The following is a 72,089-nucleotide window of genomic DNA, read 5'->3' as shown; positions in this document are numbered from 1 at the left end:
TCCAATTAAATTCCCAGCCACCTCATACTGAATCAATAATATTGCAATCCTTCAGATGTTTCTTGCATCTTATCCTTCCCAGTTGTAAAGTTCCCTTGCATATTAGGAAAAGTTTTCAATATTTATTTATTTTTTAAAAATACTGATCACAACAAAATAGTGTTTAAAAAAACAAGAATTATTGTTTCTTTATTAACATATTATATACATATTTTAAAAAGAGTCAATTTGTCCAAAGACAACAACAGATCTAAAAAAAATTCAGTGATTTCTATGTCAAATATTCACAGATGACACCAACTATGTGAATATTTGTTTTCTGCACTTTAGCTCATCATATTTATTCTGTTTAAAAAGGAAATATGCAACAATTAGCTTGTAATAAATTGCAAGATTAATGTAAGGGTAATATTCTCCCACAGCCTATACAACCATGCCTAGTCCCTCCCCTCCCCCCACAAAAAAGCAGAGAAGAAAAGAGGGGAGGGGGAAAACTGTTCCCTTTTAAAAAAATGTATCTTTAAATGCTTTGGGAGAGCTAGAAGTAATAACAGCAACCATAAACAGAATTAGGTCTTACCTGTCCAACTGAAGAATGCTGATACAGGAAGGACAGGCATAATTAGGATTATATCATAAATAAATTCTATGCATGCAATAGATTGAAACTGAACTGAGTGGTGGCTTTTGCTGCAATTTGAGCCTCTTAAAGTAAACTGAAAATATTCACTTCCTTGAAAATGCAGTGAAGGTTAAATCTAAAATTTCAAACAAGCAAACAATTGATTCAAGAGCTTCCAGGAGACTTTTGAGTCACTCCTCTGTGTTTGATTCCAAGGTGGTGATGACTGATAAAGTTTAGCTGCTCTAGCAACCACAGTTCAGGTTCTGGGAGAATTCTTCTTCTCCATGGCAACATTAGTGAACTTTAAAGCCACAATCTAACTCAGATTCAGCGTGCTTAAGCCTATTGATTTCAATGGGTTTAAAGAAAGCATAATAAAGCATTAAATTGTGGTCTAAATGTAGTGTGCATTTCATAGTAGCTTGAAATAGGCTGGGGATCATCAATTTCTTTTGCTATAATTATGATGTGAAAATGGATATGACCATAAGGTTGCTATGGGGCAGACTCCTTAAAATTTGCATGGAAGAAGAACTTGATTGGTTGCTGTCTGGCTTTGATGAAATTTTGGAACTAGTTCCTAGCTTCAAAGAATGTTTTTCTTTGAATGATCATTTCAGAACCTTTTGCCCAGTGATTTTGCTTTAGAGTAACTTTATGCAACTAGGAAACCAATTTAGATTGATTATATTGCAACTGGTGATTTGAATCTGATTAACAAAATCTATGAATCCTATATAATTCTATTTAGAAATAGTTCTAATACAGTTAGTGAGATTTACCACCCACGATGTATTCTTGCTAATTCTTGTGTATACATAACTAAGCAGGAATATATCCAAGTAAATGCAAAGAGACTAACATCTGAATAAACTTCCACAGGAACATAACACTTGATTTAATCTTTCTTAACTATAAAATGACTAGGACTACTGTATTTTAAATACACATGTATTTGAGAAAAAATGAGTTAAAAGTATGGTACATGGATTTTAAAAAATCAAATTTCTATATGTGCATATCCTATTTAGTTTAGTTTAGATATTTGTAGATAAATAATGAAATTGTATTGCCAAATGATCATCCCTCCCTCTCCCCCCTTTCTCTCTCCTTCCAAAACTGACATTTCCATCTACATATATTTTAATCCAGAGTGTTGCAGAGAAAGACTTTGTGAATGCAGCTAATGATGTTGGCAGTCCTTGAAGAAGGCTTTGAAATATTCCATAAAATTTTTGTGTATCCTATTTGTTCACTGCCCTATTTTAACCACATCTCAAAATAAAAATAAAAATCTCTCACCTCTCCTGCAAAGTAAAATGGATTGGTCAGATTATTATGAGTCAGTTTTTCTTCTGGTTCTGCTAAGGTTAATGTTATTAGGCTACAGCCAGCATTGATTTAGGGGCTGCCACAAAAAAGAGGGGATCAACTTATTTTCCTAAGAACCAGAAGGCAAGACAAGAAACAATAGATAGAAATTAAACAAGGAGAGAAGCAACCTGGAATTACGGAAGAACCTCCTAACAGTGGGGACAATTAACCAATGGAAAAACTTTCCTTCAGAAATTGTAGTGGCTTCATCATTAGAGGTTTTAAGAAAAGACTGGACAGCCACCTGAAATGGTAGAGGGTTTTCTGTTTGAGAAGGGGGTTGGACTAGAAGACATCCAAAGTCCCTTCGAGCTCTATTCTGATTGATGTCATTGATGCTTTGCAACTGTTTCTCAGTTGACATTTCTTTGTGGTAGTACTAGCAAGCATGTTCTGAAATAAGGATGCATTTAACATTGATAAAAATGTTAAATATACAGCTACTTCCATCAACTGACATCCAAGATGTACATTTCATTAGCAGATGTCCCATTAACAGCATAGACAGCAGAAACAAAATCTAATATTTAAGTAATTCAATATGCCCAAGAGACTAAATTCCGGTACCATTATTCTGTCAAAAGATATTCAGCTAGCACTAAGTGACTATATTCTCACAGCATTAAAATAGCTCAAAATAAAGTGCATGACAAACAGTATTTTTTAACAAGTCATATAGGAGACAAAAATGAATTATTTAATTATCAAGATGGCTCTGTTGCACATAAACAAAACAGGACAAATAATAATAATAAATAATAAATAATTAATACTAATAGTAGTAGTAGTAGTACTACTACTACTACTACTACTACTAATAATAATAATAATACTTAGGCATTCTGCATACTTAGGCATTCTGCAGTTGGATAACATCAAGCATGGAGAAGTAAAAACTATTGTCAGGCAAGAGTACACCAACAGAGTTAGGAAAATTTTGAAATCTAAATTGAATGGTGGAAATACAATCAAGGCCATAAATACCTGGGCAATACCAGTTATAAGATACACAGCTGGTATAGTTAACTGGACACAAGCTGATTTGGACATTTTGGACCGAAAAACCAGGAAACTAATGACAATGCACTACAGTTTACATCAACGTGGTGATACTGATAGACTCTACCTGCCCCGAAAATCAGGTGGCAGAGGATTATTACAAGTGAAGCAAACAGTTGAAGAAGAAAAACATGCACTGGCTGATTATTTAAAAGAAAGTCAAGAACATCTATTAATTGAAGTAAAGAACAAAAAACTAAGGCCCAACAGACGAAACAAGAATACAGAAAAGATGTGATAAAATCAAGAATGGAGAGTTGGCAGAACAAAGCACTGCATGGCCAATTTCTGGAAAAAATAAAAGATAAAGTGGACAGTGAACAAACTTGGTTATGGTTAACAACAGGTACATTAAAGAAAGAAACAGAATCACTAATCCTGGCTGCGCAAGAACAAGCTATCCGCACAAATGACATTAAGGCCAAAATCGAAAAATCCTCTGATGATGCCAAATGCAGACTTTGCAAAGAAGCTGATGAAACTGTTGATCACATACTCAGCTGCTGTAAAAAAATCACGCAGACTGATTATAAATTGCGGCACAATTCAGTAGCACAAATGATCCATTGGAATTTGTGCAAAAAGTATAATATTAAAACAGCAACAAACTGGTGGGAACATCAGCCTGAAAAAGTCACCGAAAATCAGATGGTCAAGATCTTGTGGGATTTTCGCATACAAACAGACAAAATACTGGCGCATAATACACCAGACATCACACTGGTTGAGAAAAATAAGGTCACAATCATAGACATTGCAATACCAGGTGATAGCAGGGTCGCTGAGAAGGAACATGAAAAAATTGCAAAATACCAGAACTTAAAAATTGAAATTCAACGACTATGGCACAAACCAGCAGTAGTAATTCCAGTGGTAATCGGCACACTGGGTGCTATTCCAAAAGCACTTGAATTACATTTAAAACAGTTAAAAATTGACAAAATCACCATCTGTCAAATGCAAAAAGCCGCACTGCTTGGATCTGTACGCATATTACGAAAATACATTACAACGTCCTAGGCCCCTGGGTGGGGCCCGACTAGTAACCAATGCCAAATCCGGCGAAACAACTGGCCGCTGTGTTACAATTGTATAATAATAATAATACAAGTGTCAGCATAAAATCTAAAAGCTAAAATTAATTTGTAGCATATGAACTAAAAATTGGAGTTTGTTGGATTATTTTAATCATTGGCATAAGGCATAACTAAAACCAAATTACTTGGAATAGGAGTCTTATCAAATATTGCAAAAACTGAGGTGTGGTGAGTGTAGTATTTTTACTCAACTTCTTATTTCCCTGAATTAGCTGTTCTCAACATACTAATTTCAAAACTATTTTCACCAATCTTTATGATAAGCTATAGTTTTACCTTCACATAGTCAGAATGTTGAAGTTAGGAATTGAGAGAAACATACATGTAACTTAATTTCCTTATGCTTTTATTTCCTAAAGCCTGTGAAAACTTGATTTAAGACAAGATTTTTGATTGTATGTCTGATATGCTTGTTCTGCTCAAAACCTTGAAAGCTAGTGTAATATAGTTAAAATATTTGACTAATATACTGGACTATCCTCAGCAATATGCATAAAAAACTGAATGAATGTTAGTTGTCCTATTGTCATTATCTTAATAATTTTTACCATGCATTGTTGACACTACTGAGTCCATGGTTCAGTTCAGTTCACAGCTTTCTATGACAATGTCATACATGAAATATCCTATCTAGTATAGCTACAATTCATCTGATAGCAAATTCTCACAAACAGAGAAGCCCCTTTCCAGTGGGAATTTGATCTGTATGAAACTCAGCAATATACTATACTCAGCAATAATTTGGTCCTTACTGTTTTCCCTTAGCATGTAAATATAACAGCGTGGCAGAAATATTTTAGAACTATTGTGGATTTTTTTAGTATTATTCAGTCGGATGATATATTTGTAGCCATGTTCATAAAATAAAACCATGTGCTTGTATTTGACCAACAGTCATGCTTAAACATGCCTTTAGAAAAATGAAGAAAACAAGATTCCATTTAGGTGAATTTACACATGTTGTGGCTCAGGTCATATTAAAAATGATTTATGCATTGAGTGGACACATCAGTTTCTAAAATATATTTATTGTGATTATTAATTATTGTGAAATCAACATTTTTAAAGTATTCAATGTAGAGCAATGAGCTGAATAACGTATATGATGCAACTTCATCATCATCTGCCAAACTGCCCCAGTTAATTCAACCTGAATTATGGAAACCTCATCCAATTATATGAAATACTCTTGGGTTGGTTGACTAAGTCCAGAAAATTCTTTTATTGCATCATTCTTTTTAAAAGGCTGAATGAATAATATTTAACTTCTGTTCCTTGGGGTTTAAAAAATGTATTTCACAAAAACTCCCAATATAACTTCACAACCTAGAATTTAGGATTAGTGTTCTGTCATATTTCAACTTGTTGTCAAAAGTACTTCTTCCCTTTTTTGGGGTGGAAAATTCTCTCTACCTTCATTTTGAATGCAGATCTCCTGATGAATGCAGTTGAGCTTGTAGAGTAAAAGACTGCAGGAAATATTTTTGTCTGATTGAGATTTTGGGAATACTACAAAATATTTTATTTTGTATTCAGAAATACATACACTGTATATCCATGTATTGTGTATGCAAATACATGGCTACATATAAAACATATTCCTACTTCCAACCCTATACTTTTTTTTTGCCAAATGTTGTAAATATAGTACATATCTAAAGTATGAAGCAGGCTTGATAATATATTGGTGGTTGGACCCACATTTCCCATTATTAGAGCTCTAAGGTTGAGGCAAACTGAGTAGGCTATGTCAGCATGTACCTGTCCACTTTTTGACAGGTTTGAAGATTATGGTATAGTTTTTCTATTTTAAAGTGCATTAAGACTTGCTACTGTTTCACAACAGTTCTTACGTCTTTAGGTAGTCATTGACTTATGATCACAATTGGATTCAGAATTTTCCTTGCTAAGCAAGGCATTTTTAAAGCGAGTCACATTGTATTTTGCAACTTTTTTGCCACAGTTGTTAAGAAAATCATGTGGTCATTAAGAGAATCTAGATTGCTCCACTAACTTTGCTTGTTGGAAGCTGGCTGGGAAGGTCATAAATTATGATTACATGACCACAGGACTCTGTAAGTGTTATAAATACATGCCAATTGGCAAGCACTCAAATTTTAATTCCATGGCTGTGGGGAAACTGCAAGCCCAAATACTTGTTGTAAGTGACTTTTTCTTGAGTTGCATTTTTCACTTCAAATAGTTGCTAGATGAATGCTCTACAGCAGGGATCCCTAATCCCTGGGCTGCAGTATGCTACCAGGCCACAGCCCATTGGGAACTGGGCCGCTGAAGCATCAGTGAACACATGAAGCTTTATTTGTGCATGAATGGGATTTTGGTTGCATGTGTGAAACCAATCTCCCTGCCACTGAAACCCCCCAAACCACCACTGTCATTGCTGGCTATGGAAGCAAAAAGGTTGGGTACCCCTGCTTTACAGAACTGCTTGAAATATTAGGAAATTGTGTTGTTGCTTGTAATGCAAAGGCTTCAGGGAACATACATATACAGTGAGAAAGGAGGTGGCAGTTTATGGAGCTATATATGGGCTTGGAGCCTCAGGTTACTAATATCAGTTATCATTAGTGATATTAGAACTTAATATTGATGAAGAAATTTTATTTGAAATAATATACATACTGATTCTTAGTGTAAAGGAGATAATTCATACATAACTATCAGGTCTGAGAAATCCCAAAGTTTTAAGATTTCCAAGGTTAGAAAAGAAATGGGGTGGGAACTCCAAAAGCAACCCAATGTAAGTTGGAGAAAGGCAAAAGAAAGAAGAGAAAAGGGGAGGAATGGAATGAAGTGAATCTTAGGAAAGGGCACACTTGGCTGACTGGAATCCTGAAGACAAACAACAATAAAGCCGTATCTCAACATTCTGTTTTGGGGTTGATCCATACTTTCTGCTTAGCCCATTAGGAGAATGGGTCATAGATCATTTGGGGAAGGTAGGAATGGGTGACATCATTGTCAGTTCATCCAGCTTAATGGGAAAGCAATTTCACCTGAGTTTCCTGCCTCATAACTGTCTGGTTCTTATTTTTCTGCTGGCACAAACAGATCAATCCAGTCTATTTCTGTACTTCATGTCATCCTCCACACATCTTCCTGTCCTCTTTGTCTGGTGTACCCACTTACTACCCCAGCTCTCTGCCTTCAACAGCCATGTTCATGCTGGGCTGAAAGGCTAGACTTTTTGCATTGCTTTTTTTGATAGGTTCATTTGTGGGTGCAGTGCTGGCTACTTTTTGTTATTCTTTTTACAATTGGATAAAATGGACAACAGTCTACAGGTTAGGAGAACTGTACAACTGCTATTCTATCTGTTCTATTCTCAGCCCTGTCCTCAAAAACATGGGAAGCAATCAGGCAGGGACGTGCAGTCACTGAAGGCAGGGGAGGGGGGCCTCACCAGTCTCATGAGGAAAAGGAAAGAATTTTTAAAATAATTAAAAAGGCCAAGGTAGTTGCTGCCAGACTACAAGTCACAGTGACTTTGAGTCTGCTTAGTGTTAACTGTAGGGGGAGGTGAGAGAACTATGGGTCTCCTTTGCATAAGGATTTTTTTGCCTTTTAAGAGTTAGCAAGGGTTAAAAAGTGAAAAATTCCATATGCAAAGGAGGCACGTGATTCTCCCGCCTCCTGATCTGGGAGCAGCAAATCATGCCTTGTACCGCTTGAGCGGGGAGGGCAGAGACTCCATTTCCCAGGTTGCAGCGGGAAAGCAAGCTAAAGACTTCCTCGCTGCAGGTTGAACTTCTCAGTTGCAAATGAGCGAGAGAGAGAAAACTGTGAAGGGAGAAGAAAGAGAAGGAGGGAAAGAAGGAGCCGGGGGAAGAAGGGAGGAAGGAGGAGAAGGAGAAGCATCTCTGGGCAGGTGAATTATGCATGCACTAAGCGAGCTCTGAGAGAATGGCTGTGGAAGGTAAGGGCTGCAGTTCTCCTACCTTTTCCTTTTGCAAAGCCAAAGGCACCCCCAGGCACCCTCCCCGCCTTCCTCGTCCTTTGCTCTCATCTGAGGGGAGCAATCGCAACCGAGTCTTGGGGTGTGTGTGTCAGCAAGCAGATCAAATGAGGGGTAGGAGTGGGGGTGGGTAGGGGATGCCGGCCACAAACAGAGGCTTGGAGGGGGCATGGAGAGGTGAGCCGGCAAGGAACCTGCTGACCTAGGGACAGCCGCCACAGCTTCCCTCTTTGCTAGGCTCCTGCATAGCTCCACTGCAGTGCTGGCTGGCTCGCCCCTCCGCCCCCTCCCCCGACCTTACTTTAAAAGGAGCTTGTGATTTAGTTCAATGGAGACCCATCCAAATCCTGAACACATAACCCCCCCCCTTCGCCTTCCCTTCCGAGGGCGTTCATGGAATCCCCACCGTGTCCTTTTTATCTGCAGCTGTTAGTCCAATGTTAAGCTATTGAGCTCCTGCCTGCCTGCCTAACTGCCTGCAAGCACTTTCTGGGCATCAGGTGAAGTCAGCAGGCATGGAAGGCTACCACGTGGCTACTAACAATGGTCGGGGCTGCCCTATGGCAGATGCCGCTGGGGCCCTGCCGCCACTTTAAAGCCCGGGCAGCAGGGCTTTAAAGTGGTGGCAGGGCCCCAGCAGAAGGGCTTTAAAGTCCCGGCACGCGTCCGCCATAGAGTGGGTCCCGGTCCTGCTCTATGGCGGATGCGGTGTCAGGGCTTTCGCGGGGCTTTCGCGCTTGCCTCACAGGCCATGAAGCTCACTGCACGTCACTGCAATCAGGGCATGCTTTCCTGGGACCAGAGATATCCACCGTGAGGAGACTGTGTTAACTGCACTCTAGGCAGAATATCTGGCCATCTCAGTAGCCAAAATGGAGGAAGTTTCCAAATCCAAAAAAGGAATTTCTTAAGCCAACTCCATTTCCGGTTGATTCATGGAACACAAACAGCTGAAGTCTGCAGTATTGAAAAGCCCCTATTCACCAATATTACATTATGTTTTAATGACCTAAAATAAATCCACCACAATTTGATTTGAAAGAAGTAGACTCAAGGGAGTAATTCTATATATTTTACTACTGTGATATTCCCAGATAAATTCATTGTCTTTTCCTATATAATTTATAAATTATTATATCTTATTTCAATATGAATAAAACCACAGAAGAAAGAACAATGATCTGTGATCTTTATGTATATACAGAACAAAGACATGCTTCAGTCTATTTCCCCCTAAAATATAACATCATGAAAGTATGGACATTTTGTTAATTTGAATATTAACAGGAAGCTTACCCATTTACAGTGTGTTCCAAAGAGATAGTTGTTAGAAACATGGACAGAAACAATATTTACTATTCTGGAAATTTCTTTGCTGTTTTGGTTATTAGCAAATGCTAAAAGATTCTGTAAATAATATATATGCCAAATATTTCATAAATATACAGGACACTTGGTAACTTGTGACCTGTTGGGTCATCAATTCAGAGATATTTCCATATCTAAATTAAAAAAACAAAATGACCAAGGGCAAAAAAAATCAATGGGACTGAAATCAACTTCCAACCTTCTCCCAACTTGACTGCTCTCCAGCAGCTGTTGTAGGATCAATCTACCCGGCCTTCAGAGGGCTAGGACAGTATTCATCTACTGAATCCCTGTAGCAACCACAAATTACCAACTTTCATTCCCCACTGGAGCCATGAATTTTAGATGCATTCTATATGCATTTGAGATACCTTGGTTGAAAAATTGTTGCCCTATGATGTACTGCTTTGCTCAATTAAAAGTTACAGGCACAAGAGTTTACTAGTATATAGATGTTATGAGGAAAATTTATGATAAGGTGATGGTTCTATTGAGGAAAAACCCTGAATGACTGTGTGAAACACTTCAGAATTTCCAATTCCTGTATCATATGTAATCAGCAAAAGGTGGAAAACTTCTCAACTCCCTGTGAGAGTTTGTAGTTTCTCTTGTTTCAGCTTTAAAAAGTATAATCTACATTGCAGTATCAATAGGCCAAAGTTGCTCCATATCCAGCTGTGGTATTAAAAAAAACTATAGGGAAGATGTACAAGTTTTATTAAGTTATACAAACATTCCTACTCTGAAATACAGTATATTAGTAAATCTCTAGTAATGGAAAAAACAAACTAATGACTTTTTGTGAAATACTAATTATTTCAACACTATGGGAACCAGTGCAACAACGGTGTGTCATATTACCATATTGCCTGTTGGGATTTGCAAAGTCACATTCTGTAGTTTTCATTTAGTGCCCATCACTGAGATATTTGAGTTTTGAACACAACAGGAGGCAAAATAATCAAATGGTTACAATAAGGATTATTCAATCAATACCACTCATATATTCCTTTGCTTCTTCTAGTCTTTTGGTAAAATTAAAGTTTAGGATTTGTCATGTGGAATAGAATATACCAATAAACAATTAAGTCTGTGAGACAACATTTCAAAAGAATACCAATAATACAAAATTCCTTGGCAAAAATTCAAAATCCAAACAACAGGAAAATAAAATCAGTAATTTTTCAATTTGTTGAAGAATTTTTTTTGTGAGAAAGTAAAATACAATGTGTTCTTCTCTATCCTTGGACCATTGTTCTTTAAAACACAGAACTAAATTTAAAATAAAACCATACAAAGTCACATATGTTTCCATCAACCTTACAACACCAAGCACAAATGAGAAGATTTTCACTGTCCTTTTAATGATAGCCCCAAATTCTACATGCAGAAAAAAGTTAATATTTTCCCCTTTCTGCCATACTTCTTGTTGTTGTTAGTCGCAAAGTCATGTCTGACCCATTGCGATTCCATGGAAAACATTCCTCCAGGTCTTCCTGTCCTCTACCATTCCCTGGAGTCCATTTAAGCGCATCCATCCAGCCACCTCATTCTCTGTCATCCTCTTCTTCTTTTGCCCCCAATCTTTCCCAGCATTAGGTTCTTCTCCTGTGAGTCCTTCCTTCTCATTAGGTGGCCAAAATATTTGAGTTTCATCTTAAGGGGCTGGTCATATAGACATGGTGAAAGGTTCTGTGTGAGAAGCTGTGAATGTGTAATGATCTAAGCCATATCAACATCATCACTATCTTGTATGTAAAAACATTTGCAGGTGAAATAACTCATAGTGACAATTTTACAATCAGGTGCATTTCCTAATACCTGTAGATAAGTTTGCATGATCATTGAATCAGGAAAAAGAGAAAGAGAAGTGCTAAGCTCTGCAGGTTCCAAATTGCACACCTAATTACACTGCCAGGTTTGATCTAAGCTGTTTTGACTGTTTCCAGACCTTTGCAGATCTATCTGCATGCATAGGAGATGAGGCTAAATAATAGTGTAAATCAGAAAGACTTATTCTCCCTTATCTTCAGCAAGGGACCATTCAAAATGCAAGGCTGCCTTATATCTTTTCAAGTGATTGCCTTTAAATGAAATAGCTTGCTTGCATTCAGGAGCTGGAAGATGCAAGCATTCCTGCTAGTGGGAAACTAGACCACAAACAAGCTCCAACAGTTTTTCTCTTTTTTCAGATGAGCTGGGGCAGAGCCAACGAAAGGCCTGCTTAACTCTCAAAATGAGCTAATATCATCTGCTCAGACAGGTCTGGATTTTATTTTGAACTGTCATAAAAAACTAGTGTGGAAATACTTTATATCTCCTCTTATTTTTTAGTTATATAACTTCTGCTAAATTAAACTTAAGACTAGTGTAAGACGGTTAGAATTCTATTCTTTCATTAAACATGAAAAAATAACTAACTATCAAGAGCAAAAAAGAGTCAAGATAGTAATCATCAGTGTAATAAAGTCTGTAACAAGTGCTTTGCTAAATACTTCTAGCAATGCTGCATGTGATAATGCAACATGACCCACAGACAAAAGGCATCAATTAATACGCAACAAAGACAGATGTTATCAAGTCTCTCATTCCATCTTATCTTCCACAGAGCAAGCAAATGGACTTTCAGGAAAAATATATAACAGGGAAGAATACAATATCCATATCCCATTATTCTTCATTGGAAGTGTCTAGTTAAAGGCGATAGTCTTCGGCTGCTGTACTTCTCAGTTGATGCTCAGTTGATGCGTATAACACTAAATATATCAAGAGTGTGAGATGATGAAGGAAGCATTCAACAAATGAGGAGGAAGCAGTTACGTGGGCATCTTATAAGGGACCCCAAATGGATGTGTCTGTTATTGTCCAGGTAGTCACGACTAGGCTGGTCTCCAGAAAGTTCTCTATTTCTCTTGGGCATGGTTAAATAAATGGCCCTCCACTGGCCAGTAAGGCTCCATCCTCACTCCCCCAAACAACAGCCCCTAGACTATCTGGCAAAATCTTCAGGACTAGGGCAAGACAAACAGCCGGCCATATAACAAGGTGGTGTCCAATGCAAAAGCAGTTCCAAAGGCAAAGTCTTCAAGACTAGGGCAAGACAAGAACAGTCCCCAAAGCAAGGCAAAGCAGTCCTCAAAGCAAGGCAAAAGCAATCTTCAAAGCAAGGCAATCATTGAAGCAAGGCAAAAGGTCTCAGTCAAAACCAGGGAGTGTAATCCAAAAACAAACACTTGTTCCTGGCAAAAGCCCCTCCTTAAGGGTCTCCTTAAATTCTACTTTCCAGGTGAAACTCGTGATGAGGGGTGGGGTCCCCTCCTCCTGAGTAGTCGGTTCACTCTGCGTTGACTCTGACTCCTCTCAGTTCTCCATGTTTGGGTGGGGATAGAGCAGGGGAGGAATTTGCTTGTCTCGTAACTCAGCTGCTCCTTTGCTCCACTGCTTGCCCTTTCCATCTCCTTCGCCCTTCCTCGGTCAGCCTGCCCCCTCTCTTCCTCCCTGCGTACTCTTCCAAGGCCCGAGGGATCTAGGACTGCGTCGTTGTCCTCAGATCATTCTTCAAGGACCACAGGGACTGCGCCATCCCACTCTGCTCTCACTCCTGCTCCGCCTCAGACCCTGGCTGTGATGGGGCCATGACAGTGTCATAGCAAGCAGCAAAATGGACTGCCTGCTTTTTCTTCTATCTCAATAGTAAGAAGGAAAGGGCCATTGTCAGTTTCATTTTCCAGATGCTGATTTTGATATGACAAAGATTCTTTTAGGATTCCTAAAATATCTCTAATCCTTATTGATTAGGTATATTTGAATTTTGAAATAATAGCAAGATTTTACTGAATATTATAACACATTTTGGAGAGAAAAAAGACAGCAATCCAAACTTTCTTCCATTTCCAACCAGCACTGAGAATAAGCATTGTATAAATGAATTAAAATGCAGCATCTATGTTTTGGGTCTAGTGTTTGGGTACTGAAAACTATGTATTTTCCTCTCTATTTTTACTGGAAAAATTACTGCACATCGTTTGATGTCGAAAGCTAGTGGAGTTTTTTCAAGCTAGTGGAGTTTCCATTTGCTAGATTTTATCACATATTCTGACAGTGAATTTACGCATGATATGCTGGAGGCTGGTATCAGTTCTGTCTACAAGCAAGAATGTAGCTTATAACATGCTCATAAACCTGTAATCACATTTAGGTCAGAATTTTCAATTAGGCTCACTTATCACACATATTTGTATATAAGTCCTCGGGTGTAATTAAGACTCTAAATAGAAATAAAGCATCATTCTCCTTTTATAAAATGTTGCTTGCATCTAAATAATGTCAGAGTGCATTTAACAACATTTTGGAAACAGTAATTTCAAATTCTAACTTTTAAATGTTTTACTTCCTTCTTCAAACTATTTAATGGATGATATGCATAGATCCAAGTGCAGCAGGAAAGAATAAATAAAACAATTCAACTTTTCTTTTTCTAACTGAATATAGTTTGCAAAGTCTAGGAGAGTTCTTATGTCCCTGCCCCAGAATTCTCTCATACCCACATTGTGCATTCTCTTCTTGCAATTTACCTTACATTTTATATGTTATACCATGTTTCTCCAAAAAGAAGACAGGGTCTTATTTTCTTTTGACCCCTGAAATAAGTGCTTGGCCTTATTTTTGGGGAGGTATTATTATTTTTGAGGTGTAGGAGGCGGCGAGCGTGGTTACCTCATGGCTGCTGCTATGTTGCAATATTTTCATGGAAGGCTTATTTTCAGGGGAGGGTTTATTTTAGCTCATGCGCTCAAAAGCCCGATTGGGCTTATTATCCAAGGAGGCCTTAATTTCAGGGAAACAGAGTACAATAGTGGATCTCAACCTTCCTAATGCCACGACCCTTTAATACAGTTCCTCATGTTGTGGTGACCCCCAATCATAAAATTATTTTATGTTTTCCGTATTTTTTCAAAAATATGTGTTTTCTGATGGTCTTAGGTGACCCCTGTGAAAGGGTCGTTCGACCCCCAAAGGGGTCCTGACCCACAGGTTGAGAACCACTTACAAGGATAAATTCTTCAGGTTGCCAATTTTAAAGCAAGAGGTTAATGCTACCTTTTGTGGGGCTGAGAGTTGTGCAATTATGTCATGTTACATTCTTGCTATGCTGTACCCAGAGCCTTGGTGTTTCCTTTGTAATCTGCCATCTTCAAAACTCTAATCAAACGGATTGGATTTTGTAGTTATCATATCAGCCATTCTTTAATCATTTTCCTTCTATATGCTACGCTGAAGGTATTCTTAGCTCAGCTTCAAGATAATTAATTAGTCCATTTCAATTGGCCTATCTAGGCCAAGATACAGATGTGCAAATCTTTGGTTTTTTTTTCCATAAAGATGCAAAATTGTGCTTGTTCAACCTCTTTAATTCTAACTTTCAAGTTTTTAAGGGTAATATAACTATTCTAAAACACCTCATATTTTAAAGGCCAAAGCAAAGTCCAAGTTATTGTTCATCAGGTTATAAGTACCATTCCCCTACCTCTGCTAATACTTGCCATTCTTTGATGTGCCATTTCTTCTGCACTTAAGCCTAGTGCACATAATGTGGTAATATCACTTGATTTACATGCATTTCATAATTACTACTAATTTGTTGTTACATTGTAAGTTTTACTTACTTACCTGTTGTGGCCCACCAGACTCCAACAGCGAGGGGCCCTATGAGTTGACTCTGGAGGATGTGGAGGACCCTGGACAGGGTTCCGACTCTGAGCAGGGCACAGAGAGGCTGGTTGGCCACCAGGAGGCACCTGAGCCCTGGACCAGTGGGGAGGAGACAAGGGAGAGTGAGTTGGAGGTCAGTAGTGAGTTGTTGAATGCACGCTATCGAAGAGCTACTAGGCGTCAGGAACAATTACGCAATTACAGGAGGTAATTGCACTCAGCTGGTGGTCATTAGGCTCCTCTCCAGACTATAAAAAGCTACTTGTGCACACGTCCCTCTTTGCAGAAGTCAACACAGAATCGAATGTTGGAGAACTTTGTAGAGCTTGGCAGGCTGGATTGTTGCCAAGCCTTATCTGTGTTTATTGCTGCCCAAGCTTGTCTGTGTTGGGTTGCTGTCAAGGACATGTTCGTCTGTTAATTAAATGCTGTAATTTATCTCTGGTTCGGAGTGTGCTTTGGTGTGGAACGAGAGGGGTCAGAACAATTACCATATAAGACAATAACCCGCGTGACCTACTCAAAGCATCTCATGAGCAGTTATTCGGTTCAGTTCATAATTTCGGTTGCCAATTATCAAATATATAGCATCCAATATTGAAAACACCCTATTCATACTTAGTGTAATACCCACTGATGTTTCCACACATGTTCAGCAAATCCTCATTTGTCAGTCAACTAAATGTATGTATTTATAATTGGGCAGCTACGTTAAAAAAATAAGTACTTTGTAATCCTTTCTACAGGTCAATAAACCTTAAGCAATAATGGCCAGAAATAGCTACCAAATGAAAAGAAATAAATATATCTATACTTGTTCAAAAAAGACAGAGAAGCTCTGTAAAGGGAAGTGTTGTTGTAGTCTACAATTTGAGATAAGCCATAACCTAGATCTATAAAATCAGTTCTGAGAGAAAAAAGGATTTAAATATTTCATAGCTTGAACCCAAAGCTAAGTATAAAGAACATGCTGTTCTGTTGTATAACAGAAAGTACTGCGAGGTCTATAAACTACCTAATTATTGCTTGCAAGCCATATAAGGAGGGGACAGGTCCTAAGAGGCCTGGCTGAAGAGATGCTGAGGAAAAATATATCTATATTTAAAATAAAAATAACTGGAAAATATAAAATACCCGAAGAATCCACAAATCCATTGGCTAAAACATAAATAATAGAAATGTGGCCACAGAATTTTACAATGCATAACTAATGAGTTTTTCTTCAATGAGAACTAAATAATAATCTATACATTATGCGTTGCTAAGTAAGCATGACAGCTGCCTACATTATTTTTTATTTTCAATTATTCTAATAAAGTTCCTGATGAAAACTACGCAGTGTGTTTCCTTTTTTATCTGTTTCTTATCTGTTCATCTGTTATAGATGCTATGTAGCATTCTTCTTCAGAACAGTGAAGTTTGAGTCACTTAAGTAGATAACAAGGAGTTATACTACATACATACAGATGCATCTGGCATTGAAGCAAAGGGCCTTATTAGTGCCTCCCCCATTTCCATCCTAAAGATTTGACTACACGCACACACACACACACACACCCTTTAAAATATATGCTTCTAATACCATAATATATGTTGCTGCATATTTTTCCTTCTCTTCCTTCAAAGATGGAAGGGGACAGGATGGTGTATTTGGTTCTCTTACAGCTAAATTTTATCGTTCTTGAGATAAGTGATGATGAGTTAATGGGTATTGTACAGATGGAAAATGCTGTTCTCTAGAATGCACGGAATAGTGTAATAGTTTCAAGATACAGGAAGAAAGATTTTGATTAAATGTTAGGAAAAACAGGAGTAAGAGCAATTTGATGTTTGAATAATTATTGAAAAAATGGTTTGCATGTCTTCACTTTTTTAATTGTTTCAATTGGATAGCTTTTTGAGAAGGTATAGAAGGTATAGTGCCCCTGAAACTATGATTTCATAATCCTATTACTAATTCCAAGTTTTCTGATAAATTCCTTCCTTCCTTCCTTCCTTCCTTCCTTCCTTCCTTCCTTCCTTCCTTCCTTCCTTCCTTCCTTCCCTCCCTCCCTCCCTCCCTCCCTCTTTCAACCACAGACAATTCTAAGCAGTCTATTTACTTGATAAAACCCATAATATACATTATGGCATTAATTATACTAGCAAATACTACCGCGCCAGAGGAAATAGTATCACCACTTCTCTATCCTCAAGGCTGCTAGAATATGAAAACTGAATGAGAACAGAAATTATTTAAATTACAGCTTGGCCATTTTTCATCCAACCCTCTAATTGCTATATTCTAGTTGACTTACACGATTTAGATCTGTATCTCCTTTTTAACAGACTCTAAACTTCTATTCCATTTTCCAATTTTGAAAAGTGGGCTGTTTTGTTTCCTTAAGCTGGGAGCTGTTGTAAAAGCATTCAAAACAGTTCCAAAAACAGGTATACTTATTTGGTATACATGCAGAGATCTACTTTGAACTATATTCTTTGTGCAGAAACTGCATTTTTGTGATTCAATTTAGCAGCATAGAGAGATTAAGGCTTCACATAGGAATCACAGATTGTACATTTGAAAGCAGTTTTTGCTCTCTCAACTAAGATTCAGAGAGCTTATTTTCCACTACTAAAATCACCAAAAAAAAATAGAATATATGAATTGGAACAGTAGTTTCTTGCAGACACTAATGCATGCATTTCCTCATGCTTATTTTAATGCAGTGTTTTTAACCTTGGCAACCCTGGGATATATGGACTCCAGTTCCCAGCATTCCCCAGCCAGGCTGGAGAATGTTGGGAATTGAAGTCCATACAACCCAGAGTTACCAAGGTGGAGAAATACTGCTTTAATGGCACAATTCCTGACCTAGGAAGTAGGGGTAAAATAGTATTATGGACATAAAAACACTTTGATTTCTATTTATTTATTACCCTAGGGTATTTTCAATGGTTAAAAACAACTTTTCTTTTGTGTAGAATAAGTAAATCAACTACAGATAGTTTTTGGGAATGTGTCAGTTCCTCATATCATTTTGGATTCTTGTAAACTGTGAGCAATACTTCTTTCTCCTGTTGTATCTTAAGCCCTTGTGAGAAAATCCCACATCACTATCAACTGTTGACATGTAAATACCCTAGTAATGAAAATATTTTCATTCTTGATTCTCTCTCCTGTTTAATCTTATTTTCTCTTTCTTGAAAAATAACCTTGTGTTTGGGTTCACTCAGTGAAACTATAGACCATAGTCATAGTTAGATGAATCAGCAGCTGAGTCTAACTTGTTAAGGCTTTCTTTTTTAGAGAATCAATAAATAACCTAGTTTGGAAAGCAAAGAGTGTTTAATATATAATCATCACAAGAGAATCTCAATATAGTGTAGATCTAAAAGCAAATATTTGGAGACAAAACCTGTTTCAAAATTATATTAGAGCTATTTACAAGTATCCTCAAGAATACTTAAATGTTGATGTATAAATAACATAAAGAAAGTGAAGCTTCAAAGCTTTCTCTTAATAGCTCAGTCATTACAATTCATGTCATTGCTCCAAATGATTCTGGAAGTAATAGTTAAACTTTGATAGCTATGAAATGCAGAGAACTAACATTAAGTTAGGCAACTTCTTTTCAATAGGAAAGAAGACAACAAAAATATTTTTATTTTTTTGCACATACTATTTGCTTAAGTTTCTTGTGTTACCAACTGCTGACAAAAGATGTAACATAAGCTCCTTTTCACCAATTTGCTATTGTTAATTGTCATACTTTCCACCCACAAACTAGCATGTCTGCAGCTTTCACATACATTCACTTGTGCATGTATCTGGATGTGCCCCTTGTGAAAGGAGACAGAAGTACACATTTATTCATTCACTGTCAAATTTATATGTCTGTCCATCTCACGCAAAGTGACTCTTGGCAGAGTACAATAACACCAACAATTAAAACATTCTACAAACCACTTAACAATTATTAATGATATTAACAAAATTAATGCTAGCAATATTAACAACCTTAATAAACAAAGTCTTAATGTCAGTAAGGCATGATATTTCTGGCTTCCACAAGCATTGAACATAGAACAGCATTACTTCTACGTTGCTCATAATAAAGATCACCACCATGTTCATCTCTGATTACATCTAACTACTTTTGTAGCTTTGAGAGCTCATGCCTTTGAATATAGCTTTATTGAATTGCATCTATAATTCTCCCTCAGTCAAAAAGATGCATTAATTCACTGCAACTTTGCAGTCAAACTGTAGAAATAAATTGATTTGTCATTCTGCCAGCATCTCTACTTTACTCAATATGGAATTTTTTTTTAGATGTTATTTAATCTCAACAATCAAACAAATATTCTGTATTATTTCCTTTGATTTGATTTACAAATGTTTATTTATTGTTTAATGTTGAATATATAAGTGGTATGTACAAATAAATGGTTTGCAATTTTTATCAGTTTTTACTATTTTATGGTAATTATTATATTGTTGTGAAATGTAGTACATTACATTGTTTCAATATAATGGTATATGTATGATAATTAAAGATTATTAGTAATTAAAATAATTAAAAGATTATTACTTGCAAAATCAAATAAATAAATAAATAAATATTAGATCAATATTAATTATGATTTAAAATTTTGATATTAATGGCTACAGATTATTTCATTTGTTTCATACACAATTAAATATGACCTCAAACAGATACAGGTTGAAAAACAAACTGTACAGTAAATGTTTTGGTCTTAAGCTAGTTACTTAGTATTAAGATTCATTCATATTGTTATTTAATATTGCTTGTACATGTTGAAAAAAAACAGTTCTGATAATGATTAAAATGCAAAAGAAAAAAGGAAGAGTAGAATGAAAAAAAGAAAAAATTATGAAGTTTCCCTTATCCTATTTTGTTTACTTTGTTGTTTTTTAATGTTCCCTTATTGTGTAATTTTTTTGTAAAACAAAATAAATAAATCAATATTTCCTTTCAAATCCTTTATTACATTTGATGACCATATGTAGGTACAATTCAGTAACAATATTAGGGACAAATGAGCATGGGCTAAATGTATTTTTAAAAAGGTTTGGGATAAGCTATAAATATTGTAACTGATTGATTAAATACAATTTTCAGTACTGAATTGTAGTGGATTGCATTCGCCGAAAAACTGTTGAATGCTGCAGATATCTCATGAAAAGCTTAATATAAGTTCCCAATATATTAAATCTGAACTACGGTATTCTGTACTGAAGTGACATTTCAAGTGAAATAATATAATTGTTCTTCACTTAAAACTGTTTCATTCTGCACTGAAGAGAATGGATTTACTTTTGTAAGTGTGTTTCTAATTTATGTTTGAAAAAAGTCAATTGTGCCATATATGCAGTAACTTAAAACCAAAATGAAAGGATTAATATTAGAACTTTGCAGAATGGTTTGAATTAAATTCAGGTAGTGGTCAAGAGAGCTGCATCTTTGGAGTCAAAAGTAAGAATAAAGGAAAAAAAGTCTTATCTATACAGTATATTTAGGAAAACAACAATTAAAACACTTATCATTACTAGAAACCTGATAATTCATATGTAAAACTTTATTTTGATAGTAACAAAAATATGATAATTATGATTTTAAAATGATGGAATTTCAACTTTTTCTTGAAAACCTCTTATATACTACATTATATTAAGAAGCCACTGTTCCTACTATATCAATAAATCACATTGTCCTATCAATGGAAGATATATTCTGAGTTATTCTGCAAGAAAATACTGATGTTCATATCAGTGCAAATACTTCTTTAAAGTTTTAATCCATATTCTCACAGTTATGCAGGACAAGAAATGTAGATTGATCTGGCAGTTCTCATGTTAGGGAGAGAACTTCAATTTCTCTCATTATGGCTAAAAAAATAATCCTGTAATTTCAGAACATGGCACTATCTTTATTTACAGTATATGCTTGCTAAATAATAGTACAGTAGACTATTTAAATTTGCCCATTAAAATAAGACTGATAAATTAAGGTAGAGGAAATCAACTGTTTTGATTTAGAAGCCATATTTTCTGCCTTGAGTTATTTGTAAAAATAATAAGGTGGATTACCAACAAACAAAATTTAAGGCAGCCAATGATATTACTTGTAATATCAAGTAAATAATATCATCAGATTAGACAGATTTGAGAAGGTGGGGTTTGGGGTTTCTGGTTTGGTCTTTTAAGGAAAAATATATGGGTTTAGTCTCTCCTACAGTTTAAGAGATTTATTTTAAGCCTTAAAAGAATGCCCACCTCCAAACTATATCTATTGCCAATTTTGTATTATGTTGTTCTGAAGCCATAAAATAGACCACAGGTTGCCCCTTCTTGTGCTAAGTCTTCATATACCCTTTGGCATCATTCCAAACAGCAACCAATCAGTTCATCTATCTGTCAAGACTAAGCATCCTTTTAGGTGGCAGCCTGCTGGTAGAAGAACTGGGGAGAAATGAGATATATCTTTGTTTGTCACCTACTTAATCACCGGGCCTATGTAATATTAGTTCATACCTAAACAACAACAACATCAGATATCTTGTTTGCAGCTTGGGAATTCTATAATTTGGATTTCAATAAGACACTTAACTGGAGACTGAGATCATATTCTGAATTTGTGCATTGCATTGGATTGTAGGGTTACCAAATTTGAAATAAGACACCCTCCCTCACCCCAAAAGGCTAAAATTCAGCTCTATGTATTGTAAGGATGCCACAGGTGACCTAGTGAAATATATTATATGAATCCAGCTATTGTACTTTAACTGTAGCTTAGTTACAGTTTGATTTAAATGTCTCAACCTGTCATTTGAAATATAACTACAGTATAAATAGAATCAAAAGTGTCTTTAGGTTCATTATGAAAAGTAGCAAAAAGTAAATAAAGAACTGTTATAGTATTAAATGACTCCACTATAGTTCTCAAATTTCTGCACCAGTTCATATCTTTTAAATACTCCCTTATTTTCTGATAAAGCCCTTATTCAACCAATGGACTACTAAGTGTGTTTGTTCAAAACATTAGTATCCTACCAATAACAATATTATTTTGCCTAAACCCCATGATAAATGAAACTTAAGATCTATGAAATTATCTATGCATTTCGGAGAACAGAGCTACTTCATAGATTATTTTTCACAAATATCATTTATCCCTTTAACAATTTGCAGCTCCACACAATTAAAAAATTAAATTATTGAATTATGAGTTGGCGGCTGCTGCTAACTGGCTTCTTGGGTATAACTTTATACCATGTTATAGTTATTTGAAGCATGGAAATAGTCACAAGGGAATAACAGCAGAAAAAAGCCTGCCAAAACTGTTATTATCTGGCTCTAAATGTCACCTATATGCATCCAGTGGAAACTTCACTGTTATGTGACCAAATTTAGCTTTGGGAGTAACACAATGATAGCTAGACCCAAGACTCAAATGCTGACCACAGCATTGATGGCATCTAAAATAAACTGTGACACGGTGTTTATAAAAAGACTTCAGGAATGGTAGGAAATGATGTCATAAAAGATAGGAAGCCTTGGCAGTTGGGCAAAGCATATCTCAAGACACAAGAAGGACAAAGTTGTAGGATCCCTGTATCTCTAGGTATTTAAGAGCTTTACGTCTCTGAAATGCTTCAGAATTTTAACTTATCAGAACAGTGCAATAAACCACAGAGTTGAACATGGATGAAAGTATAATACCGGATATTCAGTGGGAAATCCAAGTATGGCACAGAGGTAGGCCTCTTGGGTACCTCCTTTGTTACTTACCCAACACTGTATTCCCCACAATTTTATTCCTGTATATGTTTTTACACGAGGGACATGGTGGCTCAGTGGCTAATACACTAAGATTGTCGATCAGAAAGGTCAGCAGTTTTGTGGTTCGAATCCCTAGGGCCGTGTAACAGAGTGAGCTCCCATTACTTGTTCCAACTTCTGCCAACCTAACAGTTTGAAAGCAGATAAAAATGCAAGTAGAAGAATAGAGACCACTTTGGTGAGAAGGTAAACAGTGTTAAATAGCAATAGCAATAGCAGTAGACTTATATACCGCTTCATAGGCCTTTCAGGCCTCTCTAAGCGGTTTACAGAGAGTCAGCATATTGCCCCCAACAATCTGGGTCCTCATTTTACCCACCTCGGAAGGATGGAAGGCTGAGTCAACCCTGAGCCAGTGAGATTTGAACCGCTGACCTGCTGATCTAGCAGTAGCCTGCAGTGCTGCATTTAACCACTGCGCCACCTTGTGCGCAGTGGTTAAATGTGCCTTCGGTGTTGAGTCATGCCGGCCACATGACTATGGAGACATCTTTGTACAGCGCTGGCTCTTCAGCTTTGAAATGGAGATAAGAACCGCCCCCTAGAGTCGGGAACGACTAGCACATATGTGCGAGGGGAACTTTTAACTTTATATGTTTTTACTGCCACCTTCCTTATGGTTTTACATTATAGGTATTTTTCTCTAAGCAGGATAATCAATTTATTTAGGAAAATGGAATGTTGTCTAATGGTAACATCAGCACTGAATTTGGGATATCTTCAGAATATAGTTAAAAACATGGCAGCTATGACCTTTGTGGCACAATCTTGAGGTTTCTTTAAAAAAGAAAGGTCACTATCCTATACTATGCAACAACAATAACACTATTCTTACAAGCCAACAACAGTGATCACTATGCTGAGTGCCCACGTGTTAGAGATCTGATAGCCCTGGCTTATGTCTCCGAGGCACAGCAGACTACAATATTAAGTTCCAAAAGTAGTGACGACATTTGAATAACCCTAATTAAAAGGTTATTCAGAGGGAACATTGTCAGGATGGGATTTCTACTTCTTTAGAGCAGCTTGCAGAACTCAGGGCCTTTGTAGAAAGTAATAACCTGATGGGGCCTTTAAATGACAGGCTGGAGGCAGCACACCAAAATGAAATGAAAACTAAGTATGATTAATTAAATCAAACTGAAGAGTAAGCATGATTATTCCCTCTCAATATTTAATATTTTTCCTTTCTGTCATACTAGCACATTATAGTTTGGCAGCTGCTTTTAGAAGGGCTTTAGGGACTTTATCCAAGACTGAGGAATGAGAGGAAATTGCAGAGTTTATATCCCCAATTTTTTAGGAAGACAGAGAGAGAACTGATAGGATCACAAGAAACAGGGCTGAAAAGTATTATCTTGCAGCCAACTTGTGTGGCAAGAAAATAGAAAACTCCATAATGGTATGGGTAATAGTTTAACTTCTCATAGATTAAAGCTGATCTGGGCATGAATCTTTTACTTACTATTTAATTATTTCAATAAAATAATCAATTATTTAAGAATTTATAGATGACCATTATTTTTAACATATGTTAAATATTAAATTATCACAATTAATCATTTAATTATAGGTGATGCTATTTATTACTTATTTGTAAGTTATTTCCAGTTCTGTTTTCCCCCTTTCTTGTTTAAGTTTTATTCTGGGTTATTGTAACTATTCAGTCTGTTACTTTGATTTTCCAGAGAGATTTGGTTTGGGTTAGGGTTAGGCTTTTAAAAAAGTTTTTTCATGCTGATAATGAGAAATGATTAACATTAACCAAACTATTAAAAGTCAGGTTTAATTACTGATATGATCGGTCCATCATGTGTACATATTAATGCAGATTAACTGAGCTTTTTAGCATTCCCAGACAAAATCTGACAAGCTTCACTGTTAAAAGTTCTTGACAGTATCTTGTAATCAGAGAAGCTAGACCTGTGAAGTCATTTTCTTATAGATCTTATGTAATATAGTTTTTTTTTTGAAAAAATAGTGGTGTGGTAGCCTGGTGGTGAAGACACTCATTTCCCACTCAGAAGATTGAGAGTTCAATCCTAGATATTGGCAGATGTTTCTCTCCTAAAGCGCAAAGAAAAAAAATGCTGAGAACTCCGCATGGTATCAGGAAGGGCATCCCACCAGTAGAGCCAAGGTGGCGCAGTGGTTAGGGTGCAGTACTGCAGGCCATTTCAGCTGACTGTTATCTGCAGTTCAGCGGTTCTAATCTCACTGGCTCAAGGTTGACTCAGCCATCCATCCTTTCGAGGTGGGTGAAATGAGGACCCAGACTGTGGGGGTGATATGCTGACTCTGTAAACCTCTTAGAGAGGGCTGAAAGCCCTATGAAGTGGTATATAAGTCTAATTGCTATTGCTATTAATATTGCTATTGCTATTGCTAAATGCTCAGCTACATCTAGGTGCCCTAAGTCTTACCCTAAATTAAGGGATTACAGGGTCATGAAAAGGTTTTTTAAATTGTTTAGAAAATAATATGCAGGTATATTGTACCATGAATACCTAAGCATTAATGTCTGGGAGAACTTTTAATGATTCAAGGGAGCAATCTATCTAAATGAGAAGCTATATTATGATGTTAAAAAGGCCAAGCTATGATCTCCTGTGAATACCATCCTTTCTGGTGCATTGTTCAGAGAACTGCCTTTTTATTTTTGTCTCTGGGTTACATCATGAGACAGCAAAAACTTTGCAGCTTTGAAATAGAGTGTACACATTTTTTTGCTAAGTAGTGAGCTATAATTCCCTCTCTTTTTATTCCCCATAAAGCATGCTTAAAGTTTTCAAACTTATTTATCTTTCCTCCAGAGTACTTCTCTAGACTGCCAGACTCCCCTTTCAATTGCTTTTCTAATTGTGAAAGAGTTCAATGTTTTATTAGTATTTATATCTTATTATGTTTTAAAGCAGTGTTTTTCAAACTTGGCAACTTTTAATATGTGTGGACTTCAACTCCCAGAATTGACTTCCATCCCAGCAGTGGAAAACACTGCTTTAAAGGGGGAAAAAGGGAAAAAAAGATCGGTTCCAAGAAAAGAGGGAGGTGCCCCTGAGCTTGATAAAAATCACAGTCAGCCAGTCCATAGTATTGCTGTAGAAGGAAGAAGAAGACAAAAGGATAGCTGTTCAGTACAGGATACATCTGGCAGCTTCTCCAAGGCTGCTACCCTAAGTATGTAGTTTTTGGTTGACCTCACTAGCCCAGATTCCCAACTTTAAATCCCCCCAAAATCCTCTTGAATCTAGAATGTAAGATACAATATTCAGCTGCTATTCTGCCATCTAATTTGGGGAGAATGTTTACAGCTTTCAGCATCCTCAGGCAACAACCTTGATTGATCATTTGTAAGTTTACTATGCAGATAAGTGGAGAAGAAGTATTTTTTGTAGAATATAATTGCTTTTATTTAAACCCAAGTTTTCTTGGGTTTCTTCCCCTGTACCTGTTACTATTTTCCTTTAGAAATGGTCTTTTGATTTCAATTACTGAATTATAGTTTATATTTCTTTTGTCATGGAAGTTGTACAAGAAATTGTCTTGTTTGGAAGTTATGTGTGTATGCATAAGTACCATCAATGTTGTGGACAGAAAAGTTAACCCAGGAACAATCATTAATCTGATCCATCCCTAAATAAAGGTTTTCAACTAAAGGTAAGTGTTTATGACTTGGCACCAATGTAGACATGATTAGCTGATATCTTTTTCTGGAATGTTTCTTCAACTTTCCACTCTTGCACATGGTTGTGAAATTCCCTGGTAGTTTCCGTGTAAGATGGTTCTGGGTTATCTTTTGGAATAACCTAAGATCAAGCAGCTGATTATACCATCTAATGTAATTGGTGCAAAGTCAAAAGTGGGATCAATAGAAATCAGAGATGGGTTTCTGTCGGTTCGGCCCGGATTGGGTGAACTGGTACTGCAGCAGCGGGAGGCTCTGCCCACCTGCCTGGATGCTTCTGCTCATGTGCGTGCACATGAATTAACTGGTAGTAAAAAAAAAAATGGAAACCCACCACTGATAGAACTATCTACCTCTTTCTGTAGCCTGAACTACAAATTCTATAGCACAGGTGTCAAATCACATTGTCATGGCTGTCTCACATGACGTATCAGGACTTTCCCCCCTTTGCTAAACCGGACATGGGCATGGCCAGTGCATGACGCATCCAGCCTTCAGGCTGTGAGTTTGACAACATTGTCTTATAGCAACAGTATAGATACACCATATCCTTACTGTTTTTGTATAATATTTACATATTCTGAAAGTTTATTTGTTAATAAAATTTGTATTACCACCTGTCTCAACAAAAGTGATCTTGAGTAGTGCAAAACAGTTTTATGAAAACCACAAACATAAAAATCATATGTATAAAGAATGTAAAAAATCTTCACTGTTTTATACTATAAACCGTATAAAACAAATGTACAAACTCTTGGGTAAAGAGAGGAGAAAAATGGTCACCTCAATAGCAAAGCATCTGAGCATGTCTATTTTTCCAAATCTGGTGACATAATCAGGTCTTGAGCAACTTCTGGAATGTAACAAGGGTTGAAACTAATAATAGTGGAAGAGTGTTCCATATGATAGGCACCACAACAGAGAGGATAGATCTCCTGGGACCCAACAATTTTAGATTTTTATTTTTTTCTTAATTTTTTTATATTTGCTATATATAGAAAGAGCAACATTTTCAATGTCTATATAAACAGTGTGCTGTCTGGTTACAATTAGTTTGAGCAATCATCATCATTATAGTGATAATATTAGTAGTAATCATATAACAGTATTTTCTCATCATAATGTTAATACTGATTAATTATTGATACTAATTAATGTTAATAAAAACCTATCGTAATAAGCCATCAGAATAAAGTTGGTCCTTCTCTTACTATTTTAAACATTCTAACTTCTTTTTCTATTAGTTAACCATTGATAAAACGAATCCCATATTTCAAAATATTCCGTGTCTTCTCTTCAATTTCAAGTGTTAATCTATCCATTTCTGCACATTCTACATTCTGCATATTTTTTAAAATTATTTTCTCTTCTGTAGGGATCTCTACACTTTCCCAATGTTATGCAAATATAATTCTAGCTGCTGTTAACATATGTAGTATTATATACATAGTCCCTTTATTATATTTTTCTGGTATGATACCCAAAAGAAATATTTCCGGTTTTAAATCTATTTGTTCCTTTATCATTTTTTCTATACAGGTATGTATTTTTGTCCAGTATGTTTTTGCCTTTGGGCATGTCCACCACATATGGTAGTATGAGCCCGGAATCTGATTACACTTTCAACCAATTTTAGATTTTTAGCTGATGATACCTGGAGTATTCTGCTCTGTCCAATATAACAGGCAGAGGTGGGTTGCTGCTGGTTCAGCCTGGTTCAGCCTAACCGGTAGTGGAATTCAGGCCTGGGTCACAGAACTGGCAGCGACCCTGGTCTGACACACACCCAAACCAGTTCCCTTGCTGCTGCTTTGCCACTGCCATTTTAGATTTTAGTGACCGTGCATGCACAGTTCACTGTAAATTGTTCTGCGCATGCGTGAAGCATGTGTCTTGTGTGCAGATTGCGTACTGGCAGTAATGCTGGAAGCAACCCACCCCTGCTAAGAGGGTGCATTGAAATAACCATGGAGAAGTCTTCCCTCAGATAGGACAATACCCTGCCATGAAGGGCTTTAAAGGTTAAAACCAGCATCTTGAGTTGAACTTGGGGGAAAAATACAAACTGGCAAACAATACAACTTGCAGAGCAGAGTTGTATTAAGCTGTAATGTTTGTTGCTGTATTTTTAGAAGTTAAATTATGTATACATTTGATATAATATACTGCTATGGCATAATACTTGGATATTTCTTTAGTAACTGAATCACATGAAAATTGCAATGAAGAACAACTTTTCTGAAACACCAATGAATCCAGTGTAAAATCTCACTGAATGTGGCAGGTTATGATTATATTTATTTTCTTTTTCAAGGAGAAATCTAAATCTGTCAAAGTTTTGGAGAGAGGTTACAGGTTGAAGACAAGGCAGGAAATAAAAGGTAATATAATTCTACCCAATTGGCTTCATGTTGTAGTTTTTGGTGTTGATCTTGGGTGTGCAAATATTAAAAAAATGCAGTAGGTACTTCTGTGATGTTGTTCAGCATAAAAAGGGGCACAAAATTTTAACCTACATTCCAACTATCCCCGTTTCTTAGCTCTTAGTGTGTCCATTGTTTTGCCTTGGGTTCCTGACTTGTTGCAATTTTGAAAGATGATTGTTTTAGAAACTCATAATTAGATTTATAAAGTTACCGTATTTTTCGGAGTACAAGATGCACCAAGGTTTTGAAGAGGCAAATTTTAAAAAAAGTTTTTGCACTCTGCAAACCTCCCCAAAATGGTCCGTTTTTCATGAAAATGAGCCCTTTTTTTTCAAAAAAGAAAATAGTCCTTAGGAGGCTTGTAGAGTATTCTTGGGGGGGGGGGATGAGCAAAAAACGGCCGTTTTTCACAAAAATGGGCCCTTTTTGTCAAAAAAAGGGCATTAGGAAGCTTAGGAGTGTTCCTGGAGGCTGTGGGGTGGTGGGCAAAATTGAGCAAAAATGGCCTATTTTTTGCTCATTTCTGCCCTCCCCAGCCCCCAGGAGCTTTCTGAAAGCCTCCTACAAGCTATGCACAGCCATTTTGGTGAAGAGGTGGGGATTCAGGAGGCAAAAAAAATGCTGTATTCAGTGTATAAGATGCACCCAGATTTCAGCCCCTTTTTTTGTGGGAAAAAGGTGTATCTTATACGATGAAAAATACAGTTGACAAAAATCTTAGTTAATTTCATCCCATCTACTGCCAGTAAGAAAATTAACTGCTACAGCAATCTTCCCCAGCACAGGCATCCTTTAAATATATCAACCTCCTTTAGTATTCTCTAATCAGTGTAATATTTTGGAGAATGTTATGAACTCTATAAACCTGGAAGCACACATATTGGCAAAGCCTGCACAAAGAATGCCTGATAAGTGGTCTTTCAGTCTTGACTTGCAGACGTTGTTGTTCTCTAAGGCAGCCTTGACCAGTGTGAGAAAATCTGTACCACCAATAAATTCTTCCCAATATTTAATCAGCTCTTCCTTTACCCCTAGTCCTGTCTTTTGAAGTGGAGCGAACAACATGATATGTCCCTCCATTATTAGATATTTGCAAATGACTAAAGTATCATTTCTATCAATGTTACCTCAAGAAAATTTTAACTGTGTTTTATGTTTCTTATCTTGGATAACAAGGGCATCTGGAGAGAAGCCCTGTAATATGATTTCCATATGTGTATAAATAGGCCAGGAACAGAAATTCTTTCAGGACCTAAGAAATATAGAACTCTAAAGAGAAACCCAGCACTTGGAATCATGTGAGCGAAAGCCAATACATTTCTACTGAAAATACAATTTCAAACGAAGGACAAGTTTTGTTATTTGTTTAAGAGCCATTATATCAAACTTATTGAAACTGCACTCTCTCTCTGAGAGACTTTTTTTTAAAATCCATAACAGAAAAAGGAGAGTATAATAATTGATAATAACATAATTGATTAGTATGCCATCATGATTTCAAATATAGCTTTTCAGTCATGGGTTTTGTGTACCTGTTTGTATCTTATGGTCTCAGGAAATAATTGTTTCTATGTATCAACACAGTTTGAAAATATGAGAATCACTATCTGTGCAAATAAGGTATCATGTAGGTGATGCTAATATACAGTAAACCCAAAATGTTTTCACGTTACACTTATAGGTTCTTGACTACTTGGTAGGGAAACAAATATATTAGTATACATCTGTTTTTTAGTTCTTCTCCTCTCTTTTAAGCATTATAATGATTATCAACAACAATCTAAAAGAATCTGCTGCAAGTATTTATTTATTAAATCATGTCTGTGTGAATAAGATTTTCAGAATTACACATTTCTATGTGTGTTTATGATAAAGAAGTTAAGGTCTTTATTCATATATTATAATTCCTATGTAATATAATCAAAGAATGGACCATTTGAAAAAGTTTTATCCTTGACAAATAGCTGCTCTTCTGATTTGAGTGTCTATTGGGAGGAGAATATGTGCATATAATGTTCTATATGAAAACTTGACATTTTGATTGTACGTATGGATACCAGTTCGATACCCTACTTGGCATATATGCTTTCAGGCCTTTTTCTCCATTCTCATGTTGTTCTATTTGACAATTACAAACACCAGTCGAATACAGTTATTGCATTAAATGACTTTAAATAAAAAAGCAGTTTTTTAGGAATTTTAACAAAATATCCTTTAGTACAACTTCAGCTTCAAAAATATTTATTGTAACTGTATACCAAAAAACTACATGAATAGCAATAGCAATAGCAGTTAGACTTATATACCGCTTCATAGGGCTTTCAGCCCTCTCTAAGTGGTTTACAGAGTCAGCATATTGCCCCCAACAACAATCCTGGTCCTCATTTTACCCACCTCGGAAGAATGGAAGGCTGAGTCAACCCTGAGCCGGTGAGATTTGAACAGCCGAACTGCAGATCTGCAGTCAGCTGAAGTAGCCTGCAGTGCTGCATTTAACCACTGCGCCACCTCGGCTAAACCAGGTGCAATACACAAACACAATAAATTAGTTCTATATAGAAATTGTTACAAGTCAGGTTTTAAGCAATGACTTGAACTTTGGCTGTGCGGAATCATATTTTCTAATCTTTCCTTTATTACAGGCCTCTCCAAACTTGGAAACTTTATGGCTTCTGGAATTTAGTTCCCAGAATTCCTCAGCCAACATGTCCACAAGTCTTAAAATTGCTAAGTTTGGAGACCCCTGCTTTAATATAATAAAAAAAAATATTATCTCTCAAAGAGCAAGGGCTGATATATCTCATCTAGCCTACGTTTGATATCTGGTACACTATGTCTTTTCCGGCACATGCATTACCAGGCTATATTCAAACATGTAAATCCAAAGTTCTTCATAGAGAGACAAATTCCAATTTTGGAATACGAATTACCACTACTGACATTTTAAATCTTAATTTCTTCTCCAATTACACAAATCCCCATAGAAATAATATTAACTGATAAAAAACCAGCAAATAACATAAAGTATAGGTACAATATATCTTAAAAACTGTTGCATAAGAATCAACAAACAAGTTTTCTTAAATTCCCATTTGGAAAGCCTGCTTCCTCCAAGATTTTCTTTTGATGAATTAATTTTTAAAATTATCATAATAGGAACATTTAATGGTTCTTAAAACCATTTAAATTTTCTCTTCCAAATTTGTTATATATTTATTTTAGTAAAATATTAAATTGTTGATGGAACTGAATTATAGCTTTAGCTTATATCTCAAACAAAGAGCAAAACAAATGCTTTAGCTGAATGAACTGTAGGTTTTGATAAATTGTATTCTTTTGTAAGCATCCAAAGGTTTTACAGTAGCATTTGCTGATTAATATTAACTACCAAATTTTTATTCCATGTGTTATAAAATAATTGTTTCTACTTAGTGTTCATTTAAGAGTGATCTTTTCCAATTACTCATATTTAGCATCTTAAATGCAAACCTATGGAAAGCTATTCTAAGAAATACTGCACGAATAGGAAATCTGGAATCAAGGAAATTGAAGAAAAGTATTTATAAAGCTTGCTTTTAGATTCTGTCCCCTATGACAACAGGCAAATGGTTTTCTAATAGTGGTTGATTGTAAAACATGTTAGATGAATCAACTGGAAAGCGTCATACACTGTATTCTGATTCAAATTATGTATATGAATGGATTGAAGTGGCTGAAATAGAGGATTACACTCTAGAGATTTATGGCTACATTTACCACTACATATTAGGATTTTAAAGGTTCTTTGATTTTTCACTGCAAAAATAATAAAATAATGGAAAGCACACTTAGAAGTTCTTTAACTATAAATGCAGATGAATTTCATAACCTTCCTGTTCCGTTGGTGAGCAATGAACCAAATCATGGAAAAATAAACAGCATTTCCATAAAAACTGGCAATTATCAATAACTGTCTACTTGTTACTTATTACATTATAAGTAACTTGTTTCTTATTACCTTATTAATAACTGTCTAACTGAACACACAAAATTATTTGTATAGCAATATTATTTATTGATCCAATTCTTATTTTGATGTCTTTGTTTTCATTGAGTCGCCACCAAGCATATTATATCAGTTGTTTTCAGCTGCCTTCTGCCTTCATGATTTATCTTGCTGGATACCTCACTTTTGGGTCCCTTCTTGCTAGTTTGTAAGTTCCAGGATGACTCTGACATACCACAGTTAGAGCCTGGCTGATGAATTACTCTTGGATCAGTCCAGCAGGATTGTTCTTGTGTTTTTCTGCAGGTATATATGAGTTGGCAGAAGGATGTATCCTCCAAGAGATAACTCTGGAAACAAGTTCCAAACAACTGATCACAAAACCAAGGATATGAATGATTGCTTATGCTAGTACATCACAGAAATGAAAATATGAAACAAGAACTTCACTCAACATCATATCTATCCTTAGTTCACCTTCAAGCCTCTTCAAATTTCTCCTATGGCACCATGCAAAAAATATTTAAATAACCAATTTATATATGTTTTGCTACAAGCAATCAGAATAGTAAAAAAGAGAAACCCCAAATTTTAAAGTATTTTTGCTATTCAAAATTTACATTACAGTATTTGTAACATTCTGAAAAATGTTATTTCTGTGTTACTTCTCAGTCTCTACAGTAAACTTTACGGAGAGCTCAGAAATCTAAATTAACTATGATTTGTTTAAATGGTTTACTACAGAGAAGCCATCATAATTATATGCCATCTCATGCAAGTTAATATAACACTAATGCTGCATGGTTAAATAAAGAAAAAAATAAACTAATACAGTACATAAAACACATGGAGTCAGCACAAAATAGACAATTGTTTTATTCATCCAGCTGAACAGACAAACAAAATAAACTCAAGTAAAATTAGGATACTATGCACAATATACACTCAAATGTTCCTTGGCTATGAATTCAAATCTGTGGTCACTGTGGTCTGAACCATAGTGACTAAATGACTCTCCCCCACCCAATTTTTTTGAAATAAATATTCCAGTTTCAGGGCAAAACCTTGGACAAAAATGACAGATGAGGTAACGTGTCATAGTGGACAGATTCCACTAGTCTACTGAGAAACATAATTGTTTCTGTATCCTTGCTGCTTCCTAATTGAAGAATGCTAAATGCTTATACTCTTGATCTTTCAAAAAATTGTGCTTTTATTATTTTGTGCAACGCTCTGCATGAGCTTAATTTGCTGATATAATCCTGGTCATTTGAAAGCACTGTCATGCAATCATCATGGATTGGTCAGATCAGCTCCATGGCTTCAGCAGGCAATCCTGAAAACTTTCCAAACTCTTCCCCCCCCTTTTTTTTGTTTGTTTTGGTTATACTATGTGCACTACTTTGAATGTTCTACAGACGTGATTTATCTTTTGTCATTATTTATTTGGGAAATCTGAGTTGATTAGTTCTATGGATTTCCCGAATTTCCAATTGGTCAACTGAAAGGAATAAGAATGATCTCTGATTGGTTTATTGTTTTCCATGAATTCTCTGCATTTTGTGGTTGGCAAAAGTAAGGCTGATTTGAATTTGGCTTCAAAACGATTTATGTGAAATTGCGAGGTGTTATTAGTAAGGAAGTGTTCATATTCTTTCTTAGTTATTACCTGGATGATAAAGGGGTTAGACCACTTATACAACCGCTTCTCCCCCAAAAAAGGATACCCGCAGAACTTTATCAAAAAGTGCCTGACTGCTTAACCCACAAGTGATATAAGCTATGAAAAGGACAACACTGCAGTACATAAAAAAACATTGCAAAAGCAACCAATAGACCAGTGGTTCCCAAACTTGGCAACTTTAAGACTTGTGGACTTCAATTCCCAGAATTCTCCAGCCAGCTTTGCTACAATCCCACAGCATCACTGTAGCACACACCAACTATTCTAAAACATATTAAATAAAGATGCAGTGAGTTGACTGTGATGAGTTGTCCTATTCCATCATTTGGAGGAACCTCTTTGGACTCAGTGGTAATCAAATGCTAGTTTTGATGCTCATGAAAAATATGGCTACACAGCTAGTGTTCTAAAACTGAGAGATCTGACTTTTCTTTGCTACCTGGCATAAAACACATTTATAAATATCATTTGAGCAATGATATCCTTATTTTAAAAAGTATGTTCTAACTCTGGAAGATCACCTGGTAAATTTATACTTCCTGTTTGGCTGTGTACAAATCTACTTTAGGTGTTAACCTAAACTAAATTGGTCTATAAAAAGCAGCCCTGTTGGTTTCAACCTACTTATTCTATTCTTCAGATTATTGCATTAAACTTTAAATTCTTCCTGGGGCCATTCATTGCTTGTGAATTTAATTTTCAAAATCATAAAATAATTTTAAACTCTGTCTTATAAAGAAGTTATATTACAAGTCAGAAGATAAAAATAAACAAACTTCTCTCTGAAATGCCTACATTTGCAAAAGTAAGCTTTCCAGTATTGGAGCATGCAAAATACCTTCAGTAAGTAAACTTTATTTTCCAAAATGTATCGGGCTGTAATAAATTAATCATTTATGAGAACTGTTTTTCTTCTTCTGTTATGTACATTTAATGCTTTTTACTTGTAGTTTTCTTCTCACTTCAATATTATTATGGCGAAGGAGCAAAAAACACTTCCAGAAGGGCAAAGATGAAAGGATTAATCAATCAATCTATTTTGGAATGCTTTGCCGTAGGTATGAGAACTGGTTGTAAGTCACTTTTTTCAACACCATTGTAACTTCAAATGGTTGCTAAACAAGTAGTTGTATGCTGAGAACTACTTGTATGGGGCTCTGATTCAGTCAAGACTATCTCTCAAGCACTTACCATATGACACAGCAGCATAAATGGGTTGTATGTTTCCTTATTATAATTATAGTAACTTATATTTACAGGACTATAATAATAATTATAGCAGTAGTAGTTGCTGTAGTAGCATTATCTTATTACTGCACAGATTCTATCTATTGGGATCAACTCTGATCTATATATAAATTGTTTAATATTAGATGTTATATAGTTTTTAGGTGTGAGACTTCAATCAAAATTGGCAATATCTTACTACACATTGTAGAGCAGCTAATACACATTAATTGCTTTACACCAATTGCAAGATTTGTGTTTTTATTGCATTTACATTCTACCACAATATAAAGACTCGTACCACATAATATCTTTTTCCACTGTAGAACTTTATATCAAATTGAATTACCTCCTTTTAATATTTGATGGCATCAGGCAATGTCATTAATAGACAACAAATGTAATTTTGGGGGGATAATTTTGTTTGTAATGAATGCATTCATTTCACCATTGCCAACTAATGGTAGTGAAAGACAAGATTTATTTATCAGATATGCATCAGTCAGGTTCCCCCTCATCTCCAGCACGGCACATCGGGGATATGATACTGAAGGAGCTGCTGTTTTGTTGGCATGTCTAATAATTTCATTAATGAAATTTAGTTTCCAGATTTGCTTTGTAATCCCTGGGTCTGTTTATTAGAGGAAAAGAGAAGCACAAATCAAGATGACATTTTGTGTGGGGTGGATGGAGAAGTGTTGCTTAGACTTAGCTGGAACATCTGAACCTTTTCCAATATTGAATATTTTATCTCTTCAGCAGCAGGCCCAGCCATTTAGGAAAATTAAAGGGGCAAATGATAGGGAGATTGAAGCAGATGAGGAAGTATGTTGTTTCTGGTTACACCCAGGCAATTAATATGGCCTTTTCAGTTTATCCCTGACTTATCTTACCCTTCATCTGCTTACATTTAAATGGGTCAACTATTATTAAAATTATTTTGAATCACTCGGCTCCAATTTCATATTACTTATTTGTATCTACTCTATAAGACCAATGAGTTTGGCTAAGCAGGTGTTGTAAATTTCTGCCAGTAGAATTTACTCCAGGATTTAGCACCCCATCAGCACTTCATCAGAAACACTCCCATTTAACTGGGCTTTAATTACTTTGCCATATCATGGTGATGATTAGAAACAAAATTTATATTATTATATTAATTATATTATATTAATTATATTATATTAATTATATTATATTATATTATATTATATTATATTATATTATATTATAGTATAGTATAGTATAGTATAGTATAGTATAGTATAGTATAGTATAGTATAGTATAGTATAGTATAGTATAGTATATTATATTATATTATATTATATTATATTATATTATATTATATTATATTATATTATTATATTATTATATTAATTATATTATATTATATTATATTATATTATATTATATTATATTATATTATATTATATTATATTATATTATATTATATTATATTATATTATATTATATTATATTATTATATTATATTATTATATTATATTATATTTTTATATTTTATATTATTATATTATATTATTATATTATATTAATTATTATTTTGAGGAAATATGTCCAACCTTCCAGGAAATTGAGAATGGCAAATATACTTGACCATGCTAAAATGTTATTTTATATACTTTTAGCTTAGATACTTTTGCCACTAGTAAACATTGTGAGATGATGTATAATAGCTACCAAGGGTTTTTCCTCATCCAGAATATTGTTTGTTAGAACTAAATTACATAATATATAAAATTATAAAGTCATTAGGAGTTGGATGGCACATAAATTTATTTAAAAAACAATTAAAATTATGCCAACTAATGTTTATTTTTTCAAATATCTGATAACTTTAAAAAAAAATACAGTTAAGCTGTACTGCTGAAAAATTTAGGTTGTTCCCTTCCTACCTGCAATGGTGCTGATCATTTATTTTACAAAAGTAACATTTTTATAATTCATTTTTATAAGGAATTGGAGATCTTGATTTTCCATAAAGTCATTATTCATACTTATTTGATTTCAAGAGCAGGTTTAATATTTTTAGATGTCCATATTCTTTTAAATTATATACTATTATGTAGAAATTGACTAGATAACAAAATAGATTCTCTATGTCACTCCTATTGCTAATAGACCTGTTTTCAACTTTGAAAAAAATAAATATTTGGCATCAAATATTCAGTGAACAAAAACATGATACTTGCAACTTTAGAACTTGTTGCTTATAGACACAAATTGTGCACAGAAAATCCAAATGAAATAGAAACATCTTTTACTGAAAATTTTATTAAGATTCCACATACATATAGACATGTAGGATGGTTGTTTTTTTCATTTATTTGTTTTAAGAAAAAAATAAAAAGTTATAGCTATATTATGTACATTTTACATGTTACATAGTTTGATTCTTAGTTTCTATCTTGTATTAACAAGTACACTGTTGTATAAACTGGAAAAAGCTGTTTGAAGTTGTAGATGTAAAAGAATAGTTTGGGTAATCAGTATGGTACCAGCAAAAATTAATACATTAAATATATCTAGCAGGAGATTAAGTTTGGTGAAGTGGTTTTGATTATTGGGGTTTTACCATTAAAACAGCAGAAAATCAGCAATAAAAAGAATTTAATTGTAAATATTATTGTTAGTCTTTGCTGTTACTATTTTAGTGATGTTCATTGTTTGTGTGTGTATGAGAGAGAGAGATGGTATGAACAATGGTAAAGGACAGATTGTTTATGTCAAAAAGTATCATTAACATAAAACATGTAAAAAGTATGTTTAGCAGATAGAAAGGTAGTGATTTTTTTACTGTAGATCATTTCTACTTGAAGAAGAGGCTCTGAATAGGTACACAAAGGTTTGCATTCTTCTTATCATATTTTGTTAAACTTCATGGAATCTATTTTTATCAATCCTGAAGGACTATATCAGAAATTCTCTTTTATGTTACGGAGAGTAAGAACCTTCAAATACAGTGACATTGATATCGCCTGCTATGTGGTTGTTACTGCTGGATGAAATTCTGAAGAGGCAGTTTGATTTGATGAAGCTTCAATCAAAGTGCCTCTTTGAAGCAGTGTCTTAGATTGAAGCCATGTTTTCCTAAGTGCTGTGCAGCTTCAATCCAGATGTTAAAACGTGGGGTTGCACATGTGGTGCCCTCTTTCCATTTGAGCAAAGCAGCTGGCCAGATTGATGCAGCCCAGTTCAGTGTTTTGATTCGAGACACAGGGATAGAGCAACTCAACTTTCCAAGTTGAGCATTGCCTCCACTGGGATCACTGTGAAGGTCTGGTTTGAAGGTCTTCCTGAATTTGGAGAGGCACCATTCACAGAGCCCTAATGGTAGACTACGCTTTTCACAGAAATGAAAAACACTTTGTCATAATAAGCAGTGGACAACAGAAAATACAGTTTTCCAAAGACATAAATAAATAGAATAAAGTAAGATAGATACATTATTTATTATTCAATTATTTTGAATGCTCGGGTTCTCTCTTCTAGCTGAGCCAATTCAAGTGCAGTGTCACCTTTTTTCCTCAGTTCATCTTTATGTTATCTTTCTTTGTTCAAAGATGAAATGGATATTCTAAACATCAAAACAATCCAGAGTTACAATCGACTCACCCACTGCTAACAATGCTTCTTCCCACCTGAAGGTCACTGGTTCAGAGGTGTCAATAGGTCAATCCCGTCAGCTTTTAAAACCTAAATCTGAGAATTCACTGGGCTTATGGCTTTGGAGATCAGCATCTGCAAATAACTAAGGTTTCTTGTTGCAGGTGTATGCTTTTATTGAAACAAACTGTTATGAGGATTGTAAGGTGTTTTTTTTTTCTTTTCCCCCTCCCATTGCCTTTTGAAGTTGACTTGAATGCTTGTCTGCTGTCTTCCTGCCATTTTGGATTTTGGATTACAGAATGACAGTTACATTTACATAATGAGCTGATTTAGGAAAGCTGAAGAAATAAAAAAAGCTTACAGTAACTAGAACTGATAAAAAGCAAATAAAGTTTGAAAACAAATTGTACCAAATAAATTATGCTATTGTTGTCTTTTGGTTTGGAATTCATTGGAATGATTTTAAAACATTCCTTTTTGTCAAAGCAATGTATCTTTTGCTGTATTTCCATTATTTGGAATTTATCAAATTGTCTTGAATTCCTTACATGTTATTATAATATACTGTAACTGCTTATATATTATTATATTTTTATTATTACTTTCCTTTATTTTTACATTGTATATAATATAACATGTAATATTAATTTTGCACAATACATTTTTGAATTTATGTTATCATTAATATTTCATTTAAATATATATTAATACCATATAAATATCGTACAGATAGTCCTTAAATTACAACAGTTTCTGCCTGAAGTTGGTTCTCTTCAAATTAAATGCAACAAGATTAAAAGATAATTTATCACTTATAGCTTTTATGTACAGTGAGAGCTTGTGTGTCCAATCATATGTGGCCAATAAAGAATTCTATTCTATTCTATTCTATTCTATTCTATTCTATTCTATTGTTGTTTGATGATGTGAAATGTATTGCTGCAGGATGTAAGCTGCTCCAAGTAAAGCTACCTTTTGCTATTAACTGATGGTGATTTTGTCAAAGCCAATGGAGTTCAAGTGGTCCTCCAAATGTTTTTGGATTATGCTCAAAATGCCTAGTACTATTGGTACTATATTTGCTTTCTATTGCTACAGCCATTCCACGTCTGTTTGGTCTTTGTTTTTTGTGATTTTCTCAGTTCTTTCTTTTCTCATGTTTCCAGATGCTGCCACATCCATTATTCATATCTTTTTAGCCTTTTTTGGGACAAATTTTATTATTAGTAGTAGAGATACCTTGACGTACAGCCATAATTTATTTTGCTAAGTGAGACAGTTGTTAAGTGAGTTTTGCTCCATTTTATGACTTTTCTTATCTTTGTTGTTAAGTGAATTATTGAAGTTGTCAAGTTAATAACACAGTTGTTAAGTGAATCTAGCTTCTCCAATTGGCTTTTCTTGTCAGAAAAGTGATCCGGGGACACTGCAATTATCATAAATATGAATGAATTGCCAAGCATCCAAATTTTGATCACATGACCACGAGGATGCTGCAATGGTTGTAAGTGTGAAAAATGTTCATAAGTCACTTTCTCAGTGATGTAACTTCAAACGGTCACTAAACAAATGGTTGTAAGTTGAGGACCACCTCTATATGGCTTTCAGCTGCCAGTTTCCCTGGTCAGGTGGTTTGGCTGAGATTTCTGCCAGTTGACATGCCTGGAGGGAATTCAGGTTGAGGATGACTGGAGTCAATAATGAAAGCCTTTACGGGATCAAGTGCTCCATGACAGATAAGGCTGCATTTTTGTGTATCTCTTTCTAATTATCCTCCAACATTAATAACTTGATGTCATGGTATTGCCCTGCATGAAGCAAAAGATTATCTTTCCTTGTGGCAAAGATGTAGAAAGATGGCCCACCTACAAAGAAAGCTGTTATGCATGTCACTGCCCTGGGGTTTGCAACTTCAAAACAGGAAGCATATCCAGATTGAGACACTCAGGAAGAAAAGTGATGTGTGTGGTTATTTCATACACTTGCATGAACATATTAAGCATTTAATTGGAAGAGAACCAACTTCAGGGAGGAAGCTGAACAATGGTTAGCAGATTTTGTAAAACAGCTCCAGGTCCATCTTTGATGTTCATTGAAACTGACACATATCTGCTGATACAGTCTACTTTTTTAAAAGAAATGTTTTTGTGATGCTTTAAAATGGCTTGACAAATCATTGAGGACAATGAGGCAGCTATAGCTCAGTGGCGGAATACATGCCTTGTCAGCAAAAAGGCCTACATTCAACTATGACATCTCCAGATGAGGCATGTCCTTTATTTGCATATTTTTAAAATCTGTTTGTACAATTGTTTACTACGTGTGCTTCTATCTGATATATTCTAGAGCAATAAAATCATTCAACATATACAAAGAATATGCCACAAAAATCATTGTTCATTTTTAATATATAAGAAGTGATTTATGCTGAAAGGAAACTCTAATTCAAAATAATTGAGCGCTATGCTACTGAACTTATCAATTATTCTTAGTCAACCATTAGGAGAGACTAGAAAACTGTCCTAAGGTATTAGATGACAAATAATTCTATTATGAAGGGGTTTATTTACACTTGAGATGCTATGAGAAAAAGGACAAACATAGTATTTAACTTATCCCAAGGAAAATATTTTCCTTAAAACATGCATAAAATTTGGAAGATATTATTTAATAACATAAAATCTTGTTCTTATGATGCTCCCAGATAATTTCTAGTTATTGTGTGCTATAAATCAATCACAGAACATATAAAATAAAGTGAGTTAAAAATTAAAACTCACACTGTATTTCCCTATGAATCTTCAACTTTAAAAATATATTGCTATCCTGATCCTTTAACTATAATAATGCTGTTTTCATTTGTGTAAAAAAAAACCCATGCAATGCTCCATTTTAGGACCAGTGATTGCATTGTTCTAAAAAAAAAGAATAAAACAAAAGCAGTAACATTTCATAATTATTCAAAAATACCTTCTTAAGGAATAAGTATAGGAAGTCCACAATCCTCACTGAAGAGGCTACAGAATCTTAGAATTTTAACTTTGCTCTTTCCGAAAAATACATTTAAACCAAGTAGACTTGATTTGAAATGTATATTGGCTTAAATCTATTGATATCTTTCCAAAAACTTAAGTTGTCACATTTGATCATTAGAGCAAACAAATTTACATACATTAAGACTAAATAAAATATCTAATAAATAAGTAAGCAAGCCCTTGAATTCTCTAACTTCTCTAAGTTTTCACACAATTAAAGAACATTGAAAAAAACAGAATAAAACTCCATAATCTTTAAGTATTGTGAAATATATTGCAAGTATTAGAATTGACCATGAAGATATTGAAGTGTTCAACATTCTGCCTTTTAAGATCAACCATTATCAATAAGGGAACAAGAAGTAAAGAAATATGCTGCAGACCAGTACTTGGCCAAACAGCTGTGAAGACTTGGAAAAGAAAGCCAGTTGGTCCAGTGGGTAGGGCACCAGGCTAGAAGTCAGGAGGCAGTGATTTCTAGTTATGCCTATGGCATGAAAGCTAGCTAGATGGCTATATGCCAATCATTCCTCTCAGTTCAATCCACTTCACAGGGTTGTTGTTGTGGGGAAATTAGGGTTAGGGCAAGCAAGAATATTACACATGGTCACCATCTTGAGTTATTTACAAAGAATAAAAGCAGGATAAAAAAATCTAACAAACGTTATTCAAGTGTCTTGATCTGCCTATATCTATAAAGATCAGACCGATGCAAGAATTGATATTTCCTGTGAAAGCAATATAGGAAGAGTATTGATGCTGGATTTTGGAGAAAACTCCTGAACATTTTTTAAAAAAAAATCTAACTATCATCACTGTAACATCAAACAAATCAGACTCAATGCTGATAGACATGAAAATCAGATTAGGGACAGATTGTCATGGAAAAAAATCTATCTAAGTAATTGCTAAGAGCTGATAACAACTTGATGGCACATAATAATCAATATTACAGGAGCTCAGGTATTTATTTATGTTGCTAGATGCCAAATATGAAGGCATGTTTGCAGTGCAGTTAAAAGCTGGATTGCAATTTGAACTGCTTGCTTTATCCTGAGCTTTCTTTCTACATGGATTGTCTTTATTGTAATCCTGAGTAAAAAGTGCAGGTGATAAACAAATACTCTTCTAGGTTTTATAGATAAATTAAAAATTAAGACAAGTTTTTTTTAAAAAACTCATATTAACTGATACTTCTTAAATATAGAATTGCTGATCTTCTACCAACAATATGTTTCTTCTTCAAGGACAGTATAGCTCAGCATCTTCCCATGGAGACTTTTTAATTACACATTGATTAACAGTGGGGAGTCCGATCATTTTAGCTTGAGAAACTATACAGAGTTTCAATAGCCTGAGTAGATTAGTTAAGCCTTTAGTGATATGTCATCATGCAACTTCAGCCCCTGGTGAAAGTTGCACAGACCTTGTTTACCAACAATTTATTTTCTGTTTGCACTTAATATAATCTCCCAAACCTCCCAAGAGGAGCCATTACCAACTGCACAACCAGGTGTTGCTGAATTTTAACAGTAGAATGGCCTCGGAATTGGTGGAATTCCAAAGGCTACTCACAGCTGCCAGTGCCTTTTGTCCCCACTTTTATCCTGTTTTCTATCTGCTACAGTGGGGTCTCGTTTCGGAGCAAATGACAGACAGCTCCCAAACTTGACCACCTGGCTCTTAACAAGAGAGGTAGAGCAGGAAAGGCCTACGAGGACCCACTCCAGATGGGATGGAAAATTCATCAGCAAGGCTCAAGAAAGACACTTGAAGCACTACAAAGCTTTGTGTTTCTTCCCCATACTTCACTAGAAGCTAAGCTTGACTAGTAGATTTCCATTCTGTCTCATTCTCAGTGCAATGTCATTTGTACTGTACATAAACAACCCACTAGTTAGTTAAGGAGAGCTGTGTCTTCTAAGAATGTGCACCACCACCACCAATGAATAACTTACAACAAGTAGCTCTTCTTTCCTGATGGCATCTTCAGAAAGATACTTTATTTGAGAGTAGATAAGGAAAAAAGAGTATAAAGTAGGCCCTTATTTATTGTATCCAAAGAAATCTGCAGTTACTTATGGTAATTAGTGTGGGATTTACAGAATCCAGAGATACTTGATGATCATCTCTAATGCCATCTTATTTGGACTTGTTCTGTCCTAGAGACAGTTTATTACTTGGCTTCAATACTCAATGTTCCAAAATACAACTACTGTACATGTGGAAAGAAGCCCTCCCAAGAAAACAGGATATCTTTTTTGCTCTTAAATTTTCATTGCTCCCAGAATTCCAAGTGATGATGGTAACCATTTAAACATCAGGTAAGGGATCTATTAAACACTAGTGACTAGTGACATTGTTTCTTAAAACTGATTATTTCTAACACAATTTACATTGGCCTTTCACCCACATTATTATAGTGAATAGCTGTTTACCCTCCACCTATCCTATACTCTCTGCTTCTTCAACCCTCTCTCTCATATTTATTGTTGCACTAATGGGCCAGTTTTGAAAATCCCCATTTATGAAAATAAGTATGCCTCAGTTATTAACCCAGACTGCTGGGCCATCATATGACCAACCTCTTCAGCAGGTATCTCCTGAGCAGATGTTCTTTTTTTCTATTAGATTGATGTAATATGATGAAGAATAAGGACACTCTGAAGTAAGATGAGACGGGCTTAGACAACCTCTTACTGCTGCCCCACCCCTTCCATCAGGTTCATTTGATACCTGTGAAAGAGTTTCAATGCCACTATTCACTTCTACCTATTTCTGCAGGAAACAGAACAGCATAGAATGTGGAATGATTTTAAACTTTTGCCCATATCTTTTTGAACCCCACAGCAAAATATATAATGTATACAATAGAGTAATTCTTCCAGTCTCATCCAGGTGTGGTGGGAGGATAGTGATTCAACCCTTTACACTGCTGTATTTTTCATCTTTGATTGATATCAATATTTAGAAATAAATCATTTTGACTTTAATGGAAGACACCCCTCAGACAAATTATCACAAGAATACAGCCTTATGCTCCGATGATACATTGAGAATGAATTTAGTACATTAAAGCTAAATGTTTTGGTCCCCATGGGAATCAAGTAATTTTGAAGTTTTTGATGTCAAATTTAGTTTCATAAGTATTTACAATGCCTTCTTTTTGGCAAAATGAGGTATAGGCATATCATTTTGATGAAAAAGGTATTGTTTGGTAAGAAAAGCATGATATCAAACAGCCTCAATTAATGAGAAACTCTCATAATGCTGAATCATCCCAAAATGCTTGCATAATCAAACAATTGCATACTCATGTATCACATGCATATTTTGCCCTTATATGGAACTCTCAGCACATCTTCTCCAGAAAGTTGACCCACACACATCTTTACACTAGCAGCATCTCATTCATTTGATCCCACTATAATCTGGTAACAAATTCATTGGTAATTTATATGATGATTAGTCACAAACCTTTTGAATGCTGATAGCCAGAACAATCATTTGAGATTACATCTTGAGACAAGACACTAAGGTAATTAAAATAACATGCATTATACTTTAATAATATGATTTCCTTTAATGAAAAACAGAGCAATTATATATGCAATTGGAAAACCTATGATCATTTATCCACACATCCATCCTGGACTCAATGAGCACATTTGTGAAGATATTACATGCATAGCTTTGCCTTTTAAAAATTATATTAAAGTATAACCTTAAAGTTCTCAAATTGTGGCTTTAATATGTTTAGATAAATTTCCATTTCAGAGTATTGTACACCCATAGTTATGAAACATAAAGCAGGTGCTCTCATTTCTGTTGCCTTACATTGTAACAGTCTAGGGTTAGAACATGAATAAGAATAACATTAATCCCATACTATGTAATTATAGTATAAAGAGATGCAGTGGCTCAGTGGCCAAGACACTGAGTTTGTTGATCAAAAAGGTTGGTAGTTCAGTGGTACAAACTTCGAATCATAGCGCTGTGTAATGGAGTGAGCTCCCCTTACTTGTCCCAGCTTCTGCCAAAATAGCAGTTCAAAAGCACGTAAAAATGCAAGTAGAAAAATAGGGACCACTTTGGTGGGAAGGTAACAACGTTCCATGTGCCTTCAGCATTTAGCCATACCGACCACATGACCATGGAGACATCTTCGGACAGTGCTGGCTCTTTGGTTTTGTAACAGAGATGAGAACTGCCCCCTAGAGTTGGGAATGACTAGCACGTATGTGCGAGGTGAATTTTTACCTATGTAATTATGAGAAACACATACAACAACACTCTTTTTTGTTTCCACTTAATTATATAATTGTTGAACCTAGAATATTTACTCAGCTTTTCTATAGTCTCATATTTTAATTAGCACAGCAGTGTACTTTCTGTTTTGGATATGTTGAGGGATGCTGTTTTGGGGATGTAGCCCTGGTAAAAATTTCCCTGGCTGTATTTCAACAACAGAAGTGTTGTTGTAGAGGAGTATTAACTGGGACTATTTAGGAGATTCTTGCACTGACAAGAACCACTGCCTAAAGTGGTTCTTTTTAAGTGAAATTGGGCTACAAGCAACTCTACTATTGGTTCACTAACAGTCTAAGTAATCCCCTCCCCCCCAATACTCTGCATAAGCTTCTGCAGCTCATTTGAGGTAATGTTGGATTTATATCTCCTGAGTTGGATCTCATGTAGTTTGGGAGTTCATAGCTTCCTGGGTATTCACAGGATTGTCATCAGTATCAGTGGCGTCAACACATATGGACATGATATTTACTATAGAACGGATGACACATGATCTGAATATGTAGGGCATTAACATCTGACCTTTGCAGTAGTAGAGTTCTTCCTAGTTAAACTATAGAACATGGAGGCCTGGACCTCTTCAAGGGCAGCTGACCTATTCACATAGTCCACTCCAGGTGTTTATGAATACACATGATTTTCAAATACTTGAGAAGTTCCCCCAATAATTTAGCAGGCAATATCACCTTGGACCTGCTCAAAATGTGGAACATGGAGTAGTGCTCGAGGAAATATTCTGGAGCCTGTGTCAAGTTGTTAATTATGAATGGCTGCTTGGTATATTGAAGAGCAGCTGAAAAGCTAGAAAATGGTGACAGAAAACCAAAAGTGGATGTGAACAAACACTGTTAAGAGCTCAGTTTAGTGGCAATCTCAATTTTTTTCTGGTTTTACTTTTTCTGCCAAAACAAATACAGGGATGTCTTAGAAGTTTTGAATCAGTTCCTGAAGGCTGTAAGAATTTGACTGGGACAAAACAGGCTTAAATTAAACCCTTTCAAGATGGTGTGGCAGTTTTGTCAGTAAATATGTGGATAATTCAGTAACTTCAATTCTGGTAATTATTTTTGACAGGATCATATTCCCTCTGAAAGGGTTCATTTGTGACATACAGGTCCTCTGGAGTTGCAACTCCTGCTTTTGCTCAGCACATCAGTTACGATCTCCCTTGATCAGGATGCCTTGGTAACAGTTACTTGCCCTGTTACTTCTGCCTAGATGATCAGAAACATGTGTTTTGTGAGGCTGTCGTTGGAAGTGACTGAGAAGCTATGACTAGAACTAAATGAACTGGCAGGACTGCTGACAGAATTATTCTATCAACGTAGAATAACATTTAGAAACCCATTAACATTTTCTGACTTTCCAGAGAGGGTCTACTTAAATCTACTCTCTTAGTGAGGCTCATGGGGCATCAGACTTTCATGGTAGTGACCACACCTTATGGAACACCTTATCTCCAAATGTACAAGCGGCCACAGCTTTCAATGCAACGAGGAAGTAAGCTAAATTATTACCATTCTAGTAGGATTTTGACCTCTAGTTTTGTTTGGGTAAGCATAACTGTTATCTGTCTGATATTATTTTAATTACTCTGATTTTTACTGTGTACTGCACCATCCAGGGTCCATATACATTTGGGTGGTTTATAAATATATGTAAGAAAACAAAAGACAATAGAGCGGTTTAATCTAGATTATTTGATGGGATTTGAAAGGACTTTATGTCATGATGTATATTCACTCCAGATGTACATTTTCCACAATATTATAGAATTATTCAGGCAACATAATCTGAAGCCATTACACTGGTTTATGATACAAGCAGCATTCCACGGAAGGCAGCCTTAGCTTTTAAAAGTCTTTCTTCCATTTGCTCCACTTAAATCACAATAGGGAGCTTTTTGTCAAGCTGAAGAAAATAACAATTTTCTGCTTAAATGACATGTTAGAAAACTAAAGAAGACATGATGTCTTAATACTCTTTCTCTTCCCTGCTGTGTTCTCAAAACCAACCTTTATATAGTTCAGTTTCCACTATTGAGCTAGGAGAGAGGTGGCATTTGGTGGTTTCTGAGCTTGATTCTTTGTTTGCAGGCATTTCATTATCTTTACAGGTAACATCATCAGTGCTGTGAATGCAGGATGTAATCCCTATTTATGTACAATAGCTTGCCCTACCAGAGTTGATGGGTATGAGGTTTTCTTGGTTGTTCCTTGATTAGGCTACTGTCTTCTGCTTGATTGTTCAAAAGAGACAGTAACAAAGCTAAGAAGGAAACAAAAAGATCAAAACACAACCTCTCCAGCAAACAACACACAAGAATGGATGAGCACCAGACAAACAATCAAGCAGAAAATAATATCCCAATAAAGGAACTGTAAGGAGAAAACCTTACAGGTTTCTTAGTGTTTCATCCTCTTCCACCACTACCTCCATCTCCTCCCAAGGCATTAGGTGCTTCCACTTATTAGGTCTTAATTTCACTATAAATGGGATTGTAGATGCATATCTAAGTTCTTTCAAGGTGTCAAATAAGTGGAACAAATGAAATCCTGGCATAGATGGAGAAAAAGTTTAAAGTGGCAGCATCTGTCCTTCTTTTTGCACCTATCCTTTAATGGCTAAAATGAATATCTGAGTAATTTTCATTTGGAAAAAAAGGTAAAGTCATATTTGTATGAGTTTGTGTGCATCATTGTAATTTAAACCTCTTTAGTATCAACATATGCCATTTTTCAGAATGAAAAATAATGAGGGAAAGAAATAAAGCAAGTATTTGAACATGTTGATAATTAGATAGATTTTCAATTTTATTTTTTTAAGCAAGAGAAATTTGTTGATAAATAATGAAGTCGTATTGCCAAACACCCTCCCTCCCTCCCTCTTTCTCCACGAAACATTGCTAAACTGTTGGTGAACTTTAGAAGAAACAGACCATGTGTTGACCTGTGCATAATATGAAACCTTGAAAATATTAGGAGGTTGCAGACTTTGGAACTGTGAACCTCAGCTGGAACTTCCTGCTGACTGGCTGCCCAGGTTTGAAGGTATCAGGTTGAGTTTTGTGCTTTGTCGTGAACAGCATCTCTGATCACAGTTGACAGTCTACTTTGAAAGTATGCAGCATTGATGAAAACTCAATCTGCAACATGACATGATTGCAAGGAAAGTTATTGATTTCGGTGGGAAGGCAATAAAAGAAAGCAGAGTTCCTGCTGCTCTCAACAAATATATATTTCAATAACTATCCTTATCAATTAGTATGTAATAAATAAACATGGCATTTTCATCAGAAAGAATTTTGGAATGAAGTTTCATGACAGCAAGAAGGCTCTCCCCCCCCTTTCAAAAACAGGATTAAAGATATATTACATTATTTATTCTGATCAAAGGAGGTCAATGCATATGGAAATGTACATTTTTTCTACTGGATGGGGAATTCTGCAATGGAAATAATAAGCTATAATCAAAAGGAAATCATGCAGAATGTCATACATATATTTTTGAAGAAGCAAATTGGAATAGATGCAGGTTTAACGAAGACTTTATAGTGGTGATATCTTATGATGCCTCGTTTATATCTAGATCCCTCAGTGACCTTATGCTATTGTGTCTAATTACAGTATTTCTCTAATCAGTCTGAGTTGGCTGCCATGTATATTTGCAATAATATTCTATAGTGATATTATTTGAATATTATGTTCAAGGATGAGTCAGAAATGAACTTGTCATCTCTGAATGGTAATCTATCAAATACAGGAAATGAATTTTGTGGGACGATCATTAATTATAGGTATATGTGTATGTCTATGTGTGTGTATGTATATGTAAATATACACATATATATATATATGTATAGACACCCAAAAAACATTTATCCATGAAGAGAAATTATAGTTCTATGTAAAACTATTTATATGAATGAAAATAATTTAAGGGATGTCAAACTTGTGGCCCATGGCAATGCCCACTCATTTTAGTGAAGGGGGGAAAAGTCACAATATGTCACATGAAGACAATGTGATGCTGCGAATTTGACACCCCTGTATTAGCACAATGATTCATATCCTAAAAGTCAAGGTGGTCATATAGAGAAAATGAATTGCAAAACAACTATATGAAGAAAGGATGAATGGATCAAGTTGATCAAGTGGCTAAGTGGACCTGAAGAGACCCACAAAATAAAAAGTGACAAATTGAAGAGGACTTTGAATTTAAACAAAGATGGTTTGCAAGTCTAGAAAGATAAAAAGGTTCAGTGAGTGGTGTTGATGGGAACTAGATTTAGATATATGTTCTTGTCTTTTTCTTACCTCAAACTAAATCATTAAGATACTATTATTTCTTTTCTGTGCTTTGGCTAATGTTGCTTACTCAGAAATGGATACGTCATGATATATCACATGATGACATGACACTGTAAATTTGACACCCCTACTTTACAGCATCAGAGGGATATGATCCCAAACAGCCAGTTGAGCCTAAATAACAGGGAAGATTTCTGGAAGTTGACTTACAAGGAAGCCAGTAAAAGGGCAAAACTCAGAGCCTTCCCCCACACCATTGGAATGCTCACTCCACACTGAGATAATTAGAAAGAAGAGAAATGAAGAGAAATTAGATTCATTAGAGAAATTACATTCATTAGAGAACAAATTACAAAAGACTAAGCATGCATACAATTACTCATAGAAAGGAATGTGCTAGTGAGGGCAAATAAAAGCATTTAATCTGAAACTGATTAGAGTCTTGTCAATTTCAGGTAGCGGCTGCATGTTGGCCAAGCATTCTAATCAACTAGTCAGAGAGCTGAGCTTGTTAACTTGCAATTATCACTTTGAGGGAAGTGATGTGCTGCAGAGAAAAGCAGTTCAGGAAAAGAGAGTTTGTTTTTAAGCAATCTCACAGCCCTGCAAGGGGGAAAATAGGATAATATGTACTAACCAACTATAATGGCAAATATATGACTAAGAGAGATGCTGTGAAAATCATAACTGTGGATATTGGTTACAAAGTTACTTTTTATCATTCTCCCAAAGGTGCTTTTCAAAAGGCAACTGGACTTCTTTGATTTTTCTTGAAGATGTTTCACTTCTCATTAAAGAAGCATCTTCAGTTCAGCTGAAGAAACTCTTGGATGAGAAATGAAATGTCTTCAAGAAAAAAACAAAGAAGTTCAGCTGCCTTTTGAAAAGCACTTTTAGGACCACCAAGATCTGAATGACTGAGAATCTCCATAGACATCACTGTTGTGATTGTGAATTGCCACTGTCAAGACAGTTACTAAATGAGTACAACCTATATTTATTGATTTGATTTGTATAATCACCCACCTCACTTTTCCATGACTTGAGATGCCTTATAATAAAATAAATAAAATAAACAATATTACTAAAATGAATTAAAATGCATAGCAGCCATGCATCATCCATCAGCTTTATCCTGAATTCCATGTCCATGTTTTCAAGGCTATAGGGAAGGCCAACAGGGATGAGGGCAGTTATTTTTGGAGGAGTGGTGGGGGTAATGTTCCAAAGGGCAAGCATTACTGCAGAAAAAGGCAACAGGAGTGAAGCCATCAGCTGGATCTCTCCCCTTCCCTCCATCAACACTAACTGGAACTGACCCTGGATGAAGAAGAAAAACCAACATAGCACAGTGCTTATATGCCCCAACTCCCTGACCCAGGCAAGAAGAAAATTATCATTAATAGTATTGAAAATTGCTGAAACATTTAAGAAAAGAGCACAGGTGGATGCACTGTCCTTATTCTGCTACTGCCAAGGAAATCAGGAATGTACCGTAGTCAATGCCATCTTGGTTCTATACACAGGCATGAATCTTGACTGAAAGAAGTTCAGATAATCTGCTTCTTCAAGAACAAGCAGCAATGCAACCATCTTCACTAAAAAGAGAAAATTGGAAATTGGGTGAAATTTGTCCACATGTTCCATCCCAGAAGGTCTTGATCAGCCAGAAGGGATGTGTATTTAACATAGAAATGGCTACACTAATAGCCTGAAGACTGTTTATTATAATTATGTTTTCTAGAAGAACTGTGTCAAATATACTGTATGTGGAAACAGAAAACCTTTCTCTTTACCTGCATAAATAATCTGTGACTGGTATACAGCTCCTGATTACATGTAGATGACTGAAGATGTCTTTTGAGAAGTGTAGCATGAATTGATTAGGATATTCTTTTAAAAAAGCATGTCTTTTTAAAGGAAGGGCAAAGAAACAACAACTCTGGAATTCTTTATTTTTCATAGTGTAATTAAAGGGGAATCCTAAATAGAATAAACAGTGGACTTTTGTTATGACTTAGTTTTATGACAGAATCAGGATTCTAAATACTTGAAAATTGACAAGAAGATAGGTTTACATTTGTTCAGAAAGTAAAATGTGACTGATAAAAATCCTTCCTATCTTGGTATTAATTAGTTAGGATTGGCTATTTTGGAATAACTGCTCCTGTAGAACTCTAGAACATATGCTATCATATAAATATTTTTTTTTAAAAAAATGCTCCTCTCCTGGCTAATTCCTGTTTCACTTCCACAAAAAATATCTATAATGTTTTTGATAATTCATCTTTTAAAAGTTTACGCAAAGTATCCTAAGGAATTATTGCCATTCTTTCCTAATAAGTAATATCCAATCTGGAACACACAGTAAAAGATGAAAACACTTCCTAGTATAACCATTAGATTTCATGGAATTGTGGGGCAGAAGGTATTCCATCTAGGGATGAGGTTGAATCCCTTATTTCCAAGTTGACTCAAAAATATTATTTTATCTCCAGAATAGTAAAGTGGCGAAGGAATAAGAGAGATGCTGAGGATGGATTCATTCTTCCTTCATTGTTTCGTGCACTCATTCATCCTGTATAATCCAAAAAGTCTGACTGCCTGAACAAATTCTTTCTTATTCCCTTACTCTCTTGTGTAAGAAATAATTTACATTTAAATGAGGCAAAATAGAGGCCCTATTGCCAATGTGTTCTTCACTTCTTAGAGAATGATAGATTTCAGGCACCACTAATATGCAACTGCTGGTCTATTGTTGGTTGACAGCTGATAGGATTGTCTGTAGAGCTTGTGCTTGTAACATAAATGTGCCACAGTGGATGGCTATTGGTGTGTGTAGGTGTCCTTCATCTATTTTCTGGGCAATGAAAGCAATGATTCAATCCAGTCTTCATTACTGATGAAATCTGAAACCTCTACATACAAAAAATTATAAAATACTGTAGTAAGTTGAGTATCCATATATTGGAAACTTCCTATTTGCAATGCTTTCTGTTTTAGAGATGCTTTTCAAAATGGTGCAAAATATTCAGTTCAAAATAGTATGACACAAAAACTAACTGTGACTTGCTTTGTCTACCATATAATGCCAGTGCCTTTTTTCTCCTGCCAATCTCTTTATGATCCAATGTATAAAGCTCAAAAGGGTTGGGATTAAGTTACTTGCCTTCTATATTTATCTGTTCAGACTGAAATATCCTTTTCGGGGTCTATTCCCATAGTGCCTTTTCCAAATGAAGTTCAACAGAGGGCAAACACAAAAATAGCCTTTTGGCCATAGCATCTAAAATATGAAATGACTTTTGCAAATTGCCTAATCATTGTAGTTCTTTTGATGGCAGGTAAAGAATAATTTTCATGGTAAATTCATTTTAGGTATGTTTAAATTCACAAGTATATTCTGCTATGAGTATTGTTTTATGATGATGTTTCATTTCTCAGTCTAATTTGCACTAATTTGCAGATAGAGTTTAATCCATTTGTTTCCTAAGTATTATCATTCAGGGTTTTACATGGTGTAATCTAGTGTTGTAAATTAAAAATATATATAATAAAGCTAGAAAACACTTTCATATAAATACACAATGCAGATGATCCTCGACTTACGACAGTTCATTTTGTGACTATTCAAAGTTACAATGGCACTTTAAAAAGTGACATGACTATTTTTCACATTTATGACTGTTGCAGTAACCCTATGGTCATGTGATTTACATTCAGACACAGTTGACTCATATTCATTAGAGTTGCAGTAACCCGGAATCAGATGATCCCCTTTTGCTATCTTCTGACAAGCAAAGTCAATAAGGAAACCAGATCCACTTAATAACCGTGTTACTGATTTAAGAACTGCAGTGATTCACTTAACAAATGGGGCAAGAAAAGTTGTAAAATGGGGTTAAACTCACTTAACAAATTTATCACTTAGCAACATAAATTTCAGGCTCAATTATGGTCATAAGTCGAAGATTACCTGTATAAATATATTTCATTGATGCAGGAAACCTGGAAATAGAGCCCAAGAATAAAAAGACTGAAGAAATACAAGAAAATAGATTCACTGGATCAAAGATGGTGGCAAAAGAGGTCATATTTGGATGCCCAGATGCTAGAAATATATTTCATACTTGAGATGGAGAAAAATGGTTTGCCAGTATCTCATTCAAATTTCTCAATTTAAAGTTGAACACTGCTCTATGAGATATTAGCAAACCATTTTTCTTAAAGTGAAGATGATGGATTTCAACGCCCAGAATTTCACCAACTGGCCGAGGAATTCTGGCAAATTTGTTTACTGATGTATATCCCACATTTATTATTATTATGATTTCATAAATAATAAAAGTGGTGAATGTATATGATACTCCTCGGTCCTCTTATTTTCCCCAGAACCGTAACCATGCCAGGTGGATTGCCCTGAGAGAAAGAGAGAGTGACTGGCCCAAAGTCAAGGTTGAGAAGCATTGTGATCGAGAAATAATTCAAATGTGACATTAGGGGAGAGAATCCAGAGCAGCATGTGACAGAATGAACATGTGTATTTGAGATTTGAGAGAGATTTGAGAAGTTTATTTATATGCCGCCCTTTTCCCTGGGGGGACTCAGGGCGGCTTACAACTCGAAAAGGGGGGGGGAAACAAACATTTAACACGTAGGACAGTACGTCATTAAAAAACACAACATTCATACCATTCGGGTAGGTTACTTATTTCAAATGTCTGCATGCTTCCCTTGAACTGTTTTATTTCTCCTTTTCCTCAATATGGCCTAACAAGACGAAAAGATGTGACTTGCATTTCTTCTTTTTCTTTGGAAAAAAAAAGCTATACCCATAAAATTTTGGATGATGCAGATGAATGAGGATTTCATTCAGTTTGTTTTTAATAAGAAAATATTTTACTCTCTTTATAAAAAAGATCAAAATATTAAAGGGATGGCGAAAGGAAGCAACTTGAGTCATTTATAGATTCAACTTTTCTACAGTACTGCAAGTAGGAGTATAAATTCCTCCCTCCCTCCCACCCACACCCCCAAAAATGTATCTTTAGTAAAATGTAAGTGAAGTTCAGGCAGACTGTTGCAGTGACATTAACATTTCTTTAATTGCAGTAATGTATCCTTTACCCCTTACGTATTATATGTATGAATTTCAGAACCTTAAAGTCAATCTAATCCTTTCATCACAGATGATGTGGCTTATTTCGGACATTTTAGCATCACTTCAAATATTTTTCTCTGCCTTTAAATCCAATATTGGATCCATACATTTAAACTTAAGCTGATTTTTTTTACAGTGAATACGTTCCACTTGTACACTTTTATTTTAAAGAAATAGCAAAGCTAAAGGAGGACACTGAACCCCATGAGGCCATCTTCCTTTGAAAATGTAACTGAATTAGGGGTCCCTTTTGAGGTAATTAGTGATGTTATCTTTCTGGCCATTTTTTTTAAAAAAAATTGTTGTTGAGAGAGTGAGAGCAGGAGAGGGAAGCTTTCTATTGTACTTGGGAGGTCTGGCAGATTTACTTTTTGGCATGGTGCATTGCTGGGGAGTTGAAAAATCATCTGATATTGGATTGTTTTAACCAGATGCAACCATTTTTCTTTTTATGTGCCTGTAAGTCAGACAGCAGCCTGTGAAAAGAGAACAGTACTATTTGTAGAAAATTATGAGACCTTCACAGATGATGGCCCCACTTTCTATACACCTACGTTTGCTCAAAGGGAAATGCTCACAGATTTGAATTTGTCCTGTGAAAAGCTGTGATGATAAAGGATTGAGGAAAAGATATACAAAATCTCACAGGAAACCTAAATCAAAAATATTTACTAAAATAAATGCCCAACCTATTTTAAAATGAAAATATTCCTTTAAAAATCACATTTTTGTTATTCTGCTTGAAATGGATATCCAGAGCAAGACAAAATAATGCAAGGTTGCTTTATTGTTGGTCCGTCTTCTGCAAAGTCACAATGGTTTGTTTTCCTTTTAAGAAAATAATAGAGTTATGAAACAGGTTTCAGAAAGCTGCTAGTTATCCTTTTAAACTATTAAATCAAGCCTGATCAATATTTTCTACATTATGCCATGGTGGTTGTAAAGAATATTATTTTGTATAAGCCATAATGGTTTACACCTTTTCAGGGACTATAGCAAGGAAATAATTATAAGTAATTGGTTTAACATTATATGTATGAATGTATATACGAATGATTTATGTATCTATCTATCTATGTATTTGTTTATTTGTTTATTTATTCTATATTATCTGCAGAGGGGACTGCCAGTTTGTATATAGGTACAAAATACGAACTCAAGATAAAAATGTAACTCTACAACAGGAACTTAAGGAAAAGATTTTTTTTAAAAAAAAACTTTAATCACAAAGATTTGAGAAATCAGTTTCAAAGTATTGTAGTTATGCTTAAGAATCAGAAACTGAAAAATGTGCGGAATGCCATAAATGTGAAGAGGAAGATTTTGAAGTAGGTTGAAAACTTATAATGATAATGCCACATAGCTGGCCCTTCCATGATTTTGTGTTCATTATGGCACATCAGAGAGTCATATTTTTCATGTGATCATTCAGCACAATTTTCAGAAGCATCTACCCATTCATTTAGAGCCTGTATGGAGAATTCAGGAACTGCATGAGTCTGTCATTTTGGCCAAAATCTCCTTTAAGCATTGAACCTAAATTGGGGAATTGACATAAGGTAGAGACAAAGATGGAGGCAGATTTGAAATAAAGAGCTGTGCTGCTACAAGACTACCAGCCTGAAGTGATATCAACATTTGTAATTTTAGACATACAGTACTTTCAGAGGTCTTTGGGTTGTTAGATTAACCGTTTAAACAATTATTAATTTTTAAAGCAGAATACTAGGGACACCTCCAAATACAGCCAGTCATAGCCATGGAGGACTCTATTGATGTGAAAATACATTGTGGTGAGACATAGTCTAGCCTGATTTTTGGCTCGGATCCTGCCTTATCATGGGTTAGAACAAAAAACCTTATTTGAAAAATAAATTTCAAATAGATTATATGAGTTGGTTCTCAGGCAGTGGGTTTGGATCAGTGATTTTATGCTAAAATGCATTAGGCTTATCAAGACTCTTAAGTATATTGATATGTTAAGCATATAAAAATGAAACACACTTAAAGAGTATAACGTGATAGAAAATTGCACCAAATTGGCCATTTAGCAAATACCTCCTTTACACAATTTTTTGGTGTTTTTGCTAGGCCCCCAGAGCCTTTAGGGATCATATTGCAAACTGCAGAGAATGCACCCAAATGAGCCTAGACATTCCAACATGCTTCAGAGGTTCCCAGGAACAAACTGATCCATAACCATGGCCAGCACAGTGCTGGTATTTAGAGAAATTAAATAAGGTCTCTGAAAGATTAATGGGATGTGTAAAGAAACAACCTCAAGAAAATCCTTTCAGAAAACCACTTCTACCATCTCTTGATATGCTGCACTCAAATACCATTTTTTTTTAAAAAACAGCTTTGATATCTCCCTGTGACTTCTTCAACTACTGTTCCTTCCATTTTCCTTCTTTGCTGAAAAGTACATTCAGTGACGCTGAAATTTTTTTGCCATGTGGTGAATGTGTTCTGTTATACATAGAAGAAAAATACAGCAGCAGAAGGTTATGTGGCAAATATCTTTTGAGATATTAATCAGAAACATAATAATTGCATGGGTATGAAAGTTAAGTGGACTAGCTAAATAGAGGTGTCACCTAAAAGAAAACAAAAACTAGGGATGCTTTTAATGGTGATGAATTGTAGGTTGTTGATTTAATACTTTAATCTTCTTATTTGGTAGAAACAAAACCCAATACTACAACAGCATTTGCTAACATTGTTGTTTTACTATTGAAGTCTATGCCATGTGTTCATTTGTTAAGGAGTTTCCATAGTTTATAAGAGAGTGATTGTTTCTCTTAAAAGGTACTTTGTTATGTCTGTTGTTTAATCCAGTCCTCCCAAATCCTAGAATTTGTGCTCTAGGAATCTCACTCTTCCTAGAAAAAACTGTTTAAGTTAAACTTTTCCAGACAGGTGCCCTCCAGATGTGTTGCACTGTAGTTTCTTTCTTTCCTTTGAGATGAATGGAAGTTATAGTCCAACACATCTCAAAAATTGGAATAGGACTTTGATAGTATAATTTACTGAACTCTATCAGGAAAGAGACACCTATCTGGAAAGTGAAGCACAAATATTTGTGCGTGTGTGTGTGTTAGTAATGCTACACACATATATATGGACATACATACATACATACATACATACATACATACATACATACATACATACATACATACATACATACAGTATATATGCAATACTGCACAGTCCAGAAATTGTACCATGAGACTTTTATACTCCATAGACAATCTAAATTCAAGAAGCTGTATCATGAAATACTTCCCTTTACAGTCTATTGAGCATGTGGATATATTGGGAAATCATGAATATAATTCCATATTGTTCTCCATATCTAAAGCACAGATAAGGAAATTACAATAAAAACAGAGCTAAATATAAGAAAAAGACTTTTATTTTTGCTTGATATTTGCACACTTGGTTCAAAAACTTTTAGACTAATGTGTTTTGCACTTCTCTAAATGTTGCAACTGTCCTTAAAAGAATCCACCTTTGAATGGAACAATATTTTTAATAAAGAAAATGTTTAAATCAACATTTAAGTAAAAACTTCAGATAAGGTTTTGTTCAAAAAGTACTAACTGTTATAGGAGTAAAAGGAAACAGAAATATACATCAAATCCTGTGAATGGAACCATCCATATCAGAAAGATGACAAAGAGGATGTTTGGAATAATAATTCAGTAAAAGGGATTATTCTATTTACCTGTAGTGTATGCAACATAGACGCCTCTAGTTATACTTAACATTTACAAGAATAAATTTAGTACATCTTAATTTTTAATCCTTTCTATAGCCTCTTGGGACTAGGCCTTTGTGGATTTGGCACTATGGCTAGATGTTAAAATTAAACTGAGAATATTCTTATGCAATATCATGGATATCATGGAAGCCAAATACTATGGAGGCACTTTCAATATAGGAAACATGGACTTTCTTTATGTAAATTATGTCAAACAGAATGCCAGAGAAAGCAGGCATCTGTCAGGTAGAGATGGAGAATTATGGCTCCATAACAATGACAGCTCAAAAGTGAAATGTTCTTATTTCCCCCACAGATTGACCATATAACCGCAAACTGATCACTCATTTAAACTTCATTTTTTGTGGGGGTCGTTCACGGAAGGGTTTATATCCAAATGTCAAGATAAATTTAAAGTAACGAGGTATGCTGAATCAGCACTGAAGACTTGTTTTGATTCTACCATCAATACAGTTCCCAAAGTAGCATGAATTAGTTTGGTGATGGATTTGATGGATTTGTACATTCATGCAAAGAGGCTCTTCCTTTTTTTCTCCCTTTCTCTCATTTTGTAAGTTTTTCCAGTATTTTACAGCAGATCCTCTTACAAAATGTTGCACAGGAGAAACTCCTTTATCAATTGTCTGTTCTGCCACTGAACAGATACGTATATCAGAATCAATCCTGAGAAATTTTTGTTAGAGACCTTTTAGTCTCCTACCATTACATTTCAGGAAGACGGCAGATGAAGCATGGCAGATGTTTAGCTGGCTGTTCAGTAGGAATTTTGGATAGCCAGTTGCCCCTATTTTTTAGGCAGAAAAATTAGAAATTTTTAGGGAGTGCTGAAAATCTTTTATTAAAATAGGGGAAATTTCTTTTGCAAGATTTTAATACAACATCAGAGAATTGCAATCCTTTTTTTATACTATAGACTGTTTTAAACATGCTACTATCAATCCTTAGGAAACTCTTGCTATGTAAGTATTAAATATCACACAGAAACACACACGCATGTGCACACACACACACACACACAGAGTCCTGCAGACCGAGATTTTGCTCCCTTTTCAGCTTTCAGTTTTTCCACTGTTGAAGCTAAAACATAAAGTTAGATGGGTTTGCAGGTCTCACTCTGTTGTAATTGATACCTTTTAAATGTTGCTTATACAAAACAAAGGCTTTTTATTTTGGAGGGAGCTGGAATCCTATGCATGCTTTTCTGGGAATAAACATATTTAAACAAATGTTATGTTTGAGTTAGCATTTGTAAACATAATGTTATGTTTACCTAGAATTCTTTAGAGGCTTTTTAACTCTTAGAAGCAACCTATAAATATTTGGATCAATACATGAATAAAATGCCCTGTAATGTCCTAAAGATTATACATCTATATGTGAAATGAATGTTCAATGAAGTTTACTTAAATACAATAAAGTTTATTTTAAAAAATCAGTAAAACAAGCTTTGGTTTTGTGAGAAAGTAAACATAATATAAATTCCAATACCTCTCCAAATTTCCAGGTTATTCCCCCCCCCCCCAAGAAAATGTAGGGCTTCCCTCCCCCCCTCCTGTTTTCAAAATTCTAGATCATTTACGTGTCTATCTTGAAACATTCAGTGTTTAACTCTCCCAAACATAGTTATTATATGTGTATCAATAAGGCACTCCTAATTTTCAAGAATTCAAATAGATTGTTCATATTCAAAGTCCAAAGCCAAGGACAGATCTGAATCTTCTTCAGAGGGATTGATTTATATTCATTATTTAAATAATTTCTCAGATTGGGCCTTGCATCTGAACGAAATTGCATTAAATTAGGCTATAGATTTGTAGGAATATCAAAGTTAAATTATGTACAATTATGCCTTTTATTTGGAGGTTGTGTCTTTCAATTTTCTTTTCAGATTAACAGATAAAATCTCATATGTTTAATTTCTGATTTATAAGCACCCTATCACAGCACAGAAATCCTGATCTCTGATAATTTCTACTTATTATTACTATCTGTTTTGCTTACTTATAAGCAGCAACAATTAATTGACATGTCCTGTTTCTGCCAAAGTAAGCAACGAAAGGAGCTCCTGGCTTTAGAAAACTTTTCTTCACAGGTATTAATCACATGAATTCTTCAGAAAAGAACAGGAAATGCAGCAATATTTTTATTAGGAGAGTTTGTTTATGTGAAAACATGACATACAAGATTTGTGTAATGCCTGTGAAATCTTAAACTTGGCTTCAGGAACAAAGACCTTTCAACTGATGCTTGACTTCAATCATGTAGCCTTGTCACTCCAAGCAGCTGGTAGGTAAACTCCAAAGCAAAAGCAGAATACTGTTGCTTAGACATTCACAACTTCTACAAAGTGGCTGAACAGAGAAGTGCTGCATTTTCAGAACTGTTTAAAGAACTATTTATAATACAATACAACAGCAGAGTTGGAAGGGACCTTGGAGGTCTTCTAGTCCAACCCCCTGCCTAGGCAGAAAACCATATACCATTTAAGCAAATGACTATCCAACATCTACTTAAAGACTTCCAGTGTTGTGGCATTCACAACTCCTGGAGGCAAGCTGTTCCACTGATTAATTGTTCTAACTGTCAGGAAATTTCTCCTCAGTTCTAAGTTGCTTCTCTCCTTGATTAGTTTCCACCCATTGCTTCTTGTTCTACCCTCAGGTGCCTTGGAGAATAGTTTGATTCCCTCTTCTTTGTGGCAACCCCTGAGATATTGGAACACTGCTATCACGTCTCCCCTAGTCCTTCTCTTCATTAAACTAGACATACCCTGTTCCTGCAATCATTCTTCATATGTTTTAGTCTCCAGTCCCCTAATCATCTTTGTTGTTCTTCTCTGCACTCTTTCTAAAGTCTCCACATCTTTTCTACATTGTGGTGACCAAAATGCAGTATTCCAAGTGTGGCCTTACAAAGGCATTGTAAAGTGGTATTAATACTTCATGTGATCTTGATTCTATCCCTCTGTTTTATGTAGCCTAGAACTGTGTTGGCTTTTTTGGCAGCTGCTGCACACTGCTGGCTCATATGCAAATGGTTCTTTACTAGGACTCCAAGATCCCTCTCACAGTTACTACTATTTAGCAAGGTACCACCTATACTATACCTGTGCATTTTGTTTTTCTTGCCTAAATGTAGAACCTTACTCTTTTCACCATTGAATTTCATTTTATTAGATAGTGCCCAATGTTCAACTTTGTCAAGATCCTTCTGTTTCTTAAGCCTATCTTCTGGAGTGTTGGCTGTTCCTGCCAGATTGGTGTCATCTGCAAATTTGATGAGTTCCCCATTTATTCCTTCATCCAAATCATTGATGAAGATGTTGGAGAGTACTGGGCCTAAAACAGAGCCTTGGGGTACTCCACTGCATACTTCCCTCCATTGAGGACTACACGTTGAGTGCGGTTGGTCAGCCAGTTATGAATCTATCTGGTGGTGATGCTGTCCCTCTACTTTATCTAGTAGTAGGTTATGGTCTACCTTATCAAATGTCTTACTGAAGTGCAAGTAAATTATATCGACGGCATTCCTCTGATCCACTAATTTTGTCACATCATCAAAGAATGCAATAAGATTAGTCTGGCATGATCTGTTTTTGACAAACCCATGTTGGCTTTTGGCTATTACTTTCTTTATTTCTAGGTGTTCGCTAATTCATTGCTTGATTATCTTTTCCAGAATCTTTCCTGGTATTGAGGTCAGGCTGATAGGTCTGTAGTTTCCTGGATCTATTTTTGAATGAAGATTCCTTTCTTTGGTGACCTATTTCAGTTTTACTTTGGTGGGTGTTCTTGGAAGTCACTTTCTGCTGGTCACTTTTTATTGTACACTGGTAATATTAGAACTTGTCATTCAAACTGCCGAATTCCTTTTACTCCTTGCTTCAGTATTGAGGGAATTCTATGATTGTTGGACCTTGTAATGAATAAGTTCAATAGATTTCTTTCTGCAAAGCCCAGCAGCCATAGAATCTTTCCACTTTAGAAGCAAGGAAATCAAATATTCTTGCTTCTGCAATGAGAAGATTTTGACTCTTGTTCCTTGGTTCCCGCTAAGGTCGATGGTTGCAATAATAATAGCTGCAATATTAAGAAGGGCTAAGTCAATGGTGAGGAAAGGGGTGAAGTAGTAGGGTTAATATCCTTACCATGCCCTGAAATCAAGATTGTATCAAAATCAATTGAAGGGGAGACTTTATATTTTTACTATGATATGTCTGTCAGGTATGCATAGATATGGGTACAAGCAAGGTCTTGTCCCCAATGTTTATCTATCTCTAACTACAAACAGGTAAACATTCTCAATGTAGGAGCCTGAGAATCTCTGTTGCTGTTACCCATTGAGGGAGGTGTTAAGTCCTATCTGAACCTTTTATATTTTATATTTCAACCTTTTATATTGCAAAGAAATAACAGATTAAACACGTCTGATGTTTTCTGTCTACTTGCTGCTGAATGAATAAGGTGAAAAACAGTGAGGACATGGTGACCTTCCTGGGGTTTGTCCTCAGGATGTGAGATAACATATTTGTGGGCTGCAGCCTGTATTGTGTAGTGGGGATCATCCCAGTCAGGACAAATCAGCTATCTCAAGGTAAAAGTCTTGAAAAATTGCACCAAGCAATCAGTTGTTTGGGTCAGAGCTACAGACATACTGGATCCTTTGGTTGGGACATGAGACAAGGCATTCCTTGAATGTTGATAGCAATAGCTGCAGATTTGCAGAGTAGGAGAAACACAAATGTTTTCATACCCTTTTCTTAACTTCTAAAGAGATACTTGATTATACTAAGATGCATTTTCAGAGTGCTTTAAAGCCACAGCTTTTTAATATTCAGGTCTTAAGCAACAGTAAATAGGAATGATTATACTTCAAATAAAATGGCTTATCATAAGAATATGATGCTTTTGATGCTATAGTAACATAGTGTCTCTTATTGTGATGCCTCCTTTAGTTACTTATTATTTTACAGAATGTACTATTAACCCACATGTCATCACACTGCTTTTCCTATGCTACCTAATAATAAATTTAATAAACAAAATAGAGTACAGGGATGCAAAAGCTGTAAGCATGTTAAAACCAACAATTAACAAATCAACTCGTATTCAAGCAGCTGGTAAAAAAGATAAAGCAGCTCGATAGGACCACACAAAGTGGAAAAGCTAGCTGACATAAAGATGCTGTGGAGGAAGCAGATCTGCCTAACCTTTCACAGGAATTATGCTAGAAGTCACATAGCATCTTAATAGTTGAACAGTTCCGAATTATTTCACACAGCAGCACTTCTTCATTTATTATAGTAGAATTTGTAAAATATGTAGAATTCTCCATTCTATACTTCATTTCCTGGAATCTCATAACACAGCACCAGTATGCAGTTTTGTTTGTACTGTATAATCCTGTCTTGGATATAAAGATCTGTGCATCTGTAATTTCATACCTAAATCCAATAACACAAGAACATTTTTCAAGGGGAAGGCTGATGGTTCTCGATCTTATTTCTGGATCCTATCTTCTCTCCAGAAGCATCTGGCCCCATATTTTGAGACATATATACTTCCATATTACTTACATAGCTCAACTTAGACATCTTTGAAAGCTAAGAGTTGAATGTAAAAAAGGAACTGGTCCCATGAATTTAAAAAATTTGTTCCATCATTATAATTGACTCCTGCATCTGAAACGATAAGGACAGATGTTATCCATCAACTACTCTTAAGATGTTAATGATATCTTCATTTTATACGTATCTTCTGAAAACACCGCACACACTATTTGTGTGGTGCAGCTTATGAGGAATCAAATTCCAGGTTGTTGACATGACCAATTTCAGCTGTTCACAAGGCAGAGACTTTAGAGCTAATGTAAACCACCAAATTAAGTTGCTGTCTCTTGTAACAGTCCATTAGTCAATAATACTCTTGCGCCAATTAAATACAATAATACTTTCCAAAATTTAGCAAAGGATCAGAAATATAAATATTTTTAAAAAGTACTTTAAAAAGGAACTGCAGTGGCACAGTGGTTAGAATGCAGTACTGCAAGCTACTTCTGCTGCCTGCCGGCTGCCTGCAATTTGGCAGTTCAAATCTCACCAGGCTCAAGGTTGACTCAGCCTTCCATCCTTCCAAGGTGGATAAAATGAGGACTCAGATTGTTGGGGGCAATATGCTGATTCTGTAAACTGCTTAGAGATGGCTGTAAAGCATTGTGAAGTGACATATAAGTCTAAGTGCTATTGCTACTTAGCATTGAGCTAATCTTTAGGGACTAGACCTATATGTTCAGGGATTTGGTATAGCTGGTCATGTCAGGATGCTTCTCTGCATATCAGAACATACATATTCATATGAACATTTCATGAGCTTCATGCAACAAAAACTGGCCTAAAATATATGGAGCAATTTTCTAGCACTACCCACATCAACAAACCCAAAACTGAATAAATTACTGCCTTTTCTGCAATACTCCTCTCTGTGTGGAATATCCTTTCCTCAATATGTGAATGGTCCCAACTCAATTGGCCTTTTCTAAGACTTTAAAAACTTGGTTGTGTTTCCAAACCTGGGTTGCTGAATGTGTAAAGGACCACATTTCTTAGCCTTACTGTTAACTTGGCTGCTGTGCATAATTAGTTTTGGATATTTTTATTAGTTCAAAAATTCTTGTTGTTATTTTAATTGTTTTTATAGATTTGGAATTATAAGTCACCCAGAGTCATTGATTGAGATGGATGGCTATGAGTGGCTATGGATGGATGAATAAATAAATGTGTTAGAAATAATCTAACTGTATTTAGTGAGACTTATTCTCCTACAATTAGGCAGATGGCTACTTGAGTAGCAGTTGGTAGCATTCTCTATCAGGTGCAAATAATCAGGGCCATAGGTTGAGTTGTAGCTCAGAAAGATTTAACCAGAAGAATCTGGTTAATTCATGACGATGCTTTTAAGTCCACCCTCCACCTCTTCCTGGTCTTCTCCTATATTCTCTCCAGTATACCGATATTGAGACAAGCTTGTATGTCTTATAATCTGTATTTCCTAGGTTCATTTTTTTATTTCTGCTTAGACATGGAAATGTTTTCCCATCATCTGGGATAAAACAATATCCAGCAATTGGATCATTTGACTATACGTGAGAATTGTAAAGAATGAGTATAGGCAACACAACATTTGAACAGCTTTTTAAGATAGATCAGCATATAACTGACCAGCTTGATTTGGTAACAAGTATATATCCTTGCTTCAGAAAAAAACCATGTCTTTGGTTTATTGTATTATTAGATGAGCTATATTTCTGCTTCTTTATTCCATTAAAAGAATTAATCGGCCATTTAGCATGGTAAAAGAAGAAGGGGAGATAGGTAGAAAGAGCTCTCTACAGTAATCAATTGCACTGAATAAGGGCAAGACATGAAAGAGAGGGGGTAGAGAGAGAGGAGTGGAGTAGAGAGAGAGGGGAGAGAGGAAGGGGGAGAGAAAGAGGAGAGAGAGAGAGAGAGAGAGAGAGAGAGAGAGAGAGAGAGAGAGAGAGAGAGAGAGAGAGAGAGAGAGAGAGAGAGGTTTCACTTGGTTCTGCAGTTATTTGTTCAGCATGCAGTGCAAATTTTTCTGGCTAGAGACATGGGATATGGTAAACCTTTGGCTGGATCAATGTCCAACTTCTTTTAAGTTATGGAGCGAGTTACTCTCTCATAAAGTTCAGACCTGCCAGACTCAATAACTTTACAAAAAGTGTTCAGATGAAAATTGCTTCAAGCAATCCTAGTGGAAAGCCAGCACCTCACCCCTAGTTTAAAGTTATGATCCTTATCATAATTAATTCAATAAAGAAGTAATGTACTTCAACCTAGGCATAGAGAATAACTTTCTATCCTGACTGGTATAAACTTTCAACTAGGGATATTTCAACTCTGGATCTGATATTAAGTTTGTGCTGCAAATAATAAATTACAGATCTGAAGCTAGCAAATTCTTGCTGAAGTTAAGCTTGAAGAGAAATAGTGGTCACATTGTTGTAATACATAATATAAAATAATTTTATAAAAATTGCAGAATATTTGTTTCCACTGATATTTTTCCCACTAGCATGTTTTCACCTCTTGAAAATTGCTAAGCATGGCAACCTATACTCTAATTTTAAAAATGTCTTTGCCACTTTAAAAAAAAGATAAATGAAGCATCAAATGAGATTCATTTGCAAAGATACGTAATCTAAGCACTAAAATTGTAAAAGTAATTTTGAAGATAATCTTTTATATTCCTTATTCGCTGATGTTTTACTGTTTTGTAACTTTTCACTGACAACACAATCATAAAGCAATTTTGCTACTTTTTTCACTAGGAATCAGAATTTGCTAGATTACTCAGTCATCTGAAATGTAAATTAATAATCATCTGAGTCACATTAATGATGACTTTATACAGTTGAATGTTATTTATTACAATACATTCTTAAACAGTTATGAAAATATACTTGATTTATTTAGTGCAATAGTATATTTAATTTCAATGTTAAATATATTTTTACACTTCTTACTAGTAGTTATACTGGCTTTCTAAGATTTGTTTGAATTGCTTCATTTAAATTTATAATAATGTTCTTGTTTCCAAAAATAAATTTTACCAATCATTACTTTTAAAAACCTACAAAATTATTTTAAAAAAACCAAAATTACAAATAAATACTTCTGCATTTAATTTTTTTATCTTTGTATCTTAGTATTTAATTTAGTGTTTTCATTTAATGAAATCAGTTGTAGAAGGTACAATATTTTTGCTAGTTCAAAAGTTGAAGATTTTTAGGTCATAGTGTATAAGTAGCATAAGTAGCATGTTTTTAGTATTCAAAAATCAAGGAATTGCGCCAATCTAAAGAACCGCACTTCTTAAGGGAAACGGGTAGTTCTTTTTCTCCAGTGGCAGTTTTCTGTGCCAAATGGTGTATTTCTTTGGAAGGTGAATTTTAAATATGGAAAGCTTCTGTTAATGGGCTCACTTAAAATAAATACACCTGATTTCATGTTGGAAATATACTTGCAACATACACTCATGTTCAAAATCTATATGCTGCTCCTTATTGCTTGTGTTAATTCAATAAATATTAAAGCTGGCAATAATGAACTGTGAAAAAATACAATCACTACCATGAAAAATAAATATGCATGATTTCTATGAATTTGCTAATGATATGATAATGCAAACACAAATATTCATCTCAGATTGTGTGTTTATCTACCCTACTATGCATCAGTCTAACCAGTTTTTCTTCTTTTTTTATTACAAGAACAATTTGATTAAACACCATCTTCCTTCAAGTCTTCATTTCAACCTTTTAAAATAGTCTACTCAATCAGCCACACTGAACAGTAATAGCTACCTGCTGAAGACTTTGAGGCCCCAGTATGAGGGATAAACACTAGAGATAACTGGGAATATGCAGGAAGAAATTAGATGAGTGCGCTGAACACTGTTCTCCCTTTTAAACCATAAAAACTAACTATTGAAATAAACGTTCTAAATGTACCAACATTTTGAATCAATGAACCTATGAAGTACAATCCAGAAAAGGCTAGTAATGATTATGACTACAATTTTATGTGCACTGTTATTTTTTGTTAGTTTTCTATTAAGGAACAGAAAGATTAAATTGTACAAAAATGGTAGTCCAGATTAAATTTGTGACTTGTTTCTAGTATTAAATATATACAATGTATTTAAATATGCTTACATGGTTCCTATATATACTGTACATTAAAAATAACATCTAATTGGCCATTGTTTGGGAGAGTAATATTTACTTTTGAGTGGGATTTCTTGAGTTGTAGCCCCAACACATCTGGAAAGCACTAGTTGGGAAATGATTTTATAGACTATATTAACCAGAACCAACACCTAAAATATTAGCTTTTAAAGAGCTAAACTGTCACTCATTTATACTTCTTGTGTGATCAAAGAACTGTGAACGATGTGACCCAACTCTTCTCCATGTTTAATACAAGAAACGTGATAAAAAGCAGTAAGATTTTATAATAAGCATATTTTAAAAGACCTTGTGGGTATTAGTAACAATATCACAAAATAAAAAAATATGCAAAGAAGATTATTTGGAAACCACAAAGTGTGTCTGTGCCACAATTTGGAATATATTTACATGGAATTTTTTTGTACTTTTTGGTGGGATTTTATTGCCAAGAAGTGGCATTTAGAACAAAAAAGTCAAACATGATAACTTTCAAACTAAAGAAATCAGAATAAAATTCCTAAAAATGTGACAATACTGTTCTGAGAATATTATTCCAGGTTTTTCTACAAGCATTTTCATCAGAAGCCACTGTATAGTGATTGAACGATTGAGGCCAGTTTAGATTAGCTAGTTGCAAGGCAGAGCAAAATAAAGTTCTAAAGAAGACACATCCACATATTGGACACTGGTTACATTTCAGCTGAATATTTGACCAACACTTACAATCCCCCTCCTCCTCTCCCTTGAATCCCCCTTGGATTGATTAAATTGGCTCAAGATGACACCAATAATTGGCTCAAGATGCTACTTGAACAGACCCAATGATCCATATCTTCGCATTCCCTAAAATCAGTCTTTTTCAGCTCTGTGTTAGATTTAGGAAGGTTTACATTGGCTCTGTCACAAACATTTTAATAAAGTCCCAGGGAAACCTCAAACTGGTGACATCATTGAATGGTGTTAAAAAAAAGTTTCATTTTCCTGGTAAGCCATAGGCATTTATGATCGGCAGTTTTCTTTCTCTGTGTTACTTTGTCATTCCACATTTCTTAGAATTAATAAAGCTGTGTGTCAAATGGGAGAAAAATAATATTAAGTAATCATTTAAAAATTTCAGAATATTTCTAAATATTTTAATATTTGCAAGTAGCAAAGTGATGTAAAATTTCTAAAGATTTAAATATGTAATTTGCCCTAAGGATAACAGATTTTAATTACTTCTAAGCCTTTAAAAATAAATGAATGAATAATAATAATATGATATACTGTACATTAAATGCAACTGAAATTTCCCTTCTATAAAAAGTGCTAGCATAGTAAAGGAATCCTAGCTCATCTAGAAGATGAATATTAACTTGCCACAAAACTGGACCACACAAACAATCATCTTAAATTTGTTCCTTGTAGGGATCAGCATTAAATATTATATTCCTTCTGGAAAGAAGACGTCAAAATGTCTTTCACTGAACATACTGTGTAATTGATTTCTCTGTTCAGTACACATATTTCTTTGAGAAGCTGCTATTGAGTATGTACTCTGGATTTACTGTATAGAACATCAGCATCTTTCCCCCTACATTTATCTAGCAATGGCTCTTTTTCAGGACTGCAATGAGAAGCATTTCAACGTGCAACACATCTGGAATTCTCTTCAAACTTGCAGAACATCACTACTGTTAACCCTTCCCACCAAAGAAAAGAGAAAGAAAATATTTACAAAAATATAAAAGGGGAAACGTATTATGTTCTTGATTAATTATATTTTTTATCTTGATTAATTTTAACTTAATTGATACACCTTAAAGATTTGGTTGAAAGGTCATTATTCTGGTCTGGAAAGCAACAGGCAATATTTTTACTTTGATGTATAATTTCTGTCCTCAATGGAATATAATTTCTGTCTTCAATGGAATATTTTTCAATGATCGTATGGGATTTGAATTCATTCTTTTCCATAGATTGTTTATGAACCTTGTAGCATGACAATTCTATGGGTAACAACATCTTCTCAGCATAATTGCTAATGTTTTGTTTATTTCAACCATG

At 35.2% G+C, this 72,089-nt stretch overlaps 1 long non-coding RNA gene across 1 annotated transcript; it reads left to right on the top strand.

Moving 5' to 3' along the window:
* Window positions 1–22,779: 22,779 nt before the first annotated feature.
* On the top strand, window positions 22,780–33,833 carry LOC148043603 (uncharacterized). The gene is made up of 3 exons (XR_015697951.1): window positions 22,780–22,973; window positions 29,057–29,123; window positions 33,460–33,833. It is a non-coding gene; the product is annotated as an uncharacterized LOC148043603 (long non-coding RNA).
* Window positions 33,834–72,089: the final 38,256 nt, after the last annotated feature.

This window comes from Thamnophis sirtalis, unplaced genomic scaffold (genome assembly GCF_051295495.1).
Source record: "Thamnophis sirtalis isolate CommonGarterSnake01/CBP01778 unplaced genomic scaffold, rThaSir2_p1.2 scaffold_11, whole genome shotgun sequence".
Lineage (NCBI taxonomy): Eukaryota > Metazoa > Chordata > Lepidosauria > Squamata > Natricidae > Thamnophis > Thamnophis sirtalis.
Note: the sequence above shows the minus strand (reverse complement) of the source record. Positions and strands in the feature narration are given on the sequence as shown.